This window comes from Cupressus sempervirens, chromosome 7, assembly GCF_028749045.1.
Source record: "Cupressus sempervirens isolate cs-2001-9-10 chromosome 7, ASM2874904v1, whole genome shotgun sequence".
NCBI lineage: Eukaryota > Viridiplantae > Streptophyta > Pinopsida > Cupressales > Cupressaceae > Cupressus > Cupressus sempervirens.
This window is the reverse complement of record NC_143124.1, coordinates 506,066,560-506,138,648: the sequence shown is the minus strand read 5'-3', so window position 1 is coordinate 506,138,648 and position 72,089 is coordinate 506,066,560. Positions and strand designations below refer to the sequence as shown.

Below are 72,089 nucleotides of genomic sequence, written 5' to 3'. Positions count from 1 at the left end.
ATTCTGAAGACATCAAGAATTCTAACGACACATGTCAAGAAATTCATATCGCCATACTTGGGGATGACGTCAAATTTTTGACACCCATGCATTAAGAAATATGACAAGGATGTCATCGTACACAAAATATCCTTGGTATTGGGCTCTAGTAGAGCATTGAAAATCCAACAACCCTCTGACAAGGACGTTATCGCATATACAACATCCCCATCAGAGATGTTATTTACCGTCAAAATTATGATGATATCAAGCATGGTAGTCTTGAGGAAGAAAGTCTTGGACAACAACACCTCATTCCATATGCATGGACATCATGCAGAGCTGAAAATCACAATTTCCAACAAATGTATGCACGTTTATTAGACATTTATAGGTTTTTTAGGTTATACATTGTGGCAAAGATCAAAATTTTGACTCCTGTAGGCGAAGGAATGCTATCGACAAGCCAACAAATGAAAACAACTAAAATAATTCTAATCAAAATAGGTAAGAAATTAACCTATTCAAAAACCACCAAGGAGTTCCAACCACCAAGAAATTTTGGCTGCCAACAATTTTCTAAATATCTTTAACATATAAAGTCTTCACCTATGCATATAAGAGTTTCTGAAAGAAGGTTTATGCACTCATGATGAACACAAAGATTTGTGTGAGCATTACTGAGAGCTTGACCCTACCTTAAATGTACTAGTGATGCTTTTGTAGGATTTGGATATCATATCACTAGTACATTTGTGGCAGGGTCATCACCTAGCAATCCTTGGGTAAATATGTGTGCTCGTCACCCATGCATATACCTTCTCGGATCAATTCATATATAGGTGAAGGTTGTATATGTTGGAGAAATTCAAAAAATTGTTAAGAGTCAAAATTCCTTGGTTGTCGAAACTTCGTGGTGGTTTTTGAATACGTCAATTTCTTTGTTGTTTGATTACAAGTCTTCTAGTCTTTTAGTTGTTTTGATTTGTTGACTTGCTAATGACATTACCCTCATCTGTAGGAGTTAGAATTCTGATGTACGACACAATTTATAACTTACAAAACCTATAGAGATCTCTAACAAACATGCATACATGTGCTGGAAATTGTAATTTTCTAGCTTTGTCTGTTGTCCATGCATATGGATTGAGTTTTAGTTGTCCTTGACTTACTTCCTCAAAAGTACCTTGTGTGTGTGTGTGTGTGTGTGTGTGTGTTATTGGAAGCAAAATTGCGTGAGCAAGGCCTAGAGAAGATAACTTTGATGTCCCATTAGTAAGCCATGATCAAAATTTCATCATTATATTTTGAAGAATCGGTGCTCAAAATGCCTATAAGACTTCCTACCTCCCTTAATCTCAGAGTGATTGTATGAGTGTCCACATCATCTCATAAACCAAATTTTATTCAAGAATAAAATAAGATCAACCATATTGGCCCATTGTGGCATGCAATCGTTAGAAAAAACACCTCTGAAAATTCAAAATAACAAAAGCTATCGTAAGATACATATGCCCACAACATTCCTCTTTGTTAAATACTCTAGAAGGGATAATGTTGATCTCCAGTTTGAGACACTGAAATACACATGTAAGGATTATATAATATATAACAAAAAGGATATGATGCACTAAAATAAATTTATTGAATTTCAAGTAATGTGTATAAAACTATTGCTTAGATAAATAATATATGCATTAATAAATAGAATTGTTCCTTATGATGGGATAAGATGTTGTATTTGAGGTTTGTCTCTTGAATGAGATATGTAAATTAAAAGTTCATAAGATACCACATACCAATTACTCAGGTTACAAATTACAAATCGAGCTAGAAATGGAATCAGATTCATATCTCAAAATATAAACCTAGATTTATAAAATTTATATATTGTAGATGTATATTGAGGTACAATGCTCAGTAGTGTGATGTTTTCAAAAGAGATGAAAAGAAATTCCTTGCATCAAATCTTTTTATTAAACTTAATGAATTGAGTACTTCAATCTTACTTGTTTATAACTAAGTTAGAGTATAGATGATTTTAGTCCTCTATGTTTTCTTTTCTTTGAATTGGTGGGTACTTAATTTCTCTTCTATTTTGATAATGCCCATTTGAATTAAAAAAATATTATCTAATTTTTGCATGAAATATTCTAGATTTCCTTAGTTATTAAGTCTAGGTTCTTCCTTAGAGACTAACCCTTTTAGAATACCAAGACTCCACATGTTGAATAAGGGATGCGGCTATCCTCCAAGCAAAATGCACCTTTGACCAAAATTGAAAAAACTGAAAACACAACAGATTTTGTTGAAACAGATTTTGTTGAAATTTCAACATTTTTTCTTCATGATCTCTATGTTTTGCAATCGAAAAAAACAAAAAATCTAAGAAAAAATCATCGTGCTTTTGGAGATTTGAAGATTTTATTTTTTGAACTTTTGGTGCATTTCGTTTGGAGCATAGCTAATGCCCTAAATAAATGTCATTTACATGCTATAGATAAGATCCAATATATTTGTCAATGAGATTATAGATGTGTCATCATTAGTTAATTTGTCATCAAATAAATTTTAACTAACCATCAATTATGTGGTTGAGCTTAATTAACATATATGTAAGAAGTTAAGCTTGTCTCCAACTTAGAAAATGTAATCCATTTTAATTTGCATATTCTTTTAACCTATGGTATGTGTTATTTTTATAAGGCAGGGAGCTTTACATATGTTTATCTAACACTTAGATAATACTTCTTTCTTTTGAGAAATTTAAAAATTTGTACTTCAACCTTTCTCTCTTTTGAATATTATTGGTGTTCTCATTGTTAATTGTTTGGGGGATTTCATATAAGAAAAATTGCTTGTTTAGAAACAAGCAAAAGCTTCTTAGATAGAGAAAATGAAGAAAATGAAGAATAAGAAGGTGACTTGGTCTCTCTTTCTTATATATATATATATATATATATATATATATATATATATATATATATATATATATATATATATATATATATATATATATATATATATATATATATATATATATATATGACTTCTGTGTTTTAACTCTTTCTTTATATATATACTTCTACATTTTAAACTTCAAGTACTTTTGTTGAAGTTTTGTTTTGTAATATATCATCTAGTTGTTTATAATCAAGTTTCTTTGATTCATTTATTTAGGTTGACAAGAAGCAACCAGGCATTTCTGAATGAGCCTGCATTGCCACAAATGGGGGAGCTATACATAAATATATTGCTTAACATCATGTTACTATGATTGGTGGCCAAAAGCAGGGCTACATAGATCTAATGGCAACCACATAGACAACATTATAAGCTTGTATATAAAATCTTCATAATTGATGTATAAATGTAAGTATTAGATTGGTTTCAACATGAAAGTCAAGATAGATATTGTGAAATTAGGAAAACATTGTAAGAGCTTTGGTAGCAATCATAATTTGAATGGTATTGGGCTACAATTTTGTGTGCTTGCATGGCTAATGATGAAGAAAAGGGTATTTGATGTGATAGCATGGATGAAAATGATGAAGAAAAAGTGCATGATGAGATGAACATTAAGACCTAGCTCCTAAAGCTATTGTGCACTACTGTAAAATATATTGTGCAGAGGATGTTGCCTATAGATAAATGCTTATAATAATTATCCTTGCCATACAAAAGATAATCTAAGAACATAAAAGCACTCAAAGCCTGACATATAACCTGCAACTAGTACTCTTCTTGCATCAAAGTCACATCACCATATTGAGATTAGTCAACATCCTTAATTTTAATTCCTCTTTACTTCTCCTCTTTACACTAAATGAATTCATGATCTAGAAACATTATCTCTTCTATGCTATTTGGTTTCTTTACATGCATGTCTACATGCTTCAATTCGTACCATTTTAAAATACACTTATTCTACATCACAATTTCTTTAATAAATCACAAATTGTTGTCAATCCCCAACAATCAATTTGGGTATTATAAAATATGCATTTTCCATCAATTAAATTCCTATTTAGTTGAATTACCTAGAAATGGTGTTAATAGCCATAAGCATGATAGTGTTGAGACAGGAAAATGGGAATGAGATAAAATGTTTGTTGTAACCAATTTATGATTTCTATTATAATTTGTGCTAAGAATGGATTTACCCTTAATATTGTTGGATGATCTAACTAGATTGATCCTCAATTATATACTCTTATTACTTGTAAATGTTATAGACATTGCTTATGTTGATCCTTCCTTTGTAGTGACTCCTCTCGAGGTTTATGAACTTAATTGAGTGTGTGCTAAAATAATCCCATTTTTGTAGCCAGACAACTCAAACATATAATGTCCAAAGAATCTTTTTTATAGAGAAATTTGTAACCTAAGTAATTGGTAATTTGTAACTTTGAGCAATTGAAAAGTATTTGGGTTACAAATTACCAATCCAGCTAGATATATATTTGGGTTTTGTTTCTTAAATGAGATATGGAAACAATTTGTCACTATGCTCCTTAGTCTTGTTGATCTCAATGTTGTAACATTTAATGGAAGAGTCAAAGATTGAAATCTAAAAAGAGGTGAAAATTATTTAAGTGCTACATGACCAAGAGAAGTGTTATATTGTTCGATACAATTGTTTAATTGTGTGTTGTCTTTGATGTTACACAAATGTCATATCAGTTATTAGCCAGTATCTATCAAGCTCAGTTGGTCAGCAAAGCAAATTTTAGAGTCTACCGAGCATTCCTAGAAATTACTCTGTGGAAACAATGTCTACTGAGCTCACTCGGGTGTCGAAGGATTTTGTGGCAGAAATCAATGTTAACCGAGCTCACAAGGTTAACAAAGGAAAGTCAGTGTTTACCGAGTTCAGTCGATCTCCAAAGGATTTTGTAGGATTCACAGTGTTAATCGAGCTTCAGTTGGTTAATACTAGAAATCAGTTTTGGAGTAGTGTTTACCAAGCAGGGTCGGCCAATGAAGGATTTCATTATTTTGGGAAATAAAGTTTAATTGTTTCAAGTAATGATTGTAGCCAATTGAGGTAATGATTATTGGTAATTGTAAGTTGTAAATGAGCTAACTTGATAATTTGTAAGGTATATATGAAAGGTCAAGTTGAGAATTCTAAAATGTAATGAGCGAGCATGCAAGTGTGTTGATTGTGTAAAGAGGAAAGTGTGATCGAACTTTGAAAAATGGTAAGATATCCTTGAGGAGCAGCAAAGATTTATTCAATTTGAGAGGATCTAGTGAAGCATAACAAAGATCTGTATCAACAATTCAGTTGCATCTCATTTAGCTCACTTCATTGTTACTTTCTCACTCTTAACAGAATTGGTTTAACAACCATTTGTAAATCCTCTAACAAGGTGACAGTTCTATTGAATTTTTCTAAAGTCCTTTTGCAAGGCCACTCCTAGCAAGGTGATTAAATCCTCTAACAAGGTCACACCTAACAGTGTGTTTTGTACCCTTTAACCGGGTTGGCTCCTAATAGGGCTCACTTCAGAAGAGTGAAAATCAGTAGCTAGTTACTTGGTGGTTTTTCCCATATTGGGTTTCCATGTTAACATTTCTTTTATGGTTGCATGTTAATTACTATGAATGCTTAAAGACCTGTTAAAGATAACATACACTACATCTACCGAGTTACAACATTTTTCTGTATGTTTACTGAGTGACAACAATAACTAGTTTTGTCAAACATCTAAGGGATCTGTGGATTTATTTTTGTGGTAACTGATTCACCCCACCCCCAATCTCCCCCCCTCAGTTACTCCATCTATATTTCCAACAATTGGTATCAGAGCTTTTGGTGCTTGCAAGAAAGATTTCAAGGATCTAAGCTAAAGATCAAAATGTCTTACAAGAGGGAAATTCCAAGGCTTAATAGGGATAATTTTTCAGCATGGCAAGGTCTCATGTGACTCCATCTGGCTTCCATTGGAGAATAAGGATTGAAATATCTTGATGAAGAATATACAAAGTCCAAAGCATTGGTGGCTTGTAAAGGGAATCAAGGAAAATGGTCTAATAAGAAGTAGAAATCATGGCAACAATATTCACAACAAGAGAAAGAACACTCAACCTCCTCACCAGAAGACAACTCCAATAATAAGGAAAAATCATACAAGAAGGAGTCTCTTACTTGTGCATATTGCAAGAAGAATGGACATGAAGAACATCATTGTTACAAGAAGGAAATAGATGAACTCAAGAATCTTCTCAAGAAGAATCAAACTAGTCTACCACCAAGAATGACCACTTCATTCTCTTCTTCACATTTAGATTTTGATAAAGAAAAGGATCACATGGGAAAAGGTCAAGCCTCAGTAGCTACTTCAAGTCAAGATTCAAGGAGATGGCTTCTAGATTCAGGGGCTTCTCATCACATGGCATCTTCACAGCCTATGTTTTCATCATTTGATCCTTTTTATACTCCACCTATCTTGATGGGAAATCATACTTACATGAATGTTGTTGGGAAAGCCACTATCGATAAAGGAGAGGGATACTTCAAAGATGTGTTATGTGTACCTCACCTAAGTCATAATTTTCTTTCCAACTATCAGCTCACTCATGGAGATAGAGGAAGGATTGCAAAATTCACACCTGATTCAGTTTTTGTTAGAGATTTAGAGACTAGACAAAGCATTGCTACAGGGGTAGTTGATCATTCATCTAGGCTATACTACTTCTCAAATTTTTCTCATGATGATGACAATGATTTCTTAGCAGATTCTTTAGCAGATTTTGATCACACTTCTATTGTTGATTCAAACTTTGAGGAGAACATTGGCAACTTAAACTTAAGTGTTCTCACATATGATCAAGTTCTTGAGCCTTCCATTTCTTCTCCTGCTACTGATATTCCATCTACTATTGTTCCTGATGATAGTTGTATTCACATAGCCATGGATTCAAGTGATTCAGTGCAGTAGGATATTCATTGTCTTCTAGACTCAGTTACATGGGATGACTACTTGGCAAACATTTCTAGTTTGTTTGTCGAGTCCTACATTGCAGATTTGGGAGACACTATTAATGACATTCATATTCTCTTCGGTGAAGATGAACCTTCTTTAGTTGTTGCAAGGGAGCATGCTGACCCTTATCTTCATTCTCTACTTGATCAGTCTTTCACAGTTGACATGATGGTAGATCCTTTGATACAAAAGTTGGAGGAGGTCACTTTCTCCTCAGAGGAGACATTTGAGTCTTTGATACATGTTCTAAATTCATCCTCAGTTGATCCTGATTTGTCTTTTTTAGCATAGTGGCATAGTACACATGGTTTGGAGGAGGTACCTTTCAATATTGACATTGGGACACCTAAGCAGGTTTCAAAGATTCCATACATTTTGAGGTTTCTTCGTATAGATGGGGGAGGCTTCATTGATATACCTTTGGTTATGTTTGTTCCTAAGGAGAGGAATGTTGTTCTACAGTCATGGAGAAATTTCTACATCAAGCCTAGAGCATCTACCATTGGTGCACATTCTACATTGAGGGGAGGTTACTTGGTCTATCTTCCTCTTGTTCTCTCTTATGGAGGGGATCTTTTCCTCACATGAGGTCTTCTCTCTCATTTTCTTTTATTGTACTTATCTCTCTTTTTGGAGGAGGGTTTTCCCATGTGGTTTTCCCTCTTTCTCCACTTTATGAGATATTGCATTGCATCTTGTACATGGGTACCTAACACGGCCTGGTAGTCGAGACCCATCTTGCATTATTATCTAGGTTTTATGAACTTAAGTACATTTTCCTAATTTGCACTTAAGGGGGGGTGTTGGTGTAATAAGTATTTACTATTTACACTTTACTTAAGTTTACTTAGGATAATGCATATTCATATTAGTTTTCATGTAGACACCTAGGAGTCTACATATTCATATGAGTTGTCATGTAGACAACATAGTAGTTTGCACTCCAATTGAGCACAACTTTTCTACTACATCTCTTTATAAGATACATCTTTACATTCTTATCCTCTCATTATTACATATACATTCATGCACAATGGAGGATAATCTACTCTTGGTAGACATGTGCTTAGTTGGTATGTTTATCTCTTTGCTAACTCCTAGACATATTGGTTGCCTTTTATATACAAGGCACTTCTATGATGTATTCATCCAACATTCTCATTTGATCATATCTTGTCTCTCTTGTGCTATCTCTTGAGCTTCTAGATCTTGGCATTTAATTCTTGCCTTAGGCAAATTCTTACATTGTATCATAGCTATACCAAATTCTTACACCTTTGAAGGAATAATATGCCGATATAAAATTAACTACGTAACTCATAAAGTATTTGAGTGAGTTGTATGCAAAGATATATTCTTTTGGGTGTGTTAGTGCAGAAGTAGAATATTCAAAGCATTGATATTTTGATGAGAATAAATCTAAGTCACTAGACTATTGAAGATAAGGTATTTGGGATTAGTTACAAGTTTTTGAATCATGTGGTTGTACTTTTATTGTGATGATATTGAGATGCTATTGGTTTTGGATTAATGAAGTTAGTTTTATTCATAAAATGATTTAGAATCCACCATAAGATGTGTTAGTATAAGTAACAAACATAAGTGCCACTTGTATTTCAAATATGTAGTTAAGTGTTTTTTTTCTAGAGGGTTGGATCTAATTAAGCAAATGACTAAATGTTTTGGAGGTTATATTTACAATAAATTTAGATTTTTTTAAATATGAAGTATAGATTTGGGAAAACGAATGAATTCTAGTAGCAAGAACAACCCACCTACATTTTGACCCCATCTTTTGGTATTAAAATGGGTATTCTCTTTGGATCAAAATTGTTATTTTGGTGATCTTTTTTACCACTTTTAGCAATTTAGATTCTTAAATATGGAAGGTAAAATGTTATTCTTCTTGTTATGTCAAGATCTTTACGAAATCAGACTAACTGCTAATGTATTGTAAATCTATTAAAGAGAAGGATCTTATGCTAATGAGTTTGGCATAGCCCTTAGAACTTGCGGGGGGGGGGGGAGGTGGGGGGCAATGGAGGAAGCATTACTTATGTTCATAGCATTTTGTATTACTTATAGAAACAACAAAAGAAAAAGTGCTTTTGCTAGAACAAATTCCCTTCTTGGATATTCTTGTACTGGTGTTTCTAGTAGGCCAAAACCAAATTTCATCCCAGTTATACAAATTCCTTTGCCTCTTATTCTAATGATTATCTTGTTGGTAAATATCTTTGATAGAGATTGCATCAAGCTTAGTAAAACCTTAATTTTATATGATTCAAAGAGGCAGTGTTTGATGAAGCTTAGTAAATTGATATACAAGAAAATGCAGAGCAAGGGAATGAAGATCACAAGGGCACAAAAATGATTTGTAGAGATCACAAGGGAATGATAACGAATTCACTCACCAACATTCAAAGCTCTCCACCTTCATTCAAAGCTCTCCACATTCTTTCGCACTCAACTCTCCTCAAATGATCAAATGGGGAATGATTAATGTCATATTTTTTGGGTTTTTTTAATAATCTCGTAGATGTTGCAATTACGATGCAACATAGATGTAAAAAATGATGATGTCAGGGACACTTGAAAAAAACAAAATAAAAATCACAAATAAAACACATTGTTGTCACAAATTGTCATCGCAAATTGACCCCAAATATTATAGTGGCAACTAGTGACAGATAAACCTAAAGGAGATGTGATAGGCATTGGTTATGTTGAAGGTGAATCTTGTAAATAGTCCAAGATAATAATTGAGCATGAAACTAAACTATAATCAAATTAGAAAGTAGATTCGATGAAGCAACCTAAAGAATAGAGGAAATCATTCAAAGGAATATTTTATGCATGCAACAAGTATGGATGCATGAAAAAAGATTACAAAGGTAACTTGGAGAAAAAACCCTTTACTAAATATTGTTTCAATTGCTTTCTTTATGGACATAAATCACATGAATGCAAGAAGCCCAATTAGAGATATAGTGTAAAAATAATGAAAGATCTAACGTAACAACATGAAGACCTTTGTGAATGAACAATGTTATCAACAATGGTGTTGCTACAAATGTAACAATTTTGGACTCATAAATAGAGATTGTAGATTGAAAGTAAATATGTTTGGATCAAGGAACAAAAATTCAGTCATTTCATTTCATATTTGCAACAATTTGGGACATGCAGTTAGATTATGTAGATTTGATGGATTTATGAACACAATAAGAACACCTAATGTCAGAAAGAATAATTATGATGGAAGAAGGAACACTAATGTTAACATGACAGAGTATTAGAGCATTGACAAGACATTTGTGAGAGAAGGAAGTATTGCTAACACAAAAGTATGGAAGAAAAAGGAACATATATGCACATAGAACAAAGTGGATAAATTGACTAGCACTGAACCTATTGAAAACAGATTAATACAAGTATGAGAATGTGTTTCAATAATTGTTTTGTCACTGATGTCAAACCTGCTACTTGTTGGTAAGACAACTGCCTAGTTGATTTGAGTACTATCATTAATTTGATTGATGAGGAGGTTTTGATCAAATGAGATAACAAAAGCACCTAGAGAAAAGGTTGAATTCTAGTATGTAAAAGGAGTACAAAGATCAGTTAAGACAGTGATGATATAGTGTATTGATTATCTACTTAAGGTTGCAAAGGTTGGATACACTAACAAAGTCTAGAAGAACAAGTAAGAAGAATTGAGTCTGCTAAGCTTGACCGAGTGGACAGTAGGTGCCAAGAAAATTTAGTGCAAGTTGAGCGGAAAATCAGTTGGAGCCGAGAAAAGTCAAAGTTCAGTGTGTGATGAGAGATACAGTGTAAGCCAAGTAAAGTTTACTTGATGTCACGCACCAGTAAACTTTAGTGTTTGCCGAGTTATCTAGTGGATGATGAGCGAAAGAATAGTAGGGAAGCTAAGTGACAACATATTGATGTCGAGTGCTAGTATTCATGTTAGATCGTGGATTTGACAAATCTAAGCCAACTATTTTGTTTTCTTCAATTTTGTGAAGTGTGTGGAAGATAAATATGATGAGTTGGTGGCATAGAATTCATGGTAAACCATTTTTAGGTGAATTCAAAGAGGATTGAAGAAGAAGTTTCTAGAAGGGACTGAAATGAAAAGATGAGTAGATTCATTGAATCCTACCTAATCCTACCTAACCCTAAAATGGATGATAGAGGATAAATGACAAAAGACCTTAATTTTCTATTTATAGAGATGGCTGGTTAGAAGCAAGGTTGATCAATGTTTAAGAATCTAAGGTAGACAAGAGGTCTAAGGTATTGCTTCATTCAGAGACCAAATAGAAGAGACTGCTATTGGCAAGCAAAGCAAGAAGGCTTAAGAGTATGAATGCTTGAAGGGTGAACAAGCTATTAGAGTTGAAGTGTATGAAAGCCAAGCAGAATGGAGGACTAAAATAGAGATCTATAATCTACAAGTGATTTGTAAATTATTATCAGATCAAGCCTTACTGTTACTTTCTAATTATTGTACCTGTTTAGGGAAAATCGTGTGGATTAAGGTTGACCTAACAATCATTTGTAAATCCTTTAACCGGGTGACATTCCAAGCGAATGATTTAAAATCCTCTAAGAAGGCTCACTCATAATAGGGTGATTGAAATCCTCTAACCAAGTCACATTTAATAGTGTGCATTGTAACCTTTAACAGGGCATCACTTTAGAAGAGTGAGAATGATTAGCATATTATTGGTGGTTTTTCCCAAATTGGGTTTCCACGTAAAATCATTGTCAAATGTGTTGCTGAAGTTGTTATGTTTCATGCTTACATTTATACAAAGTTGATTTGATAGTAACCTACAATGTTTAAGTGATTGTATGATCTAATGGACGCATGCATGAATATGTTGTATGGATATGGGTTGTCTTATTTGTACATGTGGACCTTGGATAACTGATTCCCCCCCCCCCAAATTATTATAAAGAATTCCAACATGAACCTTCTACTTCAACCTAAATACTTATTAAAGCTATAGGAGAGCACTTCACCAGAATACCATAAGACCCCTCAATAGATGAGTTAAGTTATGTGATGTTAACTAGAGGTTTCTAAGGCATCAACAATCCTATATCTTAGTTCACATATGTTTATTCAAGGATTTAGAAGATCGATGCAAGTTCTAGCATGTTTTGTGACTATATCAACTTTATGTACTTTCACTTGATGCATTTATGACAAAGTGATTTCCTAAGGATTTAAAGGCAAAATTGAGTTATTTGTAAACATTCAAGTTATTTGAGAATATAGATAGTCTTGGGTAAAGAAGCAAAGTGATTCAAGAGCAATTTGTGAAGGATTTGGTGGATGCCCTAGTGGAATCAAAATGAGTTATTTACATCAAAATGAATTTGTTTTAAGTTCTTATTTGTAGTTATCTTTGAAGCTAGATAATCATGGATCAACATCAATTATACAAAATTAAGGAAAGACCTAGGTATCAATTCAAAAAGCACCATTTTATTCAATGGAAGATGACGCTATTGAAGCATTTTCACAAATCCCTGAAACATGAGAGGTATTCAAATGCCACATATGGGTTTTGTTCTTACCCTTTTCCTCTTTCTAAATTATTTTGAAATTCAAAGTTTTATTAAGAAACAAGTGAGATATTCTCATCTTATCACATTTGTTGTTTTAATCCTTTCTTTGTTCTTTGGCAATGATGGTACATTGACAATTGACAATTGTTTCTTCTTCTTTACATCTACATGAATAAGTCAATCTTGGACATAGGTTAATTGTTAATCCTTCTAAAATACTTCAACATCTAATGCTAGCATTCATCATACTAATTTTCCATAGTTTAACATCAGCTAACTAAGCATACAAATATTTATTAATCATGATTTATTACAATTGATGCTTCGTGGAATCAAGATAATATTAAAAAATGTTTTCAAATGAACTCGCACATATAAATTCAAGTGTGATAAATCATAAAATAAATAGATAATTTATGTATTCATCAATAATAAATGTCATACTCTTGTTTGTAATAAAACTCCTATCAACTCCTATTTACATTTTTAAATCATTTTTCTTCTATATATATTATTATACATTTTTGGTCAATAATTATCATAAACTTCCCTCTAGCTAAACTCGCCATTTATTTTGAAAATCAAAATTATGAAAATATCACATAATATCTCAATAATGTATCAGGTGAAAAGTATTGATAATTACATTATTAAACAATTAACTGCTAAAATTGTAGGAAAATCTAAAGAAGCCTCATTGAATGAGATTTGATGGATGAGACCCATTACAATAAACACATCTCACCCACTCCGACAAGATTAACAACTTGCAATTGGTTGTATAGAAGTGACACGAGTTTTGATTTTCTCTATGCGTGTATTTATATACCACCATATCTCATGTGCAATGTATCAAATCTTTCATTTTCCCATAGAAATTTATTTGCCTTTTGTCGGTAGAGGATCTCAAGGAAAAGATTTGACATTCAAAATAAAATAATATTTTATCTACCAAGGTTGTGAAATTATGAAAGGACATGTTCTAAATTAGTTGGGTATATCCATGTCCCTTTCTTGAGCTAACCTTGCATTCAAATCACCTAGATCTTCCTAGGTACTTTCCACTCAAACTTCTCAAAAAGCTTTGGAAAAGCCAATGTCTTTTCATTAGAACTCAAAAAGCTATTGACGGGCCAATGTGGTCCAAAATCAACCAAGATTGTTGGGTGGAATAGTTCTTGTTTGGTTCAATCATACATTAAATTTGATATCTTTTTGATGTTGGGTATGTTATTTTCTCAGGATTTTGTTCTTATTCCTATGAGTGATTAAAATTGAAAATATGAATCAATGTCGATGGGTCCTTGGTGTGCGGTAAAGTTGAGTGGTTCACAAAGAGCCTCCCAGGGATCAAGTCTCGCTGAGTGCAAAGCTCGAAGACATCATAAGAGATGAGGCCAGGGTCGTGCCCCAGGCGAATTTGGCAGCATGAATGCTCCTTAGTCCTTGGCTCTTAGTCGAAGAGGTTTCAGGCATGCGTGGACCCGTACCAGATACCTAAAACTTGTTTGTAGATGACCTCCATAAAAAAAATAAAGTGAATCAATCGATCCTCATCCAATGAAAGACATTCAAAATAATTTGAGACGGATCTCATCCTCTAGAACAATCTTTCGTAAATAAACAATCAAACTAAAAGTTAAATCTTATAAAACAACTAAACTTGATTTACAGATATGGAAGAATGCACCACCTACCCTTCCAAACCCAATATGAGTAGGATTTGGCTGGTGCATAAATCTTCCTGGATATCTGCATCTGTTGCCACTTGTTGGAAATCCTACAGTCATGGACGTCGCTGTTTTTATAACAGTAGAATACATCATGGTGGCAGAGGATTCGTCTGCTGTTTGCATTATTCCCTGGATCGGCATATGACATTCTGAACAAACATCTGTTTCATTTCCGACTCTCCACGTGAACTTCCTAGCAATCCGCCACATCTTGTTTCTTCGTCAATTAATTCCAACGCCACGTTATCTTTGAAAGTTGTATAGAAATGTCGCTTGGTACACTGAATTATTGGCGAATGCATTCCTCGGCCTTTGAATACTTCTTTATAGTTTCTTGTTTTGTTTTTTTTAACTTCATTGCAGACCAGCTGAAGTCACATGCTGGGAAGCTCACTCATTTCCCAAAATAAGAATAAGAGTTAGCTCTAGTTAAGGGAGTGGTAGGTTGTGGAAAGATAAAGCTGATGCCTAAGTTTCTATTCTCGGTGACTATCCTTTATTGTTGTGAATTTGGCATGTTCTCCAACATGTTCATGTATAATGGAAAATGGATTCTAGTAGATAATTTGTTTTTGATTTACAAATAGTTTACAATATTCGTCACTATTTCATAGTTCATGTAAGAAGGATCTTATTAGTTAGAAATAGTGTAAATAAATCTTTGTATGGTTCAGTGATTTGTTTTTGTCATTAGATATAATATACTCCATGCAACATGCACTTAATTATGCTATATATCGGTTTATATATATAAAATGTTTATCTTAAATTGTAGGATTTGAACTTGTGATTTTTCTTTTAAGAGTAAAGTACTCGATCATTAAGCCATCTTAGGTGTAAAGATAGAGTCGACACTCTTGTTTCTAATCTCGGCAAGTATTGCTTTATTATTGTGAATGAAATGGTCTCCAATATAATATTGCTGTTAAAAAATGTTACTCTAAGAAGAGGCAAGACATGTTGCACAAAATTCTTATATATAAGGGGAACCATCTTAAATTGCAAACCCTTATCTTTCACTTCTTTTTAGTGGAAAATTTTACTTTAAACTTACCATAGAGCTTAACACGAGGACGATCACTAGATTAGTGCTGAAGCATCTTAGTATGTAAATGAAAGGTTATAGGTTTTAGATCTAGTTAGTTTATTAGTGTCTTACGAGAAAATATTTTCTTCAATTAAATGTTTTTAGGATGGGAGACATCTCAAGATGTGGGGGCTTGGTACATGTCTTCCTACCATTCAATGATTGTCCAAATGTATTTAGGGAAATCTCTAAACTGTCTATCTAAAGAGAGGTGGCATCCACTAATTTTGGAAATTCCTTAAAGACATTAGAATGTTATTGAGACACTTACGAAACTCCTTCATGTCTTTTAATGACACCTAAGATATTTTTGATGGAAGGAAATGGAAATTTTGGTGTTATGAAATAGGGATGAATGTTCATCAGGATGGTCAAACAAGATAGGAAGCATTACACCAAAATTTTATCTCTTTCTCATCACATTAGGAAGGGGAACACCTACTAGGTTGTTAAGGGAACTCAAGCACTAGATGGGTGTAAGTGGTCTCCAACTTTGCTAATAACAAAATAAGCGATTAAATGCAATTTATAATGAAGAAATTGGACAAGTGGGATAAGAGAAGATGAAATTCAAATAAAAATATTTAGATGTAGATAGATAGTAGACTGCTATGATAGTAGACTGCTATGCAAATTTTGAGACAAAATCTAGGTAGTTAACATTGTAACTAACCTACACTAAAAGTATCAATACAAAATGTTTCTCAGGGTGACCTAAAGTATAGGGGACGATTAGAATCACCCTTGATGTTGGGAGGTCTCATTGATAAGCCAAAAAGAGATGACAAAAGCAATGAACTATATTAGATTATTAGTTCTTGAATTCAAATTTGAAACTCTATCACTTGTCATCTACAAAAAAATATGGGAAGAAATGTTGGGAGAAAGGCAATTTCCTTAGCAAAAACCCTCTTGGAGAATCAACCTTGAAACCAATTAAAATTTGCATAAAGTAAAATCATGTTGTGAGTATCAAAGGCTAGACAAGACATTATACCTTCACAAGAGCTAAGTTTCTCATGAAGTTTCTTGAAAGTTGTATTGATGTAGTCTTGACCTTGTATTAAGACAATAAGAACATGAATGCATTCACACATGCTAGGGTCTATACATTAATCCTTTGTTGATCTCTAACCTTATGTTATCTATTAGTGTCCAAACACTAAGTCATTTTTTAGGCAAGATTACATGATCATCACTGCGACTAAGTCATCTAGTAAAGGTCAAGCATACAAAGCTTATACCGAGCAGGATAGTGATTGTCAAGTATTCAGTTGAGACCAAGCACATGTACGCACCAAGCAATATAGTTGGAACTGAGCACATTGAGAAGTTAACAATTGTCAAGCAAATAGGTATATAGAAGTCGAGTGACAGTATGAATGAACCAACATGATCGAGCGCTAGAGCATTCAAGTGTCGAGTAGTTAAGTTTTGTCATATGAGTTATTAATGACACAAAAACATATGTAAACTATTTTGTCTGACTTCTATATGAAATTTAATATTTGTAAAGCTAGCTAAGGAGATGATCATGTGTCATTCTAGAAGGTAATGATCCCTAGATATGCAATTCAACCAGTCATAAAATCAGATAGAAACAAAAAAAGATGATGAATTGTAAACGATCGATCGAGATCTAGAACCTTCATAAAACATCAATTTAAGGAGGATTCTAACCCTATAATCAATAGGAGTGTATACATGAATGAAGGAATGAATGTGTGTATGCACATGTGAAGTGAAAAGACTATGTCTAAAAGAAGATTAGAAAGAGGGCAATTAGAGTAGTGAAGGACCAAACAAAGATACTAGATCAAGAAATCAGATCAGAGAGATTGCAAAGAGGGGACCCAAGACCAACTTATAAAGAAAATCAAGGGTCGGGTACTAAATAAGTTATGGTTAATTGAATCAGGGTAAATCTCTTAATAGAGTGGTCTTAATAGATCTATGCAAATCTCCTAAAAGAAACCTTACTTCATTGTGAGTGTAAAATCCTTTAACAAGGTGAGACCTAATAGTCTCTAAATATTTTAACAAGGCAAACCCATCACAAGGTAAATCATATCTTATGATCAAACATTGTAACCCTAAGAGGTTAACTTTATTGTTGCAAGAGTGAAGATTTGTGGGTTTCATCCCCACCTCAGTTTTACCTTCACATTGAAGTGTTTCCATGCTACCAAATCATTGTGTTATGTGTTGAATCTTTCATGGATGTGATGTATTTCACTTATATTTTAGTATTACAATTTTAAATGTTAGATCTAAAGAATGAGATGAATTGGGTGTGAATTCAGTATTTTGGTTTTGGAGTTAAAGTTTGAGATTTTGATTTACCCTCTCCCCCTCCTAGTATCTTGTTTCCCATTAACCCTTCTAACAATTGGTATTAGAGCTCAGTTCTCTTATCAGGAATCCTAATAGCTTGACAGGATCAGATCATGGAGATAGAAGTTTACAAGATGGGAAAAATCATTGAGAACTAGATGATTGAAATCTAGATCATATTGTAACAATTAGAAGCAACAAAAGAAGAGCAAGAAAATCCCTGAAATGAATGGAAGAGATAGCTATTCAAAAAAATGACATACAAGACAAAGAGGTTGACACTAAAGGACTACTTTAAAATGGCAACACTGGCAGTAACAATGAAGCATTGACAAAACTACTAGAGAAGAATAGTGCCCTAACCAAAGAAGCAAAAGATCTCAAGAGAGAACAAGAAATCCAATCAGTTACATTATGTGAAGCAATGGAACAAAAGAATAAAGCAATGGAAGACAAGCTCATGGACGAAGAAGTGAAAAGCTAAATGTTTATCAGACTTGAAGATAGACTATTTGAAGTATAGAAGCTTACAAATAATTATTTGGACATAGTAAATCAATTAGTAGTTGCAAATTAGGAAGTAAATATAAAGGACCTAGAGATCTCAAATCTAAGGTCATAGAATGAATAATTGAAAAGTGAGTTAAGGCATGAAAAATAACTTATGGAAAGAATGAACAAACCAAATGAAGTTGTCAAACACTTTGAAGAATTTTTGAGGTCACCCAGAACAAAAGAAACCTTTGGACTTGGATACAACAAGCACTTCTCATCTACTAAAGGAGAAAAATCAAAGAGTGGAGGGAAAAGGAACGCTAAATCCAAAGGCAAACCTACATGTAATCACTATGGGAAACTTGGTCACACAACCAACATTTGTAAAAGAAAAAATGATATGCAAACCTCTAATCCTAAATTCACTGGTAATTGTTTTAATTGCAAGAAAGCAGGACATTAAACATGTGAATGAAGATCAAAGAACAATGATTCAACAAAAAATGTATCTAAATTCAAAGTTCATTGTTACAACTGTCAAAAGTATGGACATAAAGCTCATGAGTGTAAAATAAAGAAAAAGTCCAACTAGATACCTGAGAAACAAACACAAACATCAAAGAAAGAAAACTCCTACAATTGGGATTACAATACATGGCACAGTTATCACTATTGTGGATAATATGGACACATTCCAGAGAATTGCATCAAAACACATTTCAGAGGAAATTACAAGAAGTGGTTAAATGGAGAAATAGTACATTTCAGTTGTCTCAAAGTTGGACATATCAGTAGAAACTACAAAACCAGAGCACCAACACCAAGGAATGGAAATGATAAAGTTGAGAGAAAGAAAACATGGATAGAGATAGTGAGAACTAGAAGTAGTGAAGTAGACAAAGAAGAGATCACCCAATATGATGGATCAGGTGATCACTCCACATCCAACTAAATAAAGAAGGTATGTAGGAACTGTATATTCAATGATATATTTTACATCATTTCCTAGCATAGAAGTATGAAAAGTTCATAACAACATAAGTAAATATGAATTAAGAATAGATTCATAGAAGGGAAAGAAAAAAGAAAATCATTTATTACATAGAGTATTGAGTATCAATTGTACAATCTATATTAACCAAGCTTTGCAATGTATAGACCAAGTGATCAAGGAAGTTGATGTATTGACCGAATGAATTAGTATTGGCCGAGTGAGGTAACCTTGACTGAGCAAGTATGGAGGCCGAACTAGCTGTCATGCACCAACCAAGTACAAAGGCATCAATTCCATACCTAAAATGAAAATTTGAAGGTATTTATCAAATTTGAACATTCATTTTTATTTTGCTAGGCAATCAAAGAGCTCACGAGAGATTTTAAGGTAATCAAGGTCATTTTAGTGACCAGTGTGAGAGAATCATAGAATAATATCAATGAATTTGACAAAGTAAGTATTACTCTTAGTGTTGAGTTGATTATTCTGTGGAAATATTGCAAAACGATTTGCTATTATAAAACCCTAGTTCATAATGGCATCTAGAAGAAATTTTTTGAAGGACAATAGTGCACAAATTGAAAGAAATGACCAAAGTCATCCACCTAATTTCAAAAAATATGTTAGCCTTGAAAAGACTCTTAATGATATTGGAGCTTTATAGTCAATTCTGCCCAGAGTCTTGACTATTTAGGATGTGAGATCGTGTTACCTATGCAAAGTTAGAGAAATTGGAGACTTGAGATTATAGTAGCTTATGAAAAGTTATGTGTTGATGGAGTCTTGAAGGATGAACACAAGATCATTACCAAAAAGGGCTTACCTATGCCCCAGGTTTTCCACAGTTCTTTAAGGTCGAATGGATAAAGATTGTGCTTAGCCGCATTCACAACATGAAAGTATGTATAGAAGGTGGGTCAATCAAGATAAACAAGGCCATCATTCACAAGGTAACTAGGCACTCTACCTTGGATCGACTAAAGAGTATAAGAAGTGCAACAAAGAACGAAATTGAAATTATGACCAAAGCAAAGTGGAATGGTCAAGAAATGTCAGTTGATGGAAATGAGGACCCATTAATTGAATTTTTTTCGTGTGATTGCACACAAATTTTATCAATCTAGTAGCTTAAACAATGTACCATGTGTAGCAGTAGATTTGGGCTACCAAATTGTGAAGAAGGATCATACTTATGACCTTGCCAAGCTTCAAATTCACCAACATACAAAGAATTTAGAGGCAATCGTGAAAGAAAAGAATACCTCTTGTAAGTTTGGATCTTTATTAGTTTGTACATTTTTCTATGTTCAAAATTATTTTCCTACAATCGAAATAATTGCATGGGATAGGAATTAACTAGCAATGGAGCAAATAAATGATTTAATTGGCAAATTGGGAGAAAACTTTGAAGCAATAATGGACAATTATTTTGAAGAGTTCAAAATAAAGATGAGAAACATAATGAGAATTCCTAAGTCTGTAATAGATAAGTATTATGATGAAATACTTTTTATTGTCAATACTGATTTTTTTATGCACAAGTAGTTTTGCCAAGGATAGCATGGCTAAGGTCAATGCCTTATGAAGTGAATGTAGACGATGTCACTATAGTAGCCACTGCACTTTTGGCTGAAGAGATAGATGTAGGTGCTGAGAAATTTGGCACGTGTGAAACAATAATTGCTAAGCTGACAGTTGAATCAGGCACACCCAAGGTAGAAAAGAAATAGAACAGGAAAAGTGTTGAGGATGGTAATAAAGATGAAGAGAAGGGTCTAGACAACCTAAAGAAGCCAAGGAAGGAAAAGGAAAGGAACTTGTTATTGCAAAGCCTAAGGAAACGAAGTAGAAAAAGGTTGTTATCATTGAGCCTAAGGTAAAGGTTGACCTGAAAAGGGATGTGCAAGGGATGGTGACACCTCAGAAGTCGAAGGGAAAGGTGATTATCACCAAGTCAAAGACTTCTTAGCTCCTTGTTGAGAACGTCAAAGGAAGTCCATCAAAGAAGAGAAAGCTGGTTGAAACACCAAAGCAAATAACATCTAAGAAGTCAAAGAGGAAATTGATCATAGCACAAGACCTGAGGAAGATGAACAAATAGAGTCTGATGTGTTGGAAATATATATGATAGGCTAAGTTACTGAGAGGGGAGGGGTGAATCAGTGACTAAGAAAACTTAATCCTTTTTTACCAATTAATTCTTTATGTGAATCTTGATCTAATTGCATGCATGAAAAAATTGAAAGTATTAAAACATTCATAATAGTTTTAACACACAATTTTGGTGAGCCAGAACCTTCCAAATAGAAAGTAAAACTGGGGTGGGGATGATACCCACAAGCTTTAGTACTACAATATAAAGTTGACTTGTTAAGGCTTCCAATGATCACTTTTGATGATCTACGCTGTTAGGACCAATAAGGACTGCTAGGTCCACCTTGCAAAAGGATTTACAAACATACAATAAAGTATGCACTCGGTAAAGAGATTTACAAAAAACTGTTAAGTCTACCTTGTGAAAGGTTTTAATCGATCCACCTGTTAGGATGAAACAATGACTGAAATCTGATCTGCAACTTGATTTGTTGAATGAGATACCTTTGAGTGTAATGATCACCTTGTTGTGATAAATAAGCCTTTGTTGCTCCTTACACTATTCTAGCTTTTTTACTTCACAATTCTTCTTTTCTCTGCTTGTTACATTTATATTATTTTCTTCCTTTGGATGTGATACAATACATTACATATATACCAATCCAAATTACAATTCAACAAAGTCAGCTACAATACAAGTTTACACAAAATACACAAAGTCAGCCCAACTGTAGGAACTTAGGTTCGTGAAGACTGGCTTGGTGAGGTTCTGATACTTGGCATCCAGTGTCAATGCTTGACATCATAATGCATTCACTAGACGTAGAAGCTTGGTTCATATTGATCACTTCCAAGTAGTCTGAACTCGGTCTGCACTAATGACTCAGTGAATACTGTGAAACTCAACATATAAACTAAATCACTTGATTCACACTGCATAGCTCAATCAATCTTATCACAATAAGCTCGATAGAAACTAAATCACTTGGTTAACACTAAGTGGCTCGATCAACACTAGATTCACATAACTGTAACTCTAAACTTGGTAAGCATTGCACAACTCGATTTGCACTAAGGAACTTAGTAAACACTAAGAAGCTCGGTTTACACTGCTGATCACCATTATGGTAGAAATTTCTCAGCATAAATTGAATATTGTTACTTGAACTTAGTAGCAGCTGTAGAACTCTATAAAGCCTTAAATACTTGGTTAACACTATTAACTGTATAATAAGCTTGGTAGATACTTACAATCTGAATAAGTGTGTCACTAATAACAAAATTGATTGCAATGTCAACAATCTCCCCCTTTGGCATTAGTGACAAAAACACTTATCAGTCAAAACTGAATTCTCAAAAATTTCAAAACACAATCTTTATCCTTCAACTTGTGTCTCCAACTTGGGAAAGTAAATTATTTTTGAGATTTTTCAAAAATTATTTTTGTAAGAGATGTTTCTTTGAATATCTGTACATGTATATAATATGATGCTACTCCCCCATACATATATTCAATATACTATACATCTTTTCCCCTTTATACATATCTTTTCTCTTTTACAATATGCTTTATATACATATACATGTATTCTCCCCCTTTGTAGTATGAGATATACATCTTCTCCCTCTTTTTGGCATTAATGCCAAAGGTGTATTCTATATGCTATACAATAATGCCAAAATGTGACAAAAAGTCAAAATGTACCTTTAGAATTAGTGCCATTGTCTTGTCCCAATTCTCTTGCAAAACTTTGCATGTCTGCAATGCAACTTGAACTTTGTTGAAAGTTCTATCATGTGGTTTGCAATAGAGAAGTTGTTATCATGGATGAGTGTTTTAGCATGTGTAATATATTTTTGCAATGCATCCATGTTTGGGAGAATCATGCCATGTATGTCTACCAATGTAACTCTTATCCTGGCTTCTTCTCTTAGTAATTCTTCCTGCATATCAGTTAAGAATTTGATCTTTGTATTGTGGGCAGAGTTGTAACTCGAGTCAAGTTGCAACCGATGTGCACTTGCCTTCAGATTTTCATCAATCTTAGAAAGTTTATCTTTAATTTCTTTGGTGAAATTTGATGTATCACAAAGTTTACTAAATAATGAAATCACATTTTTGCAAGATGTCTCCAATGAGCCTAGAATAGTAGACAAGTCTACTTGATGAATTGCAATCTTTTGTGCAATTAGCTCCAATAGCTTATTCTCAAATTTCTTCTCTGCTCTCTGCAAAAATTTCTCTTGTCCATTCAAATATTCATTGAATTTCTAGACTACTTTTGCTAACTGAGCCAAAATTGGTTGAGAAGTGTCAACCTCTATGCTGAGTGCTTCTGCAAGAATATTCTTTGCATCTTCAAGCACATGAAATCCTTTATTCCTTTCTTCTCTAAGCCTTTTCTGCTTAGCTTTCTTCTGAAGAAGTTCTCCAATGATGTGCATTTGATTACGATTAAGATTGGAGATATCCCAATTTGGGATAACTATCTCGTCATCAAGATCAATTTCTTCTTCCTTCTCTTTTTCTTTACTCAAAAATTTTGTACTTGGTTGAGGCTTGGTCTCAATTTTCCTTGTACTTTTTAATTGCATGCTCAGAATGGAAACAATGGTAGAAATAGTAGGACTAGAAAAAAAAGTAGATACTACACTTATTGAAGAAATACCTTATGTGACCAAAAATGATGGAGGAGGAAATGTTGATTGCTCAGTAGATGAAGTGCTTGTCACTTTTGTCAATGAAATACTGAGTTGAATAGGTGCACGAATTGATTGAGTGCTTGTACTTGCAATGTTTGACACAATCAATTCTATAGTAGCTTTCTCCGAGCTTGATGTTTTCAATGCTTTGCTCAAAGAATGAGGAAGTGAGGCTATGACCGTTGCTACAATCTTCTCTAGGTCAATCTCCTCAATGTTCTGAGCTTCAAGTAGATCTTCCTCGGTAGCTTTCTGTTCCTATTCCTCATCATCATCATTCCCTTCTTCCTTTTCATCTTCATAATCATCATCCTTATCACTAATATAAACTACAAAATCACTCTTCTTATGAAGATTATAAATATTTTTCCATGTGTTGGTAGCATTCTTCACTACATGTTCAATGTCATTGATTAATATCAAACAAGTTTTAAACATCAAGGTAAGTTTTTCTTCATTGTACTTGATGGACTCATTAACTTCTTTATTACTCAATCTCGGCATGAGTTGCCTCAGGGTCTACTCATATATGTCTTTAGTAGTTTTCTTGGCTTGTTCTCATATTGGCTTAACTTTCTCCATTAATTCACTCAGAATCTACTGAACAAGGTTGTATGGAGAATATTTCCACGTTCCCATCTTAGACATAACCATGTCTTCAATTTTCTTTTGCTCATCTGCAACTCTTGTCTCATACTTCTGTGATTTAAAGTTTGCCATACCAGCTCCAGATTCAATTTCCTTCAACTTTTCTTGGAATGATGGTGGTGGTCATTTGAAGATTACATCTCCTCCTTGTTTTTTCTTGGATGCCCTCCATGTGAACATTGCAGTAGATGGTTTTGCAGGTTTGGTTATAATAACCTTACCTTTCTTCTTTACATGATCTTCTTCCTCTGAATTCTCTTTATCTTCTACTTCATCTTCCTTAATATCATCACCTTTACCTTTAGTCAACATAAGAGTGGAGCTAGTTTTCAATTTTGCAATCCTCTTCTTCCCTTTGTTGACCACCTAAGGGAGTTTTATCTCTAGTTCTATTCTTTCTTTTGCTTCATCAAAAGTGCCAAAGTATGCAACTTTTGGGTCAACAGGCTCATTCAATAGTGCTTCAATGATATCTTTGTTTTCATCTATATTAACCTCATAACCTACAGGTTTGACCCATACAATTCTTGGTCTAACTACTTGCATATACACTTTATCTCAATCAACCATGAAACAAATATCATCTTTGTAGTCATCAACAAGTTTCTTAGGTATCCTAAATCTATTATTTATCGTGTCCTTAAATTTATCAAAGTAGTTATCCATCATACTAACATAATTTCTCCCATTTCAATTATATACTCATTTATTTGGTAAAGAACAAGTAAATCTTTTCTCCATACGACTGTATCTTTTGATGAGAAGAACTTTTGCACATAAAAAAATAGATAAGTTAAGAGTGAACCAAACTTACAAGGGTTGTTCTTCGAAGTTCTGATGCTCTCCATGTTTTTGTTGATATGATTCAACATCAACTTGGCAAGGTCAAATGACATATTATTCTTGACCACTTTGTATATGAGATCCACAACTTCACATGATACACTGTTGAGTCTTCTTGAGTTGTATATCCTATGTGTAATGACATGTATCCTGAATTTCAATTCCATATTTGTAACACAACTAATTTTCATTCCCCTTCCATCCCACTAGGCAAGGGTTTTCTTCTCTAGCTTGACCCAACTTAGGGTTTTGGTCATTTTTGCCTTGGTTAGCATTGGGAGACCTGTGAACCTATAAATCATTTTCCTCATCAACACAATAAGTTGCTCCAACCACTTGACTAACCATTATGCATATTGCTAAGGATAAATCTTATCCATTTAATTTGAAAGTCTAATGGCATGTGAGGAATGTGAGTCAAACCCTTAGCTTCAAGGTGTTGTTATTTTGGTTTTAATATGCCATTCACACATAGATTCTCCAAGGTTTCATCCATTTCCACAGTTCCAATATCTTGAATAGCACATTGAAAGTGGGAATGAATATCATTAATAAACAATACTTTGGATGGAATTTGAAATTGTGCTCCAGTTGGATCTAGGGTTTCAGCAACTGCTGGACTTAGCTTGAAGTCTGGTGCCTTCCATTCCATGCCTCAAACTAGCATCTTTGACCCTTTCTTAGTCTTGCTGCTAGAGGATGCCATTTGCTCGGTAGGGTTTGCAAAGACACAGAAATCTTCAACAGTAATTCACTCATATCGCTCAAATGAATTAAAATAGCTCTACACAAATAGCTTTGGAAAATTTGCAATAACAAATGAATTTGATTTCACCTTTTTATCAAATTTTGCTTTTCAATCACCATAAATGTCTGGTACGATCATTTGCTCAAATGACAGACTATCTTCCACTCAACTTGCATTGAATGCTCGGTAGGAACATCCATGACTCTATTTCTACACAATAACGAGTTACTTCTGACCTTGCTCAGTAGGGTCTTGCAACCCAACTTCACTCAGTAAGGTCTAGAACCTGACCTTACTTTGTAATGACTGGCATCTTCTTAAATGCTTGGTGATCCCTTTGCATCTTCAATGCTGATATGGATCTTTCCTTGTAACTAACTAGAACTGATGTGAGATGTCTTCTTTAGAATCCTAGTTCCAGTTCTCCTTGCAGGAGATCAAGTGGAAATTCTTGAGCCACCCAATTCTTGAGTGACAATTGCTTCATTGCTTGAACTTGCATTCTCAGAAGATTTTGGGATCCATTGTTGTCTCATTTGCTTTCTAATGTTATCAGTCTTGACTTTCTTTTCATCTTCAATTCGTCTAGTGTTCATATAGTTCTTGGAAAGATGACCAACTTCTGTACAAATAAAACATATTTTGGTGGTGTCTCTTGTCCTCATGTGATGTTTTACACAATTCATTCCAATATGTCCAAATTCTGCACAATAATGAGATCTGCACCAAGTGTTATAGTCCCAACCAAATATAGCTTTTACAATCTATTATGTTGGGTTCAATACCTTAGTTTTACATTCTGAGGATTTGTGCCCATGCTTCTTACATTTTTGACATTTTCCTTCAAACTTAGGTTTCTCTTTGCATTCATTAGCTCTATGACCATGCTGATTGCAATTGTAGCATTTTTCATTGAATTTAACCTTCCTATTGTTCTAGCATTTTTTTGATGTATGACCTATCTTACCACAGTGATTGCAAGTAGGTCTTTGATTCTTTTAAGCTCCTTGCTTCAATGATTCACCTTCTTCTATATATCCAAATATTGCTTTTCCTTTCTGTCTATATTGGATTTGTTCATTTAGTTGATTCATGTCTGCTTGAGATTTCAGCAGCCTTTCATTGGTTTATCTTTCAGTGTTTAGATCATTCTGTAATCTTTCATTCTCTGATCTTAGATTCATAATTTCTTCATTTGCATTGGTGAGCTTATTAATGAAGTTTTCCTACAGAAGTGATAGGTGTTGAATTTCATTGTTCTTTCCTTCTATCTCTTCTTTTATCTTATTTTTCTCTTTCATGACTTCACATAATCTTATTGATTGAATTTCTTGCTCTATTTTAAGTTTTCTTACTTCTTCTTGAAGTGTACCATTCTTTTCTAATAGTTCTTTGATTGCCTCATTAGCTTCATCTAGATTGCTTTATGAATGGATGTCTTCAATACTTTCTTCGATGTAGAGTTGGTCATTTCATCTATAATACAAGATCTTTTCTTCTTTTCAAGGATTGAGAGAGTTTCTCCTTTGCTTTCTTGAGTTGTCCAATAGCCAATTCCAAATCTAGCTTTTCATTTTCAATAGCCTTGTCAAGTTTGAATACCTTGTTAGGAATAAGATGTATCAACCTTGGATAATTCCTATTCTTATTATTTATTTTGTAAATGTATTTTGTGCAAATAATGTAATTAAGTGTGAGTGTACATGTCTAGTTGGCATGTTGATGTCTCACTCCACTTGTATTTGTCAACATCTTGAATTGTGTGTAAGGAGATCATGGTTGAAATGGTTATGATGGATTCCTATGACATGTAAGAGCTATCTCTAGAAGCTTTGATGATGAGTGAAGATGTGAAGACATGTGGCAATTGATCATTGAGTACTATACACTCAAGTCTCCATCTAGCACACGTGGTTCAATTTTTTTTTGGGTTCCTACTTTTCTAGAGAATGGTAAAACCCTAATATGGTTGTTCTTTAGAAGTTGACCTAAAAATGGAAAGCGCGTGATATAATCATTTTTAGGGTTGCAGATAGGAGAGAGTGAAAAGTGTATTGTTGGTTGCTACTGGATTTGTCTTTTGTATCCTGAAAGAACTTGCATTACAACTGTGTTGAAGATAATACATTGTGTAGGTTTTGGAGGGGTGGGGTTGTTTTACCAAAGTGTTTTTCCCCACCAACATATCTTTGTGTTTATGTATTTTCTTTCTCTATCTGTTTTTTGTATTCATGGTTAACTACAATATTATTGTTTACATAATATTGAATTTGAAATTCTAAGGATTTAATATGAATTTTCACAATACTTTCCATAAGTGATTAGTGTAGGAATCTATTTCCAAACCTAAGTATCCTTACAAGTACTATTAAAGCTTGATCAAATTTTGATCCTAGTTGTTGGGTAGGGATTTTTGAGCTAATCTCAAGTTGAGTGGGAGTTTTGTGCAGAAAATTCTAAATCTTATTTGCAGATTGAGATGGCTACTTCATCATATGAAAAAATGGAGGTGGAGAAATTAATAGTATTAATTTCGAGTTGTGGAAACTCAAGATGGAAGACTTGCTTAAAGATCGTGATCTATGGGAGGCAGCCTCACTTGATGTGAGACCCACAACAATATCTCAAGCAGATTAGGATCTCAAGAATCAAAATGCTAAAGGTCTCATTAGACTCTGTCTAGCTAATTCAGTTCTCCTGAACGTTCTTGATGAGAAGACTGCAAACAGTTTGTGGACATAGCTTGGGTATGTGTATAAGGCTAAATCTCTAGTGAACAAGTTGTTCCTAAGCAAGTAGTTTTCTCTAAGAATGGAGGAACGAGAATTTAATATAGATCATCTAAATGCTTTTAATTTACTAATTGCACAATTGAAATCATCTGGTGTCAAGATAAAGGAGGAGGATCAATGTATGACCCTATTATGTTCCTTTCCGGATTCATGGGACCATCTTGTGATGGCTCTTGGAAGTACTTTAGTCACTTTCAAAATGAATGATGTGGTGTATTCCCTGTTATTTGAGGAGATGTGGAGAAAGTCTTTAGATTTGGCTAAGGAAGCTCTTGCTATTCACGGTAGATCCAACGACAGAGGGAAGCAAAATGACAACAAGTTTGGAAAGGGTAGATCCAAATCCCATGGAAAATCAAAGACTCCTGGAAAGTCGAAGGAAAAATGTTGGAACTGTGATAAGATTGGGCACTTCCGTAAAGACTGTAAAGAGCCAAAGAAGAAGGACTTAGATTCAAGTTCATAAAAATCTCAAGAAGATGGTGATGCTTTCATTGCAGCCTTGGAAATGCATGCATCTGATGATGTGTGGTTGATAGAATCGGATGCTCCTTTCCACATGACCTCTCATCGAAGCTGGATCTCAAGGTATGGAGTTTTCAATGGTGGAAAGGTGTACTTGGGTGATGATTCTCACCTAAAGATAGTTGGATGAGGATGGGTCACTATTAGATTCCCTGATGGACGAGTAAAGGGGATCAACGGGTAATGCACATCCCTAATTTGGCACGAAACCTATTATCTATAAGTATGTTGACTTATGTAGGTGTGCAAGTTTTTTTTTTCTAAAGATGGATGCAATATGATGAGAGGAACTATGGTGCTTGCTAAGGGTGCTAGGAGAGATACTCTATTTCAGCTTGATGCATGCATTTCTCAGTGCAATAGCTCTTTTGTTTCAAAGAAGAGAGTGGCTATCACTTCATCCCCATCAAATGAATGAGTAGTAAAGAAGACTGTGGTTATTGGTTCTGATGGCAGTGCAACATGTGTACCTAAGGGTGCAAACACATTGGAAGGCAAGCTTCCTACAGAAAAGACAATGTTGTGGCATATGAGATTTGGCCACATTGGTGAGAAGGGTCTCAGAACCCTAAAAAGCAAGAACCTCATTAAGGGGTTAAATGATTGTAATCTTGAGTTTGACTTTTGCGAACATTATGTCTATGGTAAACAAAATTGTGTTCAATTTTACACTAGTTCTCACAAATCTTCTGATGTTTTGGATCTTATTCATTCTGATGTATTTGGTCCTGTAAAAGTTCCTTCAATCTCCAAGTCTGTATTTTTTGTATCTTTCATAGATGATTATAGTAGAAGGACATGGATTTATTTCCTAAAAAGTAAGATACGAGTATTTAGACTATTCAAGGAATTTAAAGCTCTTGTAGAGAATCAAACTAGTAAGAAGATTAAGTGTGTGAGAACTAACAATGGTGGTGAGTTTTGCTCAACAGAGTTTGAATAGTTCTATAAAGAATGAGGTATCAAGAGGCATAAGAAAACTTCTTATACGCCACAACAAAATGGAGTTGTAAAAAGAATGAACAAGACATTGATGGAGAAGGCTAGGAGTATGCTTAGTGGAGCTAGTCTTGAACAAAGGTTTTGGGCTGAAGTTGTGGCCACTGCTTGCTATTTGGTTAACAGATCTCCTACATCAACTCTTGCTGATAAGACACCCATGGAGGTGTGGTCTAGTAAGAAGCCTTCAATTAGACATCTTCGTGTTTTTGTTTGTGAAGCTTATGACCATGTTCCAAAGGAGAAATGATCTAAGTTGGAAAACAAAGCTGTCAAATGTATTTTCATCGGATACAAAGTTGGTGTGAAAGGATACAAACTTTGGGACCCTATGACTAGTAAGGTGTTGTATAGCATAAATTTTATTTTTAAAGAGCTAATATCTTCTCCTATTGTGCTACAACTAGAGGAAAAAGAAAAGAAGGAAGATATTGTTTAGTTGCCTCCTACCCCTGAGAAGACTGAATAAAAAGACCATGTTGGGTCTAATGATGAGGAGAGCTCTAGTAGCTCTAATAGTTTAGAAGAAGAGGAAGAACAATCTCGACCTCATCCCTTGAGGAGATCCACAAGAGTAAAAAAGAAACCAGAAAGGTTTGGTTATTCTATGTTAGATTCCAAACTGTGCCTTCACTTTGATTACTAATACTGATGAGCCTAGATCTGTGAAAGATGCTTTGGATATGGAAGATGTAGGTTCCTGGATTGAGGTCATGGATGATGAGATGGCTTCATTGGAAAAAACAAAACTTGGGACCTTGTACCTTTTCCTAAAGGACAGAAATATGTTGGTAGCAAATGGGTGTTCAAGAAGAAATTCTATGCAGATGGTAGTGTTGAAAGGTACAAAGCTATCTATTGGTTGCAAAGGGGTACTCACAGGTAGAGGGAATAGATTATAGTGAAATATTCTCTCCTATTGCAAAGTTGACATCCATTAGATTTCTATTATCTCTTGTTGCATCATATGATTTAGAGATAGAACAGATGGATGTGAAGACAACTTTCCTTCATGGTGATTTGGAGGAAGAGATTTATATGTCATAGCCTAAGCACTACATTTTTAAAGGTAAATAATATTTGGTTTGCAGATTAAAGAAGTCTTTGTATGGTTTGAAACAATCTCCTAGGATGTGGTACCTTAAGTTTGATGCCTTTGTGTTGTCAATTGAATTTGTAAGATCGAAATCAAATCATTGTGTTTATTTCAGAGTTGAAAATGATTGCCTTCCTATTGTTGCATTATATGTTGATGGTATGTTGCTATTTGGGAAGGGTAAGGGTATGATTTTTTATTTTAAATCTTAGATGTCAGCACAGTTTGAGATGAAATATCTTGGGGCATCAAGTTACATCTTGGGTATGGAAATAAATAGAGATAGGTCTAACTAAAAACTTTGGTTGAGTTAGAATAAGTATGTGAAGTCTGTGTTGGACAAGTTCAGCATGGCAGATTGTAGACCATTGTGTGTTCCTGTTTCTATGGGAACAAAGTTATATGTAGATGATTGTCCAACATCTCCTAGTGAGGTGGAGGAGATGAGTAGAGTACCTTATGCTAGTGTAGTTGGTAGTCTTATGTATGCTATGGTCTGTACTAGACCAAAAATTGCCCAAGTAGTGGGAATTCTGAGCTGGTTCATGGCTAATCTTGGATGGGTACATTGGGATGCAGTTAAGAGAGTATTCAGATATTTGAGGGGTACATCAGATTACTCCATTTTTTAATTATGGTAACTCTTCTAGAGCTTTGCATTCTATTTCTATTCATGGGGTTGTGGATTTAGATTGGGTAGGTGATATTGATAGTAGGAGATCTACCAGTGCTTATGTGTTCACTATGTTTGGTGGTGCCATCAGTTGGATGAGTAAGTGACAACCTGTGGTTGCTTTGTCCACTACAGAAGCTAAGTACATGGCTACTACTCATGCTTGTAAGGAAGTCATTTGGCTTAGGAGATTGTGTTCTAATATTGGTGTTGATGAAAGACAAATTACTATTTGGTCCGAGAGTCAGAGTACTATTTGCCTTGCAAAGAATCCAACTTTCCATGCTAGAATGAAGCATATTGATGTGTAGTTTCACTTTGTGAGAGATGGTGGAAGATAGAAAGGTAAATTTGGAGAAGGTAGATACTATAAACAATGTTCAAGATGTATTGATGAAACTAGTGGGCACAGAGAAGTTTAGATGATGTTTGAAGTCTATGCGCCTTTTAGCCTATAGTGGTTAGTTCCTACCATGTTCCTGTTGCTCTTACAAGGTGTTCGACAAGTGCGAGAATGTTAGGAATAAGGTGACTCAACCTTGGATAATTCCTGTTCCTATTTTTTTTTTGTAAATCTATTTTTTGCAAATAATGTAATTAAGTGTGAGTGTACATGTCTAGTTGGCATGTTGATGTGTCACTCCACTTATATCTATGAGCATCTTGAATTGTGTGTAAGGAGATCATGGTTGAAATGATTATGGCATATTCCTATGATGTATAAGAGCTATGTTTGGAATATTTGATGATGGGTGAAGACATGAAGACATGTGGCAATTGATCATTGAGCATTGTACACTTGAGTCTCCATCTAGCACGCAAGGTTTGAATTTTTTTTTAGGTTCCTACTTTTCTGGAGAATAGTAAAACCCTAATATGGTTGTTCTTTGGAAGTTGCCCTAAAAATGGAAAGTGTATGATATAAGAATTTTTAGGGTTGCAAAAAATAGAGAGTGAAAAGTGTATTGTTGGTTGCTACTAGATTTATCTTCGGTGTCTTGAAAAAACTTGCATTGCAAGTGTATTATAACCTTTTGTGTTGAAGATAATACATTGTGCAGGTTTGGAGGGGTGGGGTTGTTTTACTGAAATGTTTTTCTCTACTGGCATATCTTTGTGTTTATGTATTTTTTTCTATATCTATTTTTTGTATTCATGGTTAACTGCAATATTATTGTTTACATAATATCGAATCTAAAACTGTAAGGATTTAATAGGAATTTGCACAATACTTTCCATAAGGGATTAGTGTAGGAAGTTGTTTCCTCACCTGAGTTTCCTTACATACCTCCATAGCCTTTGATCTTTGCTCAAGTTGTTAAACTTCTAACCTAAGAACCACAAAGCTCTGATACCAATTGTTGGAAATATATATGTGGGCTAAGTCACTAAGAGGGGAGGGGTGAATTAGTAACTAAGAAAACTTAATCCTTGTTTACCAGTTAATCCTTCATGTGAATCTTGATCTAATTGCATGCATGAATGAACTGACAATATTAAAATATTCATAACACTTTTAACACACAAATTTTGGTCACCCAAAAACCTTCCAAATAGAAAATAAAACTAGGGTGGGGATGATACCCACAAGCTTTAGTACTACAGTATAAAGTTGGCCTGTTAAGACTTACAATGATCACTTCTGATGATCTACCCTATTAAGAGCAATAAGGACTGCTAGGTCCACCTTGCAAAAGGATTTACAAACATAAAATAAAGTATGCACTTGCTAAAGAGATTTACAAAAGACTGTTAAGTCTACCTTGTGAAAGGATTTAACTGATCCACTTGTTAGGATGAAACAGTGGCTGATCTCTAATCTACAACTTGATTTGTTGAATGAGATACCTTTGAGTTTAATGATCACCTTGTGATAAATAAACCTTTGTTGCTCCTTATACTATTGTAGCCCTTTTACTTTGCACTTCTTTTCTTTGCTAGTTACATTTACATTATTTTCTTCCTTTGGATGTGATACAATATATTACATATATACCAATCCAAATTAAAATTAAAAAAAGTCAGCTACAATACAAGTTTACACAAAATACACAAAGTCGGCCCAACTGCAGGAACTCGAGTTCTGAAGACCAACTCGGTGAGGTTTTGATACTCGACATCCACCATCAATGCTCAGCATCATCGTGCATTTAATAGACATAGAAACTTAATTCATACTGATCACTTCAAAGTAGTCTAAACACAGTCTGCACTGGTGACTCGGTGAATGCTGTGAAACTTGGCATATAAACTGAATCACTCGATTCACACTACATAGCTCGGTCAATGCTATCACAACAAGATCAATATAAATTGAATCACTTGGTTAACACTGAGTGGCTTGGTCAGCACTGGATTCACATCATTGTAACTACGAACTCGGTAAGCACTGCACAACTCGGTTTGCACTAAGGAACTCAATAAACACTAAAAAGCTTGGTTTACACTGCTAATCACTATTATGGTAGAAATTGCTCGGTGCAAACTGAATATTGTTCCTTGAACTCGGTAGCAACTATAGAACTCGGTAAAGCCTAAAATGCTTGGTTAACACTATTAATTGTATAATAAGCTTGGTAGATACTTACAATCTAAATAAGTGTGCGTCACTAATAACAAACTTGACTGAAATGTCAACATGATGAACCTAGAAAACTTTAAATAGTGAAGAGAATCCCTCCATTGACTATATATCAGGTATGTGAAAAGTTAAAAGAATTAAATTTTTTATGGGATTCAAAGATATCAATTATTATTCTTTAAATAATGTTGATTGAGATAATCTTGATGAAGCTATGATTGACATGACAATCAAATTTAGATATACACCATTGGAACTGGGAGATGGATTCTCAAAAGATCTGTACAAATGAGTTGATGCAAAGTGGAAATGGGCATTGGCCACTGAGAGAGAGAGAGAGATAGAGAGAGAACATTGGTACAAGCAATGCCAGATTTAGGGAAGACTCACATGTCTATAGCCCTTAAAGATTTTGTAAATAATTTTATGTTGAGAGATAGGGCATATAAGATTTTGAAAAATAAAGCTCATGAAGTTGAGTGAGATAACATTTAGATATGGAAAGAAGCATTTGGAGTGCTTAATCCATTTGTGGAAGTGAGGGAAGACAGAGATAAAATAGAGTTTGAAGATGCCTACAAGCAAGAAGTTTTCTAGCTAACCAAGGAGATTCAACAATTAGTCAATCAATGTGAATAGAGAGAGATTGTCACTATTGAAGATGACATTGACACCCCTCCATCGAATCCAAATATACTAGCTAAAGAGGACATTCAAATCTTAATGTCATATTCAAGGAAGCTCTACGCTAACCCAATTTTGTTACAAATTGTAGACTATCCAAAGCTTGACAATAAGAAGACTGATGATTTTGATATGCCATCAGTTATAGGATAAAAGTGTTGAGAAACTTGGTAAGGCTATCATTGTGTTTACACCATTTACTTGTATGCCTATTTTGTAAACAATGACAATTTTTGTAAAGGAAACATGCATGGCATTAGTAGCAAAAGAAGTAACATAGAAAGAGCAAGAGGTCACTTAAACTAGTATTCAATTGTCAAGTGCCAAGGCTACAAAACCCACAACTAAGACGCCTATACATCAAGTGATTTCTACACAAGTGCAACAAAAAAGATTCAGATCGAGTAAAAAGGGAAAACAACTGCAAATATCACTACCAAGTGATACACCCACACAATCTCAAGATGTAACTCAAGCAGGCAAGGAAGATGAGTTAGTAGATCTTGATGAGATAATCACATTACCTATATATGATTTGAGCAATCTAACACTTGATAGCATGCAAGAGCTACAAACTTTGTTGAGTCACAAGGCAAAGCAAGAATAGATGAGAAGAGAGCGGAAGAGGAAGTAGGTATTACATACTATCAAAGACATTTTTGTAGGTGCCTTTGAGATTACAAATATAAATAATCAACATACAATTTTGGATCATCTGGTATATTCAATTGATAAGATTCAAATAGAGGATATATAGACCAATGACAAATTATTACAATGGTCTCAAAGAATAGTTGAGCATAAAGTATTAGAGAAAGTCTCATAGGAACTTGTACATAGACATGCTCAAATTTCTACATCAGTCACACATTAGGAAACAATTTTACAAACCATTAATTCATTGTACCTGAAATTGTGTGATATTGATTTCTTTATAGTTGATAATAAACACTCATTGGAAATTTTGCATGGACACATGAGAGCAAGTGTAATGACATTGGGAAAGAACACAACTTCAAGATCATCCTCATCAAACGAATTGACATTTGGTCAAAAGAAGTTAGCCAAGCTCACGACTAAAGATATAGAAATCAAGAATAAGTTGACACTAATTCAACTTTAGTTATTTCCATATATAGAAATCATTCAGAAGGAGATATATGTTGCCAAAAACATTTTGAAGAAAGATACACATTTTGCAAGATTTATAGATCTAGTTGCCAAACTAGAAATTCAATTTCAAATTTTGGATCAAGTCAAGGAGAGATGGAATAAAGGCTATGACAATATTGTGGAAAGTCATCAACAATTCTTTGATAAGGTAAAGTTATCCCCAACAACCCCAAGCCATTCATGACAAAGACAAGGGGGAGCATTCATTACCACAAAGGTAAACAAGGGAAATATTTGTGAAGTGATAATAAAGGAACTAGAACAGAGTAACATTAGAAGACATCAGATGATCAGATGAGCATCCGAGTTATGGTCTCAGGGGGGAGTACTCATTTTGAAGGAAATGATTATTCATGACAAAGTATTTTTTGCCACTAATTTCAAAGGGGGGGATTGTTGATCTCCAAGCCTATGTTGTCTATTAGTGTCCAAACACTTAAGTCATTTACTAGGAAAGATTACATAGTCATCACTGTGACCGAGTCATCTAATAAAGGCCGAGCATACAAATCTTATACCGAGTAGGATAGTGATTATCGAGTATTTAGTTGAGACAGAGCATATGTATGCACTGAGCAATATAGTTGGAACTGAGCACATTGACAAGTTAATGATTTTTGAGAAAGTGGGTATATAGAAGTCAAGTGACAATATGAATGAGCCAACCTGACCAAGCATTAGAGCATTCAAGTGTTGAGTAATTTAGTTTCGTCATATGAGTTTGTAATGGCACAAACACATATGTAAATCATTTTTGTTGACTTCTATATGGAATTTAGTATTTGTAGAACTAGTTAAGGAGATGATTACACGTCATTGCAGAAGGTAATGATCCCTAGATATGGTGATTTTTAAACCTTCAATCAAGAACTAGAACCTTCAAAGAACATCTATTTAAGGAGGATTCTAACCCTAGAATCAATGCTAGTGTATGCATGAATGAAGGAATGAAAGTGCATATGCACATGCAAAGTGAAAAGGCTAAGTTTGAAGGCATATAAGAAAGAGAGCAATCAGAGCAGTGAAGGATTGAACAAAGATATAAGATCAAGAAACCAGATTATAGACATTGCAAAGAGGAGACCCAAGGCCATCTGAGAGAGAAAACTAGGGGTTACATGCTGAGTCAATTATTGTTAATTGAGTCAAGGTCAATCTCTTAACAAAGTGGTCTTAACATATCTATGTAAACATCCTAATAGAGCCCTTACTTCATTGTGAGTGTAAAATCCTTTAACAAGGTGAGACCTAATAGTCTTTAAAGATTTTAATAGGGTCAACCCCTTACATGGTAGATCATATCTTATGATCAAACATTGTAACCCTAACAGGTTAACTTTATTGTTGCAATAGTGATGATTTGTGGGTTTCATCCCCACCCCAGTTTTACCTTCGCATTGAAGTGTTTCTGGGTTACCAAATCATTTTGTTATGTGTTGAATCTTTCATGGATGTGATGTATTTCACTTATGTTTCATTGTTATAGTTTAAAATGTTAGATCTAAAGAATGAGATGAATTAAGTGTGAATTTAGTATTTTGGTTTTGAAGTTAAAGTTTGAGATCCTGATTCAACCCCCCCAACCTCTCAATATCTTATTTCCCATTACCAACAATCCTTATCTTCCATGCTTTATGTTTGATGCTTGAATGGAATTTATTGGTCCTTGAATGCTTGAATTACTTGCATTTTGATAGGATTGATAGACATGGACCACAAAATGAGGGGGGTAGCCTTATACTTATACCTCTCCTAGCCATTTACGAGCTCAAAGCTTGTAGGTGGCCTTAATAAGAAATTGAAATCCCATCCAAAATTAAAAGAACAATAACTAATTCAATTTGGGGCATTTTATTATGTAAGAGTTACCTGCCAATGTATGAGGCAAATTGGGTCACACCATATACTCCAAAACACCTTTTATGAGGTCATTAAGGCTAAAAACTAAACTAAGAGTTCATCTGAATATGGGGAAATTAAAAATAAGCTTGAAATTGAGGTGTAATCAAGTATAATGGCTCAAAACCCTTTGACACTAAAATAGGGCCTAGCTAAGGAACAAAATTGTAAGTGCTTATAGTTTTGGATGCTACAATGTCCAAATTTCCATCATAGTTTGATAAAAATGATCATTAAAAAATGATCTTTGTTCCATATAATATAATGGTGTATGGACACTAACCACACAAAAATGTGTGAAAAAATAGATGGATTGAAGAATTGTGCTTAAGGAAACTAGAGATATGTAGATTCTTATATATAGTTTAACCTCAAAATTTTCATGGATTCTATAAGACCTTTAAAAAAAGAATTATGAAACATATAGATTCTATAAATGCATCATATTTTATTCACTTGAAATTTATGTTTGAGTTGCAATAGGTGTTGAAACTAATGGCAATGAAAATAAAGAGGAAAACATGACTTAATTCTATGTTAGATTAGTGGAGGAAAATGAAGGAGTTGGTGAATAGTGACACTTTTTGGATAGATATAGTATGATACATTGTTACCATCATTATCCTTTCCCTCAAAAGTACAAGGTATGGGGCAAACATACATACCAAGTTTTTAAGAAGTGTATGAACATATATTGTTAGTACATGTTTGATTAAATGAGGGCTATTATAAAGGAGAAAGACTCACATGGTGGTTCTGCAATAAACATATTCAAGCAATCATTTATTGTTGACCCCAAAGAAACATAACATGCCATATAATTGTGATATGCATTGAACCCAAAGTAGAATTTTTGAAAGATTGAAGAGTTGCATTTGTAGAGGATGTTGAAGTGAAGGTATTGTTCATAAAGGGCGTCTAGAAAATGTATGATTCAGCATAATGTGATAGTTCAAAATTGTGTCACTTTTTTATAAAAGACATGGCTAGCATCTATGTACAAATTTTATTTGTTCCACCTAAGAGGGAGTAATTTTTAATTTAAAAACAATACAAATGAATGATCTTGTAGCCCTCTTAATGTAGTTTATGTTAGTAATCTTAATTTCTGATAAAATTAACTAAGATAGTAATATAAATTGTCACCCTTTTAAATATGAAATTGATAGAAAAACAAAAAATATAAAGAAAAAATAAATATTTATATATTTTTCGTTTAGGTCGATAACTTGATAGCCTAGTTCATGAAGGGAAAAAAACATTCTTAACAAATTTTAACTTTTGAATTTTTGTAAAGTCATGTTTACTCAAAATTGCATAACTTAAATAATTAGCCATTGGCTTTTGTTTGTTTATTTTTATAGTAAAAAACTATACCTTCTTATAGATGATTGTCACCTATAGTGTCTATATATTTTAATGTTTTCTATAATATTGTAAACTTTGCTCGACATCCTCATTTTTTATTAGAATAACGTACTTGCAATAAATATCAAGACCTTCTCATGACCATCCATAACATCTGCCTCTTGCAAGCACGCTTCCCCCTTGTTGAACCAAAATAGTTGTATTTAAAAAAAAAAATTAGATTCTAAACAAGTTCATTAAATGATATATTGTTTTTTAATGAAAATACTCTTGATTTGAGAAATTTTTCTAGTTGAATTGATTTTGTGTTCTATCTACCTAAAATAAGGGGGTTGAACTCTTGTATAGTTTATTTTGGGTGCCAGTGTTTTGATAAAAACTCTCCCACTTGGAGATGTTTTTCTTGGAACCTTATCATACAAATTAACCAGGTGAATGAATTTTATGACTAAATGATATCAAGCTAGTTCAACTTTAGGAAAAAGTGTTAGTCCTAAAGCTCTTTGTACCATGAATGTGCCAACTAGTTTTGGGTTGAACCTATTTTGTTGGTGCAAAGTACACTATAGTTTTCCCATCCTTTAAACTATTAAGTAATATTTAAGTGGATAATATTTGGCACTTTGAAGGATTATCAAAAATATGCCTAGATGAATATAAAGACTATGGCTCATCCAATTTCAAATGACCCAAAATTCTATTGTGAATTATTATGCATAATACTTTGAATACCATATTAGTTATTTGTCTATTTTCTCAAGTATTTGGTTTCCACATATTGTTAAGGAGAAGTGATTTACTAAAATATTTTGTTCACTATATTAAGAGGAAGTAGTTACTTATTGTTTCATCCACTATGTTAAGAGGAATTGACTTACCTCTAGGAGAGTAGAGAAGTGCATGTATATGTACATATTCCTTTGTGTTTTGCTAGTGCATTATGCTTTCATACAAGAATAATTCTACAAACATGCAGTATGTAGAGGCAAATGAACCAACATAGATTGATGAAGATAAAACATAGGCATGGTTGGTTGGTATTGGTTTCAAGGAGCTTGATCTTGAAGATTCCATTGGCTCAAGTAAAGAGGAGTTTGACATGGATTATCAAGGTGAATGCTAATTTGAGACATTGTAACATTGATGAATTATACTTGAATTTTGAATGCAATTATTATTTCAAATATAATATAAAAACATCATTAAATTCAACATTTTCATTTCAATGCAATATATTTTAGTATTTCAAAGTTCAATAAATTATTCTTTATATAGTTTCCAAAGTTGTTTGCTAATACTATTTGTTGTGCAAGGAGATTTGAATAAACTAATGGGTTATAGAAGCAAACGAGCTATTGTAGGTTAACACAAATGCAACACACACATGGTAGGTCAATATTGGTTTGGAAGAGCTTAACTTTAAGGGGTTCACTAGCTCAAGTATAGAGAGTGTGGTATGGACTTTTGGAATGTATGAAATTTAAGGCATTGGGTCATTAGCCAAAAAAAAAAATGGGATCTTAAATTCACCATCATTTTAGATACAATATAAGTTACATATAAACATATTTGACATTTTGATTGCTTAACATAATTTTTTTGAGTATTTTAATGGGCCCTTGGTCTACCGGTGAAGTTGAAAGATTCTTAAAGAGCCCACTTGGGATCAAGTCTTCTTGAGTATAAGGCTGCGACATTGAAAAGGGATGAGGTTGGTTCGTGCATCTGGCAAACTTGATTGAATAGATACCCCCCAATCCTTGGCTCTTAGCCAAAGAGGTTCAGTCATAAGACTTGTGCTCTTGTATCAGATAGCTAAAAGATTCCGTGGAGAATCTCCATTAGAATTATTATTATTTATTATGAATTATCTTGTTTTTTGCTTATAATATTTCCTATATCTAAACTCTTGGTCAAGTATCTTTAATATTATAAAATATAACAATTAATAGAAAAACATGATATTACACTTAAACTAAGAATCTCAAATAACTAAACTAAACTAAAATGAAAACCTATTAATTGAAAATATGATTAAACTAATTGCATCTCTTTCTTTTAAAACAGTTCCAATCACATCTTTAACATATAAATAAAATATCTCATATTGTCAAATACACTTTTGGTCTCCGCATAATTTTGAAATGTTCCTAATGAACTTATAGAAAATCAAGTTATAGGAAAGTTATAGGAATCTGACAGCAAAATAATAATAATAAAATAAATTAACATAATAATAACAATTTCATAAATAACCTTCGTATAAAAATCTCCATGATAATTACAGTTATGAATCTCCAAAAACAAGAGGAGAAAGTTACCTCTTCATTGTAGTCCTACCTTGGCATCACCGACCTAGTCAATCAACCACCGTTTTCTATTCGTCTGCACCTTTCAATGTTGAGCTTTTTCATCTTATCATTTAGTGTGACACGCTTCCCCATAAAACATCACCGGTGGAAATTTTCAGAAAGGAATTATCTGACATCTTTAGCTAAGCTTTTATGATCGCCATGGCCAGGGGATATTTAATGCATGGGTCGTCGATCATGAAAAGCTGATGATTGGGCTCTCTCTGAGCACATGTCTCTTCAATGTCGACAGGCGATCGGTGGCTTCTGGACTCATTCCAACTCCATATAAGTTGGCCTTCTCTCTACTCTAAAACACACACAGCACCAATCCCTCAAATCCAATCGGATTCTTCTCCAATTCAAGATGATCAAACTCCCCTTCTCTGTATTTCATTTCCTCCTCTTCCTCTGCTGCTTCGGTTCAGCAGCCCCCATTAAAAATGGTAAGCAATTTGATTACGCCCATTTCTTCACTGTTTTTCCCCCTTGTGATTTGCATTGATAGACATTATAATGTGACTGATAAATGTTGAACTTTTGGACAGGGCTGCTGATGAATGGAAACTTCGAGTACGCTCCGAAGGCCTCGGCTCTGAAGGGAACGGAGATCATCGGTTCGAATTCGCTGCCCTTCTGGAAGATCAGAGGGTTTGTGGAATACATTCCGTCTGGGTACAAGCAAGGAGACATGCTGCTCGTTGTTCCTCAGGGAGCACACGCTGCAAGGCTGGGCAACGAGGCGCAGCTGATCCAGAGAGTGGAGGTGAAGAAGGGTTCTTTGTATTCTCTCACGTTTAGTGTGGCTCGAACCTGTGCCCAAGTGGAGACATTGAATGTCTCTGTTCCGCCGGAGGCAGGGGAGCTGCCGATGCAGACATTGTATAGCAGCAGTGGGTGGGATTCGTACGCCTGGGCTTTCCATGCATCTCAGAGCGTGGTGGACATCATTCTGCACAATCCGGGCGTCGAGGAGGATCCTGCCTGTGGCCCTCTCGTCGACGCCATTGCCATCAAGGAGCTCTTTCCGCCTCGCTATGTTACGGGTAATTTTTCTTTGCTTGGTCTTAAAATATACAAACATTTGCGGGGATTTAAATATATATGGTTCAAATTTATAAATGTTTCGTTTTGAAAGTTGATATTGGATGATTATAGTCGATGAGAGGGATGGTATGTTTTCGTAGATTGGAATTTGTTTGATATACTAATTTTGAGAATGGATTTTACTGTATGTTTTCTTTGATTCGGTCATTTATCAAGATTCAAGATTATAAGATATAATATGATAGATAAGATGACTTCAAAATCATGTTGTGGATTATTTTGGTTGAATGTATCTTTTAAGATTCAAAAATCTGGATAACTTTGGTAGAATACCTATCCTTGCAGATGATAGGGTGTTTTAGGATTTTCTTACAATCGACAATTTTTTTTTGTTCGACCACTATGAAAATTTAAACTATGAAGTATGATATCATAGATAATACCAAAATCATGTCATAAACTGACTTTGGTAGAATGCATCTTATAAGATTTGAAAGAAAAGATTAGTTGGAATCATGTAATATGACTTTGGCAGAATAGGCATCTATAGTTCAAATGATACAATGTTTTAGATTCGAGAATTTTTAGAAATTTAAAACAAGAGATTAGATCGGAATCATAAAAGAGTTTGACAATCTTTAAAATAAGAAATAAGAAATAAGAACTAGATTCATGCTTTTAAATGACTGATAGAATAGATACATGACAGTGTACTTTTTGATTCATAAATCTTCTATGATTTTCAAGAAGAAATAAGATTAGAATAGTATCATGTTATGGGTGACTTTTGTGGGATAGGTATGAATGCAATAGTAAAAATTTTATCTGTCTTTCAAGATTTTAAAATAGAATTGGTGCGAGAAATATATGTTCGAAAAACTTTGATGGAATAGACACCTTCAAAAGTTGAAAGTTATGGTAGCGTATCTACCAAGATGCAAAATTCCTCAACATGTGCTATAAAATGAGATCTGACAAATTCCCTCGACCACTCTGATAGAATGAATGTCGTTTTCAAATATTATATAGTAAACTAATGATGCTGTATATACATTAACAATCTGAACAACTAAAGAATTCCCGGCTCATTAAATTGCTCTGTTGCAGGTAATCTGATAAAGAACGGAGATTTCGAAGAGGGGCCACTGGTATTCCGCAATTCATCCATGGGCGTCCTGCTGCCTCCGAATGTAGATGATCGAAACTCTCCGTTGCCCGGCTGGATAATCGAGTCTCTGAAATCTGTGAAATACATTGATGCATTCCACTACTCTGTTCCGAAGGGCAGAAGGGCCGTGGAGCTGCTGGCAGGCAAAGAGAGCTCCATTGCACAGATCGTGAGAACAGAGGTGGGGAAACGCTATTTACTGAGCTTCATGGTTGGCGACGGAAGCAATTCCTGCTCCGGATCCATGATCGTCGAGGCCTTCGCCGCAAGAGAGACTGTGAAGGTGCCGTATGAATCGAAGGGAACAGGGGGATTCAAGTCAGCTCAGATGGCATTCACTGCCATTTCTGCAAGGACTCGCCTTGTGTTTTACAGCACGTATTATCATATGAGGAGTGATGACCTCAGTTCATTGTGTGGACCAGTCATTGACGATGTCCAGCTTCTTCTTGCTCATTAACTTCATCATTGATTGGTTCTTCTTGGCTCTGTTTCATTGGCATCCACATTGCAGATGAGAGGCTTGTATTAATATATATAGCTCTGCTTGTGTCAGATATATATAGCTAATATGTTTGTTGGGTGTTGCTTCTCTATAGAAGCAGATTGTACCTGTATCCAAATGGATTCATTAGCTTTTACAATGTATTTCGCATAGATGTTTCCTCATCTATTATTATAGAGTTTTCGTTAAAACTTTAGTTTTGTTGGTGCTTTTTTTTTTTCACACATTTCACAATTTCAGTAGTTGTAGTTGTGTGGGTTCAACGGTCATTATGGTAAATTTAAAAGTTCAAGAACTAAAATAAAATTACTTTTTTTTTTTTGATGGAGGGTTAAAGGCAACTCAGTGAGGCACAAACTTTGTGAGCTACCAACCAGCGGAGGCCACCACATAAACTTTTTAGGAACCCCATAGGGGCCCACTAGTGCTTGAAACCTATTCGGCTCAAAGCCAGGGACTGAGGGGCATCCACGCCATCAAAATCATCCGATGCATGATCCCGGCCTCATCCCTTATGATGTCAGAGTCTTACACTCAGCAAGATTTGATCCCTGGTGGGCTCTTTGTGATTCATGGAATCAATAGTTGTACACTTAGAACTTTATTCTTTAACCCAAAAAATGAATTATACATTGATATAATAAAGTTTATTCTAATTAACATGGTATAAGTTATTTACAATAAGTTTGTTGATTTTAAAACACTTAGTTATCAAACCCAAAATATCAATTATACATTAATATTATGTATTTTATTCTAATTAATGTAGTATAAGTTGTTTCAATTAGTGTATTGACTTTAAAATAAAGTTTCAATTAGTGTATTGACTTTAAAATAAAGCACCTTTGATAAATAATTGAGAGTGTGTGAAAATTATATATATCCATTGCATATCACATATATAAACGCAACGTCTAGTTTGTAATGGATAATCATTGCAACATGTACATGTTAACAAACATTTATTATCAATATATCCTCTCTTATGTATGATTAATGTGAACTTGTCAAATCTATCAAATTTGTATACTATTAATATTGTCAATTTGTGTATAACTTTTGGACTACTTGTTTAACATTTAAATAAATACTTTTATATTAATGTTACCTAACAATGTACAACTACTAGTACTTTGTCAACTCTAATCACAACACTCTCTTTACACTTTTCAATCCAGTTTGGTGCATTTATTAGTCTATTTGATCTCTCATCCACTGTTCCACATGTAAAAATAGACAACTTGTAAGACTCGCCATAAATTCAAACACCCAAAGAAATTTTTTACTAAAAGCAAGAGTAAATTTTTTAATCAAGTACAAAACATAAAAAAAAACTTATCAAAATTCTAGATACGCAACAAAATACATCCAAAAAAAATCTATTGACAATAACTAAAATTCAATCCATTATTAGAGATGTCATTTTTAAAATGTTATTGATGTGGTTGTAAAATTTCTCTTGTATTTGCAAACACAAACACTTTAATAAGGCATTAATTCATATGGTTAGTATTCAAATTCAAACAATATAAAAGCAAACCAAATAACATCTCATTGCTACCTATCTAAGAAGAGTATGATCTAATTGAGTTTTTCTCTTAGATTCTTATCCTAGATCACTAACAATGCAATCTTAGAATGGAGGATTTAAATCAATGCATTGCAAATATGCAACTAGAATTATGAATGAAAGCTAAGGAATTCAATTACTGATTGTAATATTAAGCTACGAAACAATTAAAACTTCTCAATGCAAATTAACAACATACAACTAAGATGAATGAAAACTAGATGATTTTCACCTTTGGATGACATCTTTTTATAGTGTTGAGATCAATGTAGACAATGTAGAGGGCGAGTGCACCAAGATGGTGTATAAAAAGTGGGGTATAAGTGGACACTTTTTTTCTGAAATCAAGTAAACCTGAACTTGGACGAGACATTTGAGGGTCATCCACTAAAAATGACAAGATGTGTAAATATATAAATTGTAGTACTCTAAATCTAGTTTCTAAACTACTAGAGTTTTTACAAAATGGATAAGATTAGGTGGGTCAAACCCTACGCACACAAAAATAGTTCCTGGTTTTTTTAGAAAACATAACATAGATGTTTTCGTGTGCAGCACAAAAGACATAGTTATATTTAGTATTTTGCATATCCCTTTGGTAAGATGATAGTTAAGAGTCATATCTAGAAGTTGTGTATTTTTTTGTAATTTTATAATGAGTATTTTTTTTGTTATGAATTATTGAATAGACTACATCCTAAAATTTTGGTACATTTTTGTGTGCAGAGCATAACTTGCATCAAAATAATTGAAAATGAGAACTTTCAAAAAAAAAATGTATATAATCAAGTGTAGAACAATAATATTTAATTTATTTTGAATTTGGTTTTGTATATCAATAGTTATTAAAAAAAAGGTACACGTATGTTTGTCAAGAATGTCAAGGCATTGGTAAAAGTAATTAAAGTTTACAATGTTTTGATTATGTAAAAACAAGTTTTAAAGGACTTGAAACCTTGTACAAAGTATCATAGAAACCAGAGCAGAGAAGCTCAAATGAAATAAAGCCTCATAACCTAAAAAAGAGTAGACTAAACACACCAAAAATAAGAGGCCAAGATACAACTATGCATAAAAAGACAACAAAAGAAAAGAAAAAAGACAACCTTGAGACAACTACAACATCTTCAAAAGATCTGTCGCTTGGTCTACCAAGATGTTCATATTTTCTACAAAGGCTTTCATATCATCCAACATTTTCGCTTCCACACCCTCTCTCTTCTTAGAGTTAGCCCTTATACGCCTGCTAGGACCTTGGTCCTCTTTCATATCCTTGGATCCTTGGCCTTTACTTTGTTCAAGCTTCTTCAAAAGGGTGTTAAATTGTTAGCCACTATCTTCGAGATAGTGTAGTTCTGATCAGCCAATTCCTTAATCATTTTCTCCAAATTACCCACTCCATTGTCCAAACCATCCAATATTTTTTGAAGGTCTTTGCTCAGCTGATCCAAATTTTTGTTCTTGGCTTCAAGTGGTGGAACATGTTTCATCAAATTCTTTACCTCTTCAACATTGCCAATAACCTCAGACAGTCTGTCAATATGCTGACCTAGAGTTCTCTCCCCCCTAGTTGTTCTGTTGAGCTAATCAAATTCTCTCAAGATGTCCTACATCTACTGCTTCATATTGCCAATATCCTTCATCATGAACCTTGGGTTGCCAAAGATACCCTTCAAAAACCCCTAGTCTTCTTCATCCCTATTATGCACAGGGTAATCCTCATGCCCTCCCTATTTGTTCCTATCCAATTCAGCCTCCTTAAACCCTTTATCAAAGCCTCCTTAAACCCTTTATCAACATCCAAATCTTGAGCAAGCACTTTTTTCCTTTTTCTCCCCATCCTCTTAATTAGGAGTTCATCATCAGAGGGAACAAAATCCCTTTCTACATTCTTCCCCTTGGTTCCAAAAACCTTTCCTAATCTACCTTTCTTCTCAATACCCTCTTCCTGCTCCTCTTTAGGATCAGTGTCTTGTTTAGAATCAATCTCCTTATTCTTCCTTTTCTTCCTAGAAAAGCTCTCTGGATCACATTTCTTCCTCTTCTTAACCTCATCCTCTGTATCCTCATCAAAATCCTCTCACAATCTAAAGATTTCTTTCTCAAACGAGATCTATCCACATTTTTTATTTTCAAAAGGTTCATAATTAGAACCATTAAACCCTCATGACAAGCATGATCACCCTTGAGATCATTTTGAATGGCTAAAATAGTGTTACCCAATGATTGCCTAAGGTAGAAGGGTAAATTAAGCCTAACCCTATGCCTAAAATGGTTAACCAGCATAAACTGGTGTCCATATATCTTAGTAAAGTGGCCATCTAAAGTAAGATATTCAATCACCACAAACATGACAAACCTCCAAGGGCGAGAAATGGAGCCAAGGCTAAAGTATAAATTACCAATTTTCACCAGCCTATTGCGCTCCTTAATCGTATTTGCAAACTCTTCAACCATCTGATCTGAAAGCTTCCTATCCCAATAGAAGTTGATACCCTCAGTGTCAAGACCCGTTGCTTCAACAATAATGTCTTTAGAAACCTCCATTCTCTGATTACCCACTAAAATACTCTCATCTTTCCATGTTTTGATGAATTGGCAGGTAATAGTAGGGTTACTACCTTTCAGCTTCCCCATAAATCCCGTAAAATTATCCTATTCCAGAATGTCCCAAATCTCACTCTTCTTCTTCTATTCTTTGCAACTCATCGGTTCAATCCTCTTTCTCCTATCTCCCATTTTCTCCAAGCTAAAAAAAAGTGCTCTCAGTTCTCAAAAACACCCACTGCAAGTAAAAACCACTGTCAAAATCCTAGAAAAGGATTTTGGTGAGAAAACAGACCCACAATCCGTGTGGCAATGAATAATAGGACACTCTCTGACTCATAATAACCCACCACTTCCCAATCCTACCCAAATCACAATCGATGACATATTCATCATTAACTAAACTTTTTTGTTTTCTTCTAACTTTGTTATGCTCAATCAAGGAAAGCCCCTCGATAGGAATAATATCACTTTGATTCCAAAATAACTTTTCATGACTTTTGCATGCCACATTAGCAGCCTAGTCAGCAACTTGATTAGTTTCTCTACAATTTTGGGTGACAACACAATTTTCAAAAGAATTGATAAGATCAATTGCCTTGCCAATAATATTATTAATAGTCCAAGAAGGATTAGTAACTTTATTAAGGCAATTTATAATATTAAGGGAGTCCCCCTCAAGCCAAATCTTATTCAAATTTGAACTTTTGGCATAGCTAAGACCATATAGGGCCTCACTTGCTTCCGCCACATGATTAGTTTGTTCCCCAATAGGAATTGCCATCCCACCCAATTTGTCCCCATTCATATTCTTGATGATGACACCACAACCTGCCATTCTTGGGTTGCCCTTCAAAGCCCCATCAAAGTTAATCTTACACCAATCCTTAGGAGGACAATCCCATCTAGCCAAATCCTCGAGGTTAGGACCATTTTGAACAAGACTAAGACCATTCAAATTCCAATTCTGAATCATTGTTTCTTCCCAAGCATTATGAGGTTGGTGCCCTTTTCCACAAGATTTGATATTCTCTGTCACCATATTCTTAATCTTGTAGAACAACTATCCAGAATTAGCTTCCTTGCCCCTAAACACCCTATCATTTCATTCCTTCCAAACATTCCAGCAAAGAAATGGGAGGATGAAATCCCACAACATCATAACCAAAGTATTAGTAGAGGGAGGCTTCTTGCCATTAAAAAGCTCTTGAATGGTAAGGGGGACAACCCAAATCATATTCAACAAGCCACAAATCTTTTCCCATAATCTTCTAGTATAAGAACAATGAATAGTCATATGGTTAACTGATTCATCTGCTTCCTTACAAAGATAACATTTGTTGACAAGGTTAAAAGCTCTCTTCAAAAAATTGTTAGTGGTAAGGATTCTATCCTACAAAAGAATCCAAAAAAATATGTTAACCTTGGGTGTCATACCTTTAAACCAAGCTTTGGCCTAGCAAGGCTCGTGATGCTCTTTAAAAGCATTAGCATACATCAAAGACACTTAGAATAATCCATTGGGATTATATTTCCATATCAAAGCATCCTCCTCGTAAACTAAAAAGACAACATTCATAATCTTGTTAAGATCATTAAGTTTATTATCCACTATATTGAGGTTAACCCAGTTATCCTCCTCCCAATAATCTTCAATAAAAATCCCAAAAAGGTTCTTGCATTGTTCCATAAAGCCATTCCATCTCTGATAAGAACTAAGGGTATGATTAAGAATCTAGAGATCATCCAAAAAAAAAAGATAGTTCTCCCATTTCCCACCTTCCATCTTACCCCTTTATTAATAATCTGCTTATTTTTTTGAGCTTGTTTCCAAATCATTGAACCCCCTTGTAAAGTCTCATTGCTAAGGAAGAGTTTAAAATCTTGATTCTCCTTATTATATTTTTCATTCCAAATGTCTCTCCATTCTCCCTCCTCTTTATGCCATCTCCAAATAAGCTTGGCAACTAAAGAATAATTCATAGAAGCAATCCTTCTAAGACCAAGGCCTCCTTTATTGATAGGCATGCAAACTTTCTGCCACACAATCAAAGCCAATCTTTTCTTCTTTTCCATACCCATCCATAAGAAAAGTTTCTGAATTTTCTAAATTGCCAAAGCAAACTTTCTAAGGATCTTAAAAACACTCAAAGCATACAGCGACACATTCTATAAAGTGGATTTGAGAACAATAGCCTTACTAGTCTGGCTAAGGAGGGAGCCTTTCCAACTTGCTAACTTAGAATGGATTTTATCAATCAGTGAACTTGAAAAAATCTCAAGTGGGTCAAGACAAAGGGGTAAACCAAGATAAGAGCCTGGAAGGATACCAATCTCACAACCAATAATTCTTTTAATTTTATTCTTCCTATTGTCATTGACATTGATGAAATATGTCACACTTTTATTCCAATTGATAATTTGGCCAAAAGCATGCCCATAATACTTAAGAGCTTTCTTGATGTTCTTCGCATTCCTAACAAAAGCTTCTCCCATAACAATAGAGTCATCCACAAATTGTTGATCGGAGCAAGTAAGATCTTTAGACGAAGGTTTGAGCCTTACAAAACCCCCCTAGACACCATTTTTTCCACAAATCTACCTAAGCATTCAACCATGAGAATGAAGAGGATAGGCGAAAGTATATCCCCTTGCCTCAACCCATGAGAAGCCGAGAAGAAAGGAGTTGGAGATCCATTGACAAGAACAGAGAAGGTGGCAGAGGAAACCAAGATAAGGACCAACTCCAAAAATCTCTTATTAAACCCAAAAGCTTCCGACCCTCTTTTTAGAAAATTCCAATCCACCCTATCATATGCTTTAAATAAATCAAGTTTAGTAAGGAACCCCTCTCTCTTGGACATAGTAAGGGAATGAATATTCTCATGCACCGAGATGATAGAATCCAAAGTTTGCCTGTTAAGAACAAACCCATTCTGTTGTCTAGAAATCAAATTAGGAAGAAAAGATAAGATTCTGAGAGTTAGAACTTTAGAAATAACTTTATAAAAAGAGTTACAAAGACTAATTGGTCTAAATTGATCCATGCAATCAGCACTGGGCTTTTTAGGAATCAATGTGAGGAAACTACCATTGAACTCCTTGAGAATTTTTCTAGATCCAAAGAACTCCTTAACTCCATTACAAACATCCTCTTGAATGATAAACCAATACTTATGAAAAAATAAGAAAGGGAATCCATCAAGACCAAGAGCCTTATCTCCATCAAAGGAGAAGACAGCCTTGGTAATTTCATCATTAGAAGGAATAACAATGAGGAATTTATTTTGATCATCTAAAATACATGTTGGAATACAATCAAGAAACAAATTTTGCTTATCCTTATCCAGATTGGGATAAGCTTCCAACAAATTACTAAAAAAATCCATAGCTTCCCTTTTAATAATCTCCTCACCCTTAGTAGGAACCCCATGAGCAATAAGTCTGAAAGTTTTGTTAACCATTCTATGCTTCAAAGTAGTCATATGAAAATACTTAGTTTTCTGATCCCCTTCCTTCAAGAACACTTTTCTAGACTGTTGTCTCCAATACATCTCCTCCTTGGTGATAATATCATGCATCTTAATTAACTTCAGGTTCTCCTCCTCCCTTGAAACTATCACATACCGTTCTACCTGAATATTGTCCTAAATCTCTTTAAGTTCTTCAATAATCTTCCTCTTATTGTCAAAAATGTTCCCAAAGGTATCCTTATTCCATCTTTTGATATTCTTTTTAACATTTGTCAACTTATTAGCAACTTTTAACATTTCTCAACTTATTAGCAAAGTTTGCAATGTTAATGTTGTCCAAAAAAAGAATTAGAAAGCTAAAAAGACATGTAAGATTATGGTGGTGATTTTAGAGATATCCACTTCACCATTAGCATACCTAATGAAGACAAAGACAAGAATTCGTCTTAGAAGATGAAAACATGTCTAAAGGAAAAAAAGGAGGGAATGTAATGCCTACCCCTAGTTGACTTTTCTGATTATATTGTCAAATTATTTTAGGCCTGTTTTATGTTTATGTTTATGATTATCAGTACTTGGTTACCATTTTAGATTAAATGTATTTCATATTTAGTTGATATATGTTTTGAGTTAGTTATTTCATATGTTTATGATTATTTTGACGATGATTCATGTATGTTTATTTAGTGATTTTTAGTTATCTCATGATGATAGTAGATGGATGGTTTATATGCAGTTTCTATGGATACTTACTCCATACTTACATTTGTATGGTGTACATGTATGTTTTACTTTATGATTGACATTCCTAATCTAGTTGAGGGAGGGATTCGTAGTCACTTACTAGTTGGGATCTACACAATGCACCACTTCCCGCTATTGCCTATTTAGTTTAGAATATATGAGTATGTACATGCATGAATTTTATGCAGATTACAAGTACCAAGTATCGACTTCCCTAAATTGCCAGGATGAGTGTACCCTATTGCGGTATCTCAATGGTATAAGTGGGGAGATAATTCTTGAGTCCAAATCCTAACCTAAGCCAATTGTCCTAGAAAGTTGGACAAGTATCTGAATTGTTTACCCATTTGAATTTGTCAAGCGACATGAATTCGTGATTTTGACCCTGGAGTTTGAATTTGTGTTTTGTCTTCAGTTGAGTTCTTGGATTTGGTTTTGTGGGCCTGGTGTGATTTTCAGTTATAATTAAATCACATTAAAAGATTATTTAATGAAAATTTAAAAAGAATATTTAATATTTAGTTATATTTAATTAATTGAGAAATGAATTAAATCAAAGAATTAAATTTAAAGATTTTATTTAAGTTCTAATTTTGACGTATTAATAGTTATTTAATTTAATATTAATTTATTTAGGAGTTTCATTTTAATAATAGACTCTAAATAATATTATTAGTTAAATTAATAAATATTGTATTAAAAATGTCTCGTAATCTAATAAGAGTGAGAAAGCATTAATTTAATAAAGTTTATTTTAATTAAATTGCATAAAGCTTGTGCATGAAATTAAAATAATAAAAAGAATAAAGGAAAAGGGCTTTTTGGCGTGATTGCTCAATCAAAGCCCTAATTTGGGAGAAAAAGTCTTTATCAGGAAATTAGAGTTCATTTCTCCACACACAGGTTTGGAGGAGCCGATTTTCGAAAAGAGGGGTTTCAAAAGAAAAGGAAAATTCTTGCATGCTTTGTGCATTCATTATTTAGCATCAAATCCAGGCAAGATCATGTGAATTTTGCACAGTAGTTATTGCATTGAAAATATTTGTCTTCGCTATGTCTATTGTGTTTCTGTGTTCAGAATTTCTTTGGGTTGAAACCCTTGTTTGCATATTTATTGTTCTTCGTTTTGGAAACCGTCTGTGTATGAATTTCATCTTTTTAAAATCCTCGTGTTGAAATTTAATGTTATCTATTTTTTTTATAATGTCTACTGAATGCTTTAATTTAATTGAAACCCTTGTTTCAAATCTTGTAATCGTGATTTGATTGATTAAAATCAGGTAAGGTTTGGAAAAGAAACCAAGAATGTTATATACGGATTTGTTTGATTGTTCACATTTGTTCTATCAGATCTATTGTGTAAATTGATTAAAATAAAAGTATATATGCATAATATAAAATTACCACAGTAAATAAAATTTACTATGATATATATATATATATATATATAGTACTATGACTTTCCCAATTAAAATGTGGACTGGCATTTTTTAATGGGGGTTTGTGTTGTGTTTTATTTTGTTTAAAAATATGTATATATTAAAATGCAAATTGTGTGGACGGGGCCACCACCTCCCACCCCCCATTCTCCCCTTTTGTACCTGTTGCATGCAAGTCGGCACTGTCAAGTATAGTCGTAGTTGCCTTGGCATATCGCCGATTGCCAAAGCCTTTAATGGCTCAAAGTTTTTTTTTTAGAATCTTTTTTCTTTAAAAAAAATATATTTTATGTGATTTTGTTATTATATAGTTTTTTAAAATGTTTTAATTTTACAGTATTAATAGTTTTTAAATAAATTTTATTATAATATTGGAGTTTCTAATTAAGAAATAGTATTATTTTATTGTTAATCTAATAAGTTATTATTTTTAGTAATATTGTAATTGTTATTTGTTTTAATAATGATTATTAAAAGATTTGAATATAAGGTTATTCTTAAAATTTGAAAATAAAATAATTTTTTTTTAAATTTGGAGAAATTTTAAGGGTTATTGGTGTTGTTAAAATAATAGTTCTTTTATAAAATAATGGGGTTTTATATTTGAATGACTTCTATATGAATTGTTAAGTCCTTTTGAGATTTTGTAAACTCGAAAACCCTTAACAAATATAATACTTTGAAAAGACGAAAATTGTAACCTGGTTGTTTATTGAATCTTGTGTTTTGATAACGAATTGAAAGATGAATCAATGTTTAAACAACTTTTTATGATTTGTTGAGTGTTAAGACTCATGTGGACTCGAGAACCTTATCAAACTGTAATACTTGAAAACGAAATGGAAACTTGAAACCACAGTGAAAATTAAACTGTTGTGTTCTCAAAAGTGAATGAATTATGAAAGTTACATTGTATGTACTTTATTTGATGTGTGGTTTGCTAATGTTGGGTTTTCGGGATTGACTTAGCTTTGACCAAATTAGGATGTCTACCAGAGGATTAGGGTTTTTTTTCTAAGATGTTATGGTTAAGATCTTTTATACCTAACAATGGTGATGTGTCATGTGTATTTTATGATCTTATGAGTTCTTCTACTTTTGTTGAGCTTAGGGTAGTTTATTTGTGTGTCATGTTGGGAAGTGGCTTGCAATGGAGGTCAGAGCCCTAAAGAGGTTGTCTGGGTAACCCATTCTAGGTTGTTTTAATAAGTGATAGCATTTCATTAAATGAGTGTAAAATGAACTAATAAGATATCAATGCCACATAAAGTCACTAGGAGGTCAAAGTCTTGAGAGACTACTAGGGTAACCTTAGAGTTTACTCGTTAGTATGTCTTGTTTGCACGAAAGGATACTTATGCCGCATAGAGACACTAGGGGGCTGAATTCCATAGAGGTTGCTCAAGTAACCTTAAATTTGGCTCATGCGGTGACACTTGCCCACTTACATAGTAGATTTCGTACGTGTCTTTGTTGTCGCTGGGTTTAGATGATACTTGTGTCTCGGTACCCTTTGAGATAGTTTGCTTTCAGGTGTTTCCTTGACCTAAATGTTGGTTATGACTTGTGTTTTGATATATGTATGGGACTTGAGTTTATCTCCTCAAGGTAGTGGGAGTGAGCCATTTAGGTTCCACGAGGTCGGGTGGTACTGCATTTTCTTATACCATTGAGATCTGACCGTTGGATGTGCTTGTGCAGATGTTCTTTTCTATTTTATCTTATATTTATGTTAGACGATTTTATTCTATTGTATTGTACTTGATTATCATAGATCTTATGAGATGTATATTATTGATGATGTATATTCTTTGAGCTTATCATATCCTGTGACTTCTATAGCAGATGATTAAGCATTTCTAATCATTGCCAAGTGACATCTTATATAATTGTATATTATTTAAATGGATTCATATTTGTGATTATTCCACGATGTGGATTTTGGTTATGTGTTAGATTTAATATTAATAGACTTTTACATGTGACTCAACATCATGGAACCCATAGGAGATGTAATCTATTTTGATGGTTGTATGTATGTGAGTTATTGCTTTCGCTATTTTATCTCTTGTTGTTATTGCTTCCATTGTATTATCCGATGTTTATTATCTTTCAAAAAAAAAATGTTTGACAAACTTAGTAAAACTTTAGGTTAATTTCTTTTGGGTTCCTTGTTGGGGCATTACAAGAAAAATAGTCTCCCAAGCCTTTGGATTGTTTCCCTAGGCTATCTCCAAGCCATAGCCTGATCAGGTTTTTTCGATTCAAATAACTTGATCGATTTATGAAAATAAAAAATGCATTCAAAACCCAGTCGAGTTTTGTATTACTACTACACAAGGTTAGAGAGAGAGAGAGAGAGACAGAGAGAGAGAGAGAGAGAGAGAGAGAGAGAGAGAGAGATTAGGTTGTTTATTATACTAAACAAGTGTCAGAGAGAGAGAGAGAGAGAGAGAGAGAGATTAGGTTATTTATTATACTAAACAAGTGTCTCTCTCTCTTTCTCTCTCCATCACTCCCTCTCTCTCATTTTCGCTCTTTAACCTCCTAGGAAAGATTTGGGACCTTTGCTTCCTCATGATTAGTTTTAAAGATAGGCTAGGAGTAGTAGTGGTCAAGGCAAGCAGCAGTGGCATCCCCCACAAGATCCACCAGGCAATTGTGGAAGTGTGAGTGATGCCTTAGCACGGGGGTAAGTGCACCAAGATTGTGTAGAAAAAGAGGGGTATAAGTGGACACATTTTTCTAAAATCCTTAGAAAAAGAGATAAAGAAAATACAAAGCTTCTTGCCCCCCAAGTGTGAGACAAGGAAAAGAGATCTACGATGGATTATATAACAAAATATTGAAAGATATAGGGATGAGTCATAAGAAAAAATCGATAGCCATGCACAAAATGCAAACATCCCATATCCAAAAAGAAGGATATAATGCTACACCATAGAAGGGATAAAAGAAAGAAACATCATAGTATTGATTATCTCATAATCTCATATTGATTATCATAGAGGGGATGTACACCATAGAGGAAATGTAGAAAGGTATTATCATCTTGAGCTTGAAACTTGACAAATAATAACCAATAATGTTCACCCTAGGCAACTACGATAATTACTGCATAATTTTACTTTCCAAAATTGGCATCCTTCAATCATAAGTAAAATGTAGAGACTTTTGAAGACTAATTTTAAAAAATGCATGTCCACGGAGGATTTCATATCACAAACCAAAATAGAGAAATTATGACAAATTTCAATTTTAGTTTTTCAAATATTTATTTCCTTCTTATTTGGCAAACAAGTGTTTCAGATAATTAATGTTGTGATCTTCGAACAAAGATTCTGATCCTGAACAAAGAACATGACTTGTAAACAAAAATTGCATATTGAATTAAAATTAATTCAAGGTAATTTAAAGGATAACGACATTTCAACTTCCAAATTTCCTATTTTAGTTTTTCAAATGTTTATTTCCTTCAAATTTGGCAAACATTTGTTCTAGATAATTAATGTTGTAAACTTGAACAAAGAATGCAATTTGTAAACAAAAATTGTATATTGAATTAAGATTTATTCAAGGCAATTAAAGGGGTAATAAGCCGCTTCCAAAAGCTATGGCTAACAAAGCTAGCAAATTTTAGGTACATAAACATTCTAGTCAAATAAATATTGGAAAGGCCTTACAACATAAGTGCACAAAAATCCCTAGATAAATGGAGGCATCAATGGCACTCCATCCTGCCTACTCAAGATTCATGGAGTTAACTAATTGACAAGGACAATTCACAAAGCAACTCAATTATTCAAGCTTCCAATTGTTACTGAAAGCAAATCTTGTTTACACCATTCACGAATATTGTTTAAATCCTTCACGAAAGTTATTTATAGAAGGTGCGGGCAGCTAGAAACATCTATGGTGAATTAACTCTCCATGAAATATCCACCTGAAAGAAATCAATATACAAATCTCAGAGATCAATAAAAGATCTGTTGAGATATATAAGGATCCAAACATCTGAAATATCAAAATAAATATGGTCGATGTTGAAGATTGATACGAGATTCACATTGATTGTTCATTGAGCAACTTCAATTAGGAATACAACCAATGGTATTTGGTTTCTTTGAAAAGAGAGTTTTGGGCTGAAATGTCCACCTATAATAGTCTATCGACTAAGAACTATTATCAAATGAAAAATATTGGTCTAATTGTGCAACTTTTTGAAGAGAGTTTAATACTAGATTATTGGAACCCCCTTAAAGTAGGCATCAAATAAATCTTTTTGATACTTGTTTGCATGATAAATCTCACAACATTTCTCATTATAATTTAAAGGATAAAATAATAGCTATAAACAAATTAAAAGAGCAACAACAAAATTATTCAATCTAATATACATTTAAGAGTTGTTAATGTCCCAAAAAAAACCTATGGCTGCGAGCTTCCCACTATTATTTATTTTTTATGATGAAAACAATTAGAAAACACTCATTATCAAGAGATGGTTTGTTTATATTCTGATACTGCTAAAATAGATCTTATAATCTCATAATCTCATATGGATTGAGCTATAAATTTAGCTCTTCCACGTCTATCAATTGGGTTGTTTCAAGCCTCTAAAAGTAATTGACGAAAAAGAGTAATAAGATATTTCCTGAAAATATTTAAAAATACTGTCTATATGATAATATAACTTTTATATGGCAACAGTAATGCCTCCATGACTATTGAAGCTGCTCTATAGTTGCGTCTGGATACCAACTCTTTTCCAAAATTGAATCCTAATTTGTGGGAACAGAGGTTGCCATCGCATAAGGATGGCGTTTAGAGAGGCTTAATTCTCCAAAGAGCTTCTGCTAAACCAGACGTTTATTATTATTGGGTCATATGATTACTAAATAACTCCGTGCTCCATATACATTCTTCATCTCATCACAGAATATGGGGATTCATTTTCCCCCAAATAATCACGAGGTTCTACGCTATAATATATGTTATACGGCACTAGTATCTGCTCATGGGCAGTAGATGGGTAAAACGGTACAAACTACAGAGAGGGCAAGTGTAGTTTATTATTAATGATGTGAAACCAGCTTCACATCATCTATGGTAGGCCCGCACAATGAACTGAGGTCGTCACTCCTCATATGATAAAATGTGCTGAAGAACACAACACTCGTTCTTGGAGAAACTGCTTTGAAGGCTAGCTGGGCCTTCTTAAAGCCCCCAATGCCCTTGGATTCGTAGGGCACTTTCACAGTCTCCTTTGCTGCAAAAGCCTCAACGATCATGGAGCCATTGCAGGCATTGCTTCCGTCTCCTACTGTGAAGCTCAGCAGATAAGCCTTCCCCACCTCTGTTCTCACAATCTGTGCAATGGAGCTCTCTTTGCCTGCCACGAGCTCCACCGCTCTTCTGCCCTGAGGCACCACGTAGTGCATAGCATCGATGTACTTGACGGATTTGAGAGAGCTTATGATCCATCCGGGCAGAGGAGACCTACGGTCGTCTACATTGGGCGGCAGAAGAACGCCATAACTGCTGTTGCGGAAAATTAGAGGCCCCTCTTCAAAATCTCCATTCTTTATCAAATTTCCTGTGATCACAAACAACAGGATTCAGGTTTGCGAAAAACAAGCAATGTGTGACTGTTTAGAAAACAGCTTACCCAATTTCTAGTTTCAGACTTCAAATAGCATTTCAGCTGTTTATGATTTACCGAATAGTAAACAGAGCAACAGAAGTTGCTTACCCAAACAACATGATTTCAGGGTTCAATGCTTTAAACAACAAAGCACTAACGATGTGAGGCTGTTTAAAAAGCAAATCTATCCAATTTCTGGTTTCACACTTATTGGGTGTTTGAGCGTGACTAAAAAGAAACAGAGCAACATAAGATGTTCTCCCAAACAACAGTCTTAAGGTTAAAATGCTTCGAACAACAAACAACGTGCGACTGTTCAAAAATTATAGCCAAATTCAAGTTTCAAACTTCAAACAGCATTTCAGCTGTTTAGACTTGATCCAAAGGGAAACATAGCAATTTCAGATTTCAAAGCTTTGAACTATAAAGAACAAGTGACTGCTTAGTAAAATCTAAAATTTCAAGTTCCATACTTAACAGCATTTCAGCTGCTCAACAAGCTTCACCTAATATGAAATAGAGCAACAGAAGTTGCTTACCGAAACAACAATATTTCACGTTTCAATGCTTTGAACAACAAACAATGGGTGAACATTGAAAACAAAAACTACCCAATCTCAAGTTTCATACGTCAAACAGCACTTCAGCTGTCTATGCTTTATCCAAAACTAAACAGAGCAACAGAACTTGCTTACCCAAACAACAGGATTTCGTATTTCAATGCTTTAAACAGCAAACAATGCATGACCATTGAAAACAAAATGTACCCAGATCTGAAGTTCCATACATCAAACAGCATTTCAGATGTTCAACAAGCTTTACCCAAAAAAAAGAATAAAAAAAGAACAGAGCAAGAGAAGTTCCTTACCCTTGGCATAGCGAGGCAAGAAGAGCTCTTTAATGGCAATGGCGTCGACGAGAGGGCCACAGGCGGGATCCTCTTGCACACCTGGATGATGGAGAATGATGTCTACCATATCATAAGCTGCGCGGAAAGCCCAGGCGTACGAATCCCACCCAGTGCTGCTATACACTGTCTGCATCGGCAACATACCAGCTGCAGGCGGAACAGAGACATTCAGTGTCTCCATCTGGGAGCAGGTTCGAGCCACACTAAATGTGAGAGAATAGAGAGATCCCTTTTTCACCTCCACCCTCTGCCTCAGCTGTGCATTGTTCCCCAGCCTTGCAGCGCGGGCGCCTTGAGGGACTACAACCACCATATCCCCCTGTCGGTGCCCAGCTGCAATGTATTCCACAAACCCCTCTATGCGCCAAAAGGGCAGCGCATCTGAGCCTATGATCCGTGTGCCCTTCAGGGCAGAGGGCTTCGGAGCCTTCTCAAAGTTCCCATTCGGTAGCAAACCTGTGGATCATACATCACAAGTAAAAGAAATCAGATTCCATTTCAATCCATGCTTAGATTTGAACCTGAACACATAACACAGTACTACTAGTAAAACCCTTACCATTTCTAATGGGGATCGCTGCACTAATGCCAAAAAGAAATGCAGTAACAAAAAAAGCAGAGAGCAGAAATCTCAGCATCTTTTACAGTGAGCTTCCCTTCAGATGTAGTGTGGAGACTAGCCCGATTGGGTTAATGCAGATTGTTTGTTGCAGAGATCTGAGCATTGAGTGGGGTTTTATACAGTTTCCCATCCCTTAGAAAAGCAGAGGGAAGGAACCAAGAAGAAGAAGGTGGGTCCGCCATATTCTGTCGCTTGCCAACTGATTGCTTCCGACATCAACGGGAAATCACCATTTGGAATTTGGGATTGTGGAAATCGAGATCAGTCCAGTTTCTTCGAACGGAGCATCGAACATTTCCTCCTCCATAAAAGGTAATAAAATTCTTATTAAAAACAATGGGTAAAGTTGTCCGGCATGCCAGACCACAAAATTCCAACTACATTTCTAAAATTCAAATTCTGTTCAAGTAACGTCGCCGCTGTCAGTGCCCTGCAGTATTAAAATCGAACATGCTTTGATTTGCGTGAGAGGTGGGCTTAAACATATCAGATTTCTTTTGCGTGTCGATTCAAATTTTCCATCAAACGTGTTGGACGGAGAGCATGTAAACTCACAACAGTTGCGGGAAAAGTTATTGAATTTTCAGACAGGCACATGTGCCTTCACGCCGGATGCATTGCAATAAAGAATCTGAGGAGACGTCATCAGGTGGAACAAATTGTTTTCCCTTTTGAATGTACCGCCGACATGATTTTATGGACAACGATCAGAGTGGGCTCCAATATCAGATGGATAATGGAGTTTCACATGGGCAAGCGCAAAAATAGCATAGCAGCTGGAAAGAGCAAGAGTAGTCATAGTGATTGACATAGGTAGGCGCCAAAATGAATCATATGAAGCTAAGTAAGTCGGTTATTTCAGAGGGTTTTCCCATGTGTAAATTCACTTTGCAAATTGTGGCAAGTTTTTTAATAAAAGATTAGGGAAGACACCATATGCTAATACCTTCCAATTAGTGTTTGATTTTGTTAATTACATTTTCTTTAGTGGGTTATAGAAAAGGGGTTGTGATTAGAGTAATTATGCAACTTTATTAGTATAAATGGGGAACTTTATTAGAGTATAAGTATTGGATGAATTGGACATTTGTTGTTAGTTATTGCTTATGGCAAGAATACTTATGCATTCATTCAATGTATAAAAATTAATTTCGTTAATTTTGTTAACCAATAAGATTTAAGTATTAATCTATTGCCAAAGTTTGTTAGCTAGTTTATTATTTTTACACATTTTTCAAATTAGAAAATAACTAATTATTTGAACTTTTATTAGTATAAATAGAGAACTTTATTAGAGTATAAGTATTGTATCAATTGTGCATTTGTTGTTAGTTGTTGCCTACGGCACGAATACTTATGCATTCATTCAATGCATAAAAGTTAATTTGGTTAATTTCTTTAACCAATAAGATTTAAGAATTAATCTATTGCCAAAGTTTGTTAGCTAGTTTATTATTTTTACACATTTTTCAAATTAGAAAATAACTAATTATTTGAACTTTTATTGGTAGCTATCAAAAAACGCAAGGAGAAAAATCTATTTTCTAAATCAAAATTAGAAAGAAAATCTAAAAGTCTAACAATTGCTTTACACTTTTGGCATTAAATGTTGCATCAATGGTCCGATTTTTTAAATCATCTTTCTTGTCCACCACCATAAGCATTAAATTTCACATTAATGGAGAACTTTATCTGGTTTTTTAAATCATTTTCCCTGTCCATCGCCTCTCTCTGCTTGTCTCAATTATTTTGTTGTCTGGCAAGCCATGGTTCTTGTGAGTTCTCATTTTGTATGCAGAAAAAATTGCATTCTATTATAGTTTATAATGTTTCTTGTTGATATTTATTTTACGAGATAATCATAATAATTTGCTACAAAGCAGATCTTGTGAAAAAATTGTTTACTTTCATTTTGTAAAAATGACTTAACCTGCCACATCTCTATGGCTTATATCTCTAGGTCTGTTTTTGAAATATAAATCGACCAAAACAAGGGGGTCGACCCTTTAAAAAAAAGCTGGTAACCAACATACTACCAACAAACACCTACAAAAATAACAAGGTGCAACCCAGTCACATAGACAATATCAACCAAAAAGCACTAGCAATAAGGAAGCAAAACTATCATAAGTCTAAAATAAACTGACCAACTAATGTTCAGGATCGTATAACCAAACATAGTAGCCAAAAACTACAGAGCTTAAACAAACTATAAAGTTCCAAATAAAAAATTGTTGGCTCAAACAGGGCAACCCAAGTCTTAGTAATAGCTATGAACCAGCAACTATGTTGCAACAAAAAACAAACAAAAACTGGGAACCTTAAATCCCCTAAAAATATTCAAATTTTTTCTTTTCCTTTCCCAGCCAGAAGGACCCGAGCCCAATCATCAACAAGAAACTTGTAGAGGAGCTTATTATCTTCCATGTCTATCCCCGAATCATCCTTCTCTTGTGCTAGCAATTGGAGGGTGGTAGTTGCTGCATGAGTGACCTTCAGTGCAAATTTAGAGAAAGTATGAAATCCCTCCTCCACGGTTCTGACTTTTTTTCTAGAGGTGTAGTCTTTTCATTTCATTCCTCCTCTTTTTCGTTTCCATCCTTATCAACCTTTCCAGGTCCCTCATCAGTCTTTGTCAATTGATTATCATCCTGCAAAACTTGAGGGTTATTAAAAACATTACATTTTTCTTTAACCAGGGAGGAAATTGTGATGGGGGAAGTGTCCACTTTGTTACTGTCTTCACAAAAAGTTATGGGCTGAAGGGTGAAACTGGCTGAAACATGAGTCTCGATGGTAATGTCTTTACCAACTAACATGAGGGTATTACCAACAGATGCCTGGGAATTATCTCTGTGACTATTGTATGCACTAGGCTTATGTCTTATGAACAATTAGTTGTTTTTTTGCAAAATTGAAGTCCTGAAATCCTTAGTGTAACTAATACATGGTTATGTGGTTTTCAGCGAGAAATACAATTTTGAATTAGCTGTAGAAGTTTCATGGAAATTTCATTTAATTGTAATTTTGTGTTACTAGAGACTTAAGTGTTATTGAACATAATTTAGATTTAAGGCCCTCAGAGGAAATTACGCTTTTGGAAGCATGGTGTGAAAGGTTTGAAGGCATAGAAGGTGCAACCAACTAGTATGTCATCCTAAAGCTACAGTCGACTAAACTTGCAAATTCATTATATTTATTCCCATATTACCTTTCTACACTTATAAAGCCTTGTGACAAGGATATTTTTTCTGTTGGATAGAAGGTTACTGAGTTTTTCTATGCACACTTTTATGTTTGAGCCTAGTGATTCTTTTCCAACAATGTTCTTGCTACCAGGGTTGTGCTGCTGACAAAAAAGAATCAAATGGAAAACCCCCAAATACATGTCATTTTTCTTACAAGATTAAAACCCTAATAAAAAAATCCACTATTTTTTTTATCAATTTGAGCAGAACAAGGGGCGGCCTGCTTGTTACGTAGAGCCAGCAGTTGAAGAATTATGAGGGAGCACCAACAATAGAGGAACAATAGACCAGTTGGGCTTATTCTTATTTTGTTGTCGTGCTTGACATAATTTGGAAGTCTTTATTATTGTCATATGTAGTTTAACCAGCCTATAAGTGTTCTTCTTGGCATGAAATAAGTTTTCTACAAGCAATCCTTTCCATGATGCATTGGGTACTATTGAGTATAATTTAAAGGATTTCATTATTTCTATAGTGATAATCCAATGCACCTGCACTTTTGTTCTACGTGCAAAAACACTCTTTAAAATTCTTATAGAGGAAACATATTAGTTTTATTGTAATTATACATATAACAAATGAAAATACTTCATTTCTCTAGCAAATGGTTTTGAATAATCTAAATTAAGTTTCTTCTCATTTTTTAACTTCTTATGAGATTTTCCTATTAGCTTCTCCAATATGAATCTAGCAGTAATGATCAAAAAATTTAGGCTTTCTTTTTGTGTAGTTTACAATGCATAAAATTGGTTCTATTTTCACCTTTGTTGTTTAATTGGAGTTTTTTTTGTGTCTAAGATTGTGGAACCAAGAGCACACATTTCTTGTGTTTATTAAATCAGTATTTCATGGAAATGTTAGTAAAATTGGACATATTATATGATATCAATTTTTTCTATAACATATTATCCAAATCTTACATTTATGTGGATATTTGTACATGTCAAACTATAGACAATTCACACACCTTTTGGAGCTTTTTACAATTCCAGCAGGCAACTTACACAAATGTTTGACATTTTCTACAGCCACAACAAGTAGTACCTCTTCCCCAAATTTCTGTGCTAATGCCTAGACAATGGTGACCCATATCTCATTTCTGCAAAATGTCATCTTCTTGACAATGTTGAGACCTGTAGCAAGGGAGCTGTAAGCACGCTGCAATCGCTTAGATCACCCCTCCACAGTTTCCTGAACACTTGTTACAGACACACTATAGAAAAATAATTAGAAATAGTATTAAGAATATTTACAAATTCCTTCGAAACATTTGCCTTATTATGGAATTCCAACTCCAAATATCTAGTGCAAAGATGACAAATGCTTGAAATTTTTCTCAATATTCTCAGAGGAAAACTTTGCAAGCCTATAAATCTATTTTTCATGGGGGTAAATGTTCTTTAGTGTTCTTTAAAAGATAATGATAATTGAAAGAATATAGAAAAATCTGTAGTGTTCTTTAGATGTTTGGCTCTATAAAGTAACAGATTAGGAAACTCGTGTCTTCAATGTTTCTATATTCTAATTGAAAATCTTGAACATGGAATCAAATTTGGCAACATCTCTTCTTGCCTTCATTAAAATTCAACTTGCACCAGTCTTGCTTCAATGCATATTTTGTTAGCTTTACTACTCTTTGCTTTGACAAGATACCATTACTTTTTTCCACAACCAACACCTCACTAATTATTTGCAACATACCCTATTAAAGCTCAAGATCCTCTGTAGATGTTTCATCGTCAGTCGCCATACATAGATATGTTATTACCTAATTCAATTGAAAGTTACATTGGACCCATTGGCTCCCACTCCAATTCTCTGCTATCTAAAAGTGCCCAAGTCTGCCCAGACACAACTATATGGAGCAGTTCTACCCATACTATACAAGGATCCATAATAGGTGCTTAGTTCTCACTCAATGTCACACCCATTTTTGTTGTTTCCTACTTTGATTCTCTGGTTGGACAGGGAGAACATAGTAGGCTTGCAAATAAGATATGGTTCATGAATATTGCCTTGTAGAAGAGCCCTATGGGAAAGTGGAAGAATTCAAATGAGGTGGGTTTCCTCTCCACCACTAGAACCTAGAATTCACAGAAGGCAAAGAGTATCAACACATTCTCAAACAAGATAGAGGAAACAATAAAAGATGGCATAATGTATTGGTCAATGCATAGCATGCATGCCATGTGGTGTGTAGACTTCTGGACACATGCTAGCTATAACCAAAATTGAAGGATACAACTACCAAAGTTATGCAAAAAATTTCAATCCTTGAAAATTATTACTATAAAGTTTTTTTAGTTAATAAATTAATGTAAATATTATAGTTGGAAAATTGTGTTTCTTAAGGCCTAGGTAGTAAGGATTCGCATATGCATGATACATAAATCTAAGAAGCAAAAGGGATCAAGCCCTCCCTAAGGTTAGGTTTAAAATTGCACTTATATTTCCATCTTATCATTGCCTCTCTTAAATTTTCTTACTATCAATTGCAACATTTTGAACACGAGTGAAAACAAAAATTCAAATTCAAATGTATGATTTGATAATGGATGTTCTACATTGCATATTCATAAAAATTAGAAAATCTTGAATTAGGGACCCACAATAAGGTTACTTATGTGATTAATATTGGAACTACACCCACAATAAGGTTACCTATGTGATTAATATTGGAGCTTAATTTAACTGTAAAATAACAATATTTTTATATATAAATTTAATAAACTTTAAATTATTATTTTTTCATAATAGTACAATTTAAAAAAATTAAATATAAGGAAATACTATAATATCCCTCTTCTCTTTGTCTATTTTTACGCCATTTTCTATATTTTTATTCTTTTACTTTATCTATTCTCCCTCTCCTTCTTTGAGGGTTGCCTTCATTTCTACTTTTACCTAATCGCATTTTAGGCAGGGACTTTGATGCTTTGCATCCCTTTTTTTTTGTCAAAATAAACAGACAATTGGTTGAATTGTGCACATTTCAGCTAGTAATTTGAAATGACATTTTTTAATCCTTTTGTGGATAATGGATCTTACAACATATCTTTACTATTCAAATGAACAATATCTATATATAATAAAGTCTCATAAAATGATAACTAAAAATGGTTAAAATTTGGTGTACCATTTAGAAGACTAGGATGTGCAAAGTTAGCCGTAATAGCTCGCTCTTTGTGACTTGGAATATTTTTAAAGAAAATTGTGAAAAAGTCTTTCAAATCAAGCTTTTAGATCACATTTAATAATTAATATGTAATGAGCTTCATTTATCCAAGGTTTAGATGTATAAATAAAACTTTTAACAACTTAGTGAACTCATAAAATATTCATACCCATGCATGCATCCATAAGATTATGCAATCACTAAAGCTTGTATGTTATTGTCAAATCAACTTGTAGAAATGTAAAGCATGAAACATAATAGATTCATCAACACACTTGACACACTGATTTATGTGGAAACCCAATTTGGCAAAACAACCAATAACATGTTACTCCTTTTCACTTTTCTGAAGTGATGCCTTGTAAAAGGCCAACCATGTTAAAGGTTACAATACACACTGTTAAATGTGACCTGGTTAAGGGATTTCAATCACCCTATTAAAAGTGAGCCTTGTTAGAGGATTTTAGGCCATTCACTTGGAATGCCACCTACTTAAAGGATTTAAAAATGAATGTGTAGGCCAACCTTGATCCAAATGATTTACCCTAGACTGATACAATTGTTAGAGAGTAACAATAAAGCTTTGATCTGATACAACTTACAACTTCTCTTGCAGATTTTAGATCTTTGTTTAGTCCTCAATTCTACTTGGCCTTCATACTTTGCAGCTCTGACAACTTGTTCACCCTTCAAGCATTCATCTCCTTAAGCCTTATTGCTTAACATGCCATTGCAAATTCTCCTCTTAGGTCACTTGATGAAACAAAACTCGTAACTCCTTCTTTTCCTTAGGTTCTTACACATGACAACTTATGCTTCATGACTAGGCATTCCTGTATATAGGCAATTAGGATATTTTGCCACTCATTTCCCATCATCAAAATTAGTAGGGTTAGGATACAATGTACCTACCCCATATCTAAGTGTATCTCTTCTAGAAACTTCTCCTAGAATCCATTTGAATTTTTCTCAAAAATAGTTTACATCAAGTTTTGTGCCACCAGCTTATCAACCTTATCTTCCTCCTAGTTCACAAGTTTCAAGAAAACAAACTTGTCGACTTATATTTGGCAAATCTTTGATCTTTAACATAATGCAAAAACTCAACATTATCAACCTTCTGATGCTTGGCACATACTGTGTTGCTCAACATCAACTGTAAAATCACTTGGCATCAACTAAAGTTTACTGATGCTCAGCATCAACTCTCTTGCTTGGCATCCACTAGAATTTGCTCTTACTCAACTCCAACTGACTTACTACTCAGCTTGCACTTACTTTTCTCGACACTAGCTATCCACTCAGTCAAGCTTGGCAGACAAAGTTTGTGTAACTTGTTCTTCTAAACTTTCTTAGTATAGCCAACATTTGTAACCTTAAGTAGATTATTAATACATCATGTCATCATTGTCTTAACTAATCCTTGTACTTCATTACATAATCATAAATCAACCTTTCCTCTAGGTGCTTTTGTTACATCTTATTGATCAAATCCTCTTCATCAATCAACTAAGTGATAGTACTTGAATCTTATAAGCAATTGTCTTACCAAAAAATAGCAGGTTTGACATTAGTGACAAAACAATGATTGAAACACATAATCTTCCTCAACAATCTCCCTCTTTCAATAATCTCTCTTAAAAATAATCTTTTCAATCAAATTTCAACAATCTCCCTTATTGGCATTGATGGCAAACCAAACTAATCAAACAAGTCAATCAAATGATGAATATTTTGTTCAAGCAAATTGACTAGGTTAAAACAATAAGACAATACCAAAAAGAAAACTTGTACCAAAATTTGTCCCCCTTTAGCAACTTCTATCTTTTGATTAGGTTAAAAAACTCTTTCTTATAACTCCCTATGAGTTTTTTCTTGTATCTCCCTTTTACTAGGTAGATTTAGATTTCTCCCTCTATGATTATACATTATGGTTCTCTGATCATTATCTCCTTTCTTTGTTCTAACTCAGCTCTTGATATCTTTCTTTGATATACTTTCTCACTCTGATGATGATCAATGTAATGTACTTTCTTCTTTTTGATCAGTAGATATCCCTTTCTGATGATGATCAGTTTAATATACTTTCTCCCTCTTTGATAACAATGCCAAAAACATATACCAAAAACTTGTCATCTTAAAGTATGCAGATATAACTTTTTGTAGTTTCTTTAGCTTCTCCCTTTGTCACCTTGCTTGTGATTGATCTGAAGTTTCAGTTCTGTGATTACTTTAGGTAGCTCCTAAAGTAAGATCATCTGCATCAATGTGTAATATATGAATATTAGCTTGTTTGATGCAGGGAACTCCTTTTGTTACTTAGATAGCTTTTGATAGGGGTATCACCCCTAATTTACCTCTTAGATACTTATGAGCATCCTTAGGTAATGGTTTTGTGAAGATATCAACAATTTGCACCTTTATATTAAAATATTCCATCTTCACCTCTTTATCTTGAACTAACTCTCTCAAGTAATGATACTTGATTACAATGTGCTTTATCTTTGTGTTCATCACTAGATTCTTTGATATATTGATAGCACTTGTATTATCACAATAAAGTATATCACTAGTTCTATGATTTCTTCCTGCATTCCTTTGAGTAGTTGTTTGATCCATACAATGTTTGTGCAATTTACAACAATAGCAACATATTCAGCTTTAGTAGTAGATTGTGAAGTACAACTTTGTTTCTTGCTATTCCATGTAACTAGTCTCTTGCCTAAGAAAAATGCTCCTCCACTGGTGCTATTTCTGTCATCAATGTTTCCAGCCCAATCTACATCAATGTAGGCTCTCAATTCAAACTTTTCATTCTTCTTGTAGTATAGACCAAACTCTTTTGTTCCTTTTAGATATATCATTATTCTCTTCACAACCATTAAATAATTCTCCTTGGGATTAGCAGAGAATCTTGCAACTATCCCTACAGATAATGCAATATCAGGTCTGATATGTACTACATATTGCAATTTGTCAATCATAGACCTATATAATGTTTGATTCACTTCAGTAGAATCATCATTCTTTGACAACTTGTGTCCTGTCACCATAGAAGTACTTATTGGTTTGGAATCCTCTAATCCAAAAGTTTTCAATATTTCTCTGGTGTACTTTGGCTAAGTAATGTATATACCATACTTTATCTGATATACTTGCAATCCCATAAAAAAATTGTTCTCTCCAAACATAGACATTTCAAATTCTTGCTTCATCTAATTTGCAAAATCCTTGCATAAAGCATCTTGTCCTCCAAATATGATATCATCAACAAATATTTTAGATAGCAAGATACCTTTGTCTTTCTATGTCTTTATGTACAGATTGTTGTTATTGTCAGTCCTTTCAAATCCAATCTTCACAAGATAAGTATGAAGTCTCTCATATCATGCTCTTGGTGCTTATTTCAAACCATATAGAGCTTTGTGTAGTCTACATAGCATGTTCTTAGTGTTATCATCAACAAAGCCTTTTGGTTGTTCTATGTAAACTTCTTCCTCTAGTATGCCATTCAGAAATATAGATTTAACATCCATCTAATAAACTTTGAAACCTTTGTATGCAGCGTAAGTAAGTAGAGTTCTTACTCCTTCCAATCTAGTAACAGATGCAAATGTCTC

General features: G+C 34.1%; 2 protein-coding genes across 2 annotated transcripts; one reads left to right on the top strand and one right to left on the bottom strand.

Annotated features, from left to right (window-relative positions):
• Window positions 1–42,694: 42,694 nt before the first annotated feature.
• Window positions 42,695–45,293, top strand: LOC149547746 (protein DUF642 L-GALACTONO-1,4-LACTONE-RESPONSIVE GENE 2-like). Its single transcript, XM_089791813.1, has 3 exons — window positions 42,695–42,823; window positions 42,926–43,423; window positions 44,532–45,293. The coding sequence occupies exons 1-3, from the start codon at window positions 42,745–42,747 to the stop codon at window positions 45,050–45,052; spliced, it is 1,098 nt and encodes a 365-aa protein (XP_089647939.1). The 5' UTR covers window positions 42,695–42,744; the 3' UTR covers window positions 45,053–45,293.
• A 14,203-nt stretch (window positions 45,294–59,496) lies between these two features.
• Window positions 59,497–62,133, bottom strand: LOC149547745 (protein BIIDXI-like). The gene is made up of 3 exons (XM_089791812.1): window positions 61,984–62,133; window positions 61,383–61,880; window positions 59,497–60,466 (listed from the first exon to the last, which is right to left on the bottom strand). The coding sequence occupies exons 1-3, from the start codon at window positions 62,060–62,062 to the stop codon at window positions 59,946–59,948; spliced, it is 1,098 nt and encodes a 365-aa protein (XP_089647938.1). The 5' UTR covers window positions 62,063–62,133; the 3' UTR covers window positions 59,497–59,945.
• Window positions 62,134–72,089: the final 9,956 nt, after the last annotated feature.

Excerpts from the sequence above, each read along its gene's own strand:
- LOC149547745 (XM_089791812.1), bottom strand. The coding sequence starts at position 62,062 with ATGCTGAGATTTCTGCTCTCTGCTTTTTTTGTTACTGCATTTCTTTTT. Across the intron at positions 61,881-61,983 it reads AGCGATCCCCATTAGAAATG|GTTTGCTACCGAATGGGAAC; the intron begins GTAAGGGTTTTA and ends TATGATCCACAG. Across the intron at positions 60,467-61,382 it reads CTTGCCTCGCTATGCCAAGG|GAAATTTGATAAAGAATGGA; the intron begins GTAAGGAACTTC and ends TTGTGATCACAG.
- LOC149547746 (XM_089791813.1), top strand. The coding sequence starts at position 42,745 with ATGATCAAACTCCCCTTCTCTGTATTTCATTTCCTCCTCTTCCTCTGC. Across the intron at positions 42,824-42,925 it reads AGCAGCCCCCATTAAAAATG|GGCTGCTGATGAATGGAAAC; the intron begins GTAAGCAATTTG and ends ACTTTTGGACAG. Across the intron at positions 43,424-44,531 it reads TCCGCCTCGCTATGTTACGG|GTAATCTGATAAAGAACGGA; the intron begins GTAATTTTTCTT and ends GCTCTGTTGCAG.